Below are 72,089 nucleotides of genomic sequence, written 5' to 3' on the forward strand. Positions count from 1 at the left end.
GGGTCAAATCGAAATACTTGCACCCGGTGAACGGTCCACCCGACGGGAGGCCGTAGCCACACGACATTTTTTTCTCTTTTTTTCCGCATAGGACGAACCAAAAAGGACAGTATCTACTCGTAACTGCATATTTCAAACGATTGTAACTGTGACTGAAATAAATACTCACACGTAACTTTATCAGGTGTGTGATCGTCTTTTATTGCTGTCACAGCCATATACCCTAAAGGTTTCATTGAAGAAGAGACCGACGCATTAGCATATGAGCATATGCCCGGTCAGACTACATATGCCACTTTCAGAGTTACTGCACCACTCGAAAGAGTTGCATCTATCACAATGATATCTACTTGGACGAAAGTCACTCAAAAACTCTCACGCAGCAACTAAAAGTCAATTCGATGTAAATTAGATGGAAGTCCACAGTAAAACAATGAGTGGCCCCTGTATTTCCTAATAGCCTATATGCCTTCCTTTTTTCCTAACTGGCCCTACTGTCGTAACCCATTTTGTTAGACTAATGTGTGAATAATTTGGCACCCGTGACGATAACCTCTGGAAACCCATCGTATGTGGCGAACCGAAACATTTTTTCAGGCCGTGACACAGACAACAGGTAATTGTCCAATAAATGACAAACATATTTTTTCCTCAGTTTACAATTCTGTTGTTGTAATGGTCACCTTACGTGGAATGAAAAAGAGCTAGTGACAAGTTGACGCTCAAAATTGTTCCATGTGGCGTACATATTTAGGTAGAGATAAATCAGATCGAATCTTATCCTATCACTCTGTTTCAGCTTGGCATACATGGTCAACGCCACATACACACCACCAGGGGCAAAAACATTTCATCCTAATGTAGCTAGCGTTTTTTCTGTTTGAAAAGTATCCCATAATCGATTTCGATGTTTTAGGCCCATCATCGGAAATACCCGATACATCGAATCAATGCTTTTTATGTCCATCTTCAGAACATCTCTCAACTGCTGTTCAGTAACGCCCACTGACAAACCAAGGATACTCAGCCACCACTCACGAAGCTGCATCCACAGAACCAATTAATTTCTTTCTATAGAACCGTGCGATCCAATTATCTGTCAACGGTCGAATGTTTTATTATACTTTATTCTATCTCTTTTCGTGAAATTTTCGTTACTGACTGTCGTTTCCACACATTTTTCAGTGACTCTCGATGACCACCTCATACGTTAACATCGATATGTGTTGAAAACAAAATTATTGCAAGGATTTACATGTACCACGCCAAAAATGTTAAAACTGAAATTGTAAAGATTTCATCATCAGAAAAGTATCGATCAAAGGATATTGTATGTGCCATTTTATTTTAACTACTTGACTAGACGCTGTTTAACATCCATCATCAACAGTTACTTCACGTTGCGTGTACGTTCAACAAGATACGTGCTGTGTAACAGGTTCATGTCTACGAAACACAATATTTAGAGATAAAGCAGTAATGGAAAGAGTAGGAAAGAAGAGAAAGCCGTACCTGACAAAGAGACTAATTTACGAAGTTTGTAAAGAAGCAGGCGAACGAAGACACTGAAGTGAAATATCCTTATTTACAAAACAATTTTTCGATAACGTAGGTTACAGTAGGCATACAGGAGGAAAAAGGTTAATGAAATCAGATTAGTCGAAATACTTGTGACAATTGAAAAGAAATGGGAATATCAATTGTCTGCATCTAAAAGCCTTCCTCTTCCAATTTTCAACAGCCAGTCCAATAATTGGTATCATCGATCTAATACTTCTCACATTTAAATGCAATTTCGGCATTTGTAAATCAGGCCACATCAGTGCCTAAGTGCTACCGCGAATAAGAGGTGGAAAATTCCGTAATCTACACGAATTAACAATCACAGAACTTCCTTATTGATGACCCGTTCCTTACACGTTGCTAAACGTAGAAGACGAGCCTCCATACAAGTCAGTCATCATATTGCACACTCGCACTCTGAGATCTGAACTATAAAGGCAACTGCTGTTGGCATTGCTGATGGATTAGCGTTTCAGACAAATAATACTATATATGGCCTTTTTATATGTGTACTATTATACCCACACATTTGACCCTTTATTTTGTTATCCTTGTGCAGCAGTTGACTTTAGTACATACCAATTACATTATTGTACTCGTATATTATACCGGAATACTCATAAATTACAACGTTTTAAAGTCCCATGCAAGCCAGTTCTAGGTACTGGATTCTTGATCAATTTTTCTCACTACTTACCTCCTACATGTAGGAAAGGTATATCCTTCGATGTCCATCTGTAATTAACGTCCTCCACTGAGTTATATAACATATTTCTCGGCTTTGTGTGATTAAATGTGGAGCTCTTGGTGTCTGTGCGAATTACCTGCCTCTATTCTGAACGCTGGTTTATCATCTGTGAAGGACGCTAGCTTTTGTTCTAAGATTAGCGACACTATCAAAATGTGCAAGTTTCCCAATGGTAGACATGCAGAATGACTTGAACATTCCCTTCAATATGCTTTGCCAGACTTTTTTATGTGTAAGGCTGCAGTAACACCTTTCTGATTTTTTATCCTTCCAGAAAACTAGTACTAGCATAAAAGCTGAAACATGGATCTTAGCTTCGTTTCAACAACAGTTGTTTTGCACACGCATATAACGGATTCCTGATATTCGCGATACATTCGTGAAATGGTCGTACGAGAAAGTCCAAACACTACTTGTCTTATTTAGGCATTGCCGACTGCACCGCCGTGTTCTGCCTGTTTACGTATCTCTTTATTTGAATACGCATGCATATAGCACTATCTTTGGCGCTTCAGTGTATAATGCGAGCTAAAAACTGGAAGTAATAGAATATGCAGAATAACATGGAAACAGAGAAGTTGAGCGGCATTTCGGCTCTCCACCAACAGAAAACACCATTCACGATTGGCGGGCTAGTAAAGAAGAACGGAAAAAAAAGTTAGGAAGACTAAATGTACAAAACGAGCACTGAATGCAAAATAGCCAGAACTAGAAGATGGCGTATTGAAGTGGATTCAAGGCCACCGTCAAAATGGCACTGGAATAAACACAAAAATTATTCAACTACACGCTTGATAACTAGTGCTACAGTGGAACTTAACAGACTTAAAGCGCGAAGTTGGTTAGTGCTACAGGTTCATGAAGCGTCATGGACTGAGCATGCGAACCAAAACCAAAATATCTCAGAAAAAATCGCAAGATAAAATATTATCTTTCTATCGCTTCAGTATTCAACGTAGAAAGAAAACCAGTGTGGAACTAAGCCAAGTAGGGAATATGGACGAACCTCGCTGACATTTGATGTATAGAGCAACAGAACTGTTGCCAAGAAAGGTGCTAAAACTGTAACTATAAAAACAGATGGGCATGAAAAACTGCACTATACTTGAAACTTCCAGCCAGATTAAAACTGTGTGCCCGACCGAGACTCGAACTCGGGACCTATGCCTACCGCGGGCAAGTGCTCTACCAACTGAGCTACCGAAGCACGACTCACGTCCGGTACCCACAGCTTTACTTCTGCCAGTACCTCGTCTCCTACCTTCCAAACTTTACAGAAGCAGGAGAGCTTCTGTAAAGTTTGGAAGGTAGGAGACGAGGTACTGGCAGAAGTAAAGCTGTGGGTACCGGGCGTGAGTCGTGCTTCTGTAGCTCAGTTGGTAGAGCACTTGCCCGCGAAAGGCATAGGTCCCGAATTCGAGTCTCGGTCGGGCACACAGTTTTAATCTGCCTGGAAGTTTCATATCAGCGCACACTCCGCTGCAGAGTGAAAATCTCATTCTGCACTATACTTTGTACTTTCATGTTGTGCTGACGGTACTAAAATTAATCCATGATCATTTTGCAGCACAAAATAGTACCAAAACCTTCTGAAATACCACCAGGTGTTATCGTTCACGTACATGACAAGGCTTGGATTGACGAAGATGGTATGAAATTATGGACTAAGAGAATGTGGGAGAGAAGGAAAAGTGATGTATTGAGGAAGAGCTCTCTTCTTGTGTTAGATCAGTTTAGTAGTTATCTGAAAACTTCTCTGAAAGAGAAACTGAGATAGGGAAGTACAGAGCTTGTTGTTATTCCGGGAGGACTTAGTTCACAATTGCAACCTGTTCATGTCTCGATAAATAAACCATTTAAAATGTATAGGACAGAGGAATGGTACAAATTGATGATGGATGAAACCATGTATGAATCCTCGCCGAAGGGAGCTTTAAAACGACCTACAATCAAACAAGTGTGTCATTGCATAAAACAGTCATGGTCTAGAGTGAGAGAAGACATTATCTCTCAAGAAGAGCGGCACAAGTAATGCTCTGGGTGGCAGTGAAGACCGTGTTATACATGAAGAGGACAACGATGACGATGAATAGGAAGAAGAAGAAAGTCCAGATGACGATTTTCAGGGATTTTAAAGATCATAATTTTTAGTCTGGCTTTTCAATCGAATAATAAAAATGGTAAATGCTTTTTTTTTAAAAAATGCTTAATAATGAAAGTACGTCATACAGTCCGTAGCATCTATTAGTCTATAAAATACTCTGACATGTACTACTCAAAATCAAGTACTAATATGTCCTCGAAGTAGAAACGCAGTTTATAGTTTTATGAAGAATGGAAGTTTTGTTGGGATTAAGGTTTATTGTTCTAGGAACCTACGAGCCGGATATTATTGCTGACAACTGCCCTGATGGTAAAAAGTTTACCTGTTTTAAGTATCGAGATGAAGGAGCCTGTAAAACATAAAAGTAGATAGCTGACAATCATTTTACCTTGGAAGTTAAATTCATGGTCCACTATTATCAACGTGTAAGTATATGTGAGTTGAGCAAGTTTTATGGTTGGTCACGTGGCGCTAGGAACCGAGGAAACTTACACAACAGTCGATATAAGAATTTCAGTAGTCTTATTGTCGGTTCAAGTATGACTGTTCTTCACTGTCCCATTAAAAAAATAAATCATGGCAGGGCATAACTTGATCCTTTGAGATAGGTAAACAACACTCGTAAAGAATATTGAGATTAACAAACACTAGTGATCATTATTTGCGCAAAAATTTAAAAGCACTTAGCCGACATGTCATAATAGAAGGTGTCAGCAGTATTAATAGCTGATGGCGTTATTCAATGTAAGGAAGTGTGTGACAGCAAAAATAAGATAATATGTAAAAAGCAAGTGTCGCTCGAAGTAGCCAAACGGACTTGGCATATGTTGCTCATTTGTTCATTAACAAACCACTAACAAAATATTTCAGCAGAAATGCGTTATATCTGTTATAGAAAGATTTTGTGTGAGAGGGTGACTACTCAGTTGAGCAACAAATCTACATCTACATCTACATCTACATTTACACTCCGCAAGCCACCCAACGGTGTGTCGCGGAGGCACTTTACGTGCCACTGTCATTACCTCCCTTTTCTGTTCCAGTCGCGTATGGTTCGCGGGAAGAACGACTGTCTGAAAGCCTCCGTGCGCGCTCGAATCTCTCTAATTTTACATTCGTGATCTCCTCGGGAGGTATAAGTAGGGGGAAGCAATATATATACCTCATCCAGAAACCCACCCTCTCGAAACCTGGCGAGCAAGCTACACCGCGATGCAGAGCGCCTCTCTTGCAGAATCTTCCACTTGAGTTTGCTAAACATCTCCGTAACGCTATGACGGATACCAAATAACCCTGTGACGAAACGCGCCGCTCTTCTTTGGATCTTCTCTATCTCCTCTGTCAATCCTATCTGGTACGTATCCCACACTGATGAGCAATACTCAAGTATAGGTCGATCGAGTGTTTTGAAAGCCACCTCCTTTGTTGATGGACTACATTTTCTAAGCACTCTCCCAATGAATCTCAACCTGGTACCCGCCTTACCAACAATTAATTTTATATGATCATTCCACTTCAAATCGTTCCGCACGCATACTCCCAGATATTTTACAGAAGTAACTGCTACCAGTGTTTGTTCCGCTATCATATAATCATACAATAAAGGATCCATCTCTCTATGTATTCGCAATACATTACATTTGTCTATGTTAAGGGTCAGTTGCCACTCCCTGCACCAAGTGCCTATCCGCTGCAGATCTTCCTGCATTTCGCTACAATTTTCTAATGCTGCAACTTCTCTGTATACTACAGCATCATCCGCGAAAAGCCGCATGGAACTTCCGACACTATCTAGTAGGTCATTTATATATATTGTGAAAAGCAATGGTCCCATAACACTCCCCTGTGGCACGCCAGAGGTTACTTTAACGTCTGTAGACGTCTCTCCATTGATAACAACATGCTGTGTTCTGTTTGCTAAAAACTCTTCAATCCAGCCACACAGATGGTCTGATATTCCGTAGGCTCTTGCTTTGTTTATCAGGCGACAGTGCGGAACTGTATCGAACGCCTTCCGGAAGTCAAGGAAAATGGCATCTACCTGGGTGCCTGTATCTAATATTTTCTGTGTCTCATGAACAAATAAAGCGAATTGGGTCTCACACGATCGCTGTTTCCGTAATACATGTTGATTCCTACAGAGTAGATTCTGGGTTTCCAAAAACGACACGATACTTGAGCAAAAAACATGTTCTAAAATTCTACAACAGATCGACGTCAGAGATATAGGTCTATAGTTTTGCGCATCTGCTCGACGACCCTTCTTGAAGACTGGGACTACCTGCGCTCTTTTCCAATCATTTGGAACCTTCCGTTCTTCTAGAGACTTGCGGTACACGGCTGTCAGAAGGGGGGCAAGTTCTTTCGCGTACTCTGTATAGAATCGAATTGGTATGCAGTCAGGTCCAGTGGACTTTCCTCTGTCGAGTGATTCCAGTTGCTTTTCTATTCCTTGGACACTTATTTCGATGTCAGCCATTTTTTCGTTTGTGCGAGGATTTAGAGAAGGAACTGCAGTGCGGTCTTCCTCTGTGAAACAGCTTTGGAAAAAGGTGTTTAGTATCTCCAAGAAAATTACTCCACTTATATTGCTGTAGCAGGTTGTAATTGATTTTATGTTGGATTCATTACGCAGATTACCGAGAAGCGTTATAGTAACGCTTATCCGCTCGGTTAAACGGGGGCATTTGTAGTGTGACATAGTTTTCAATTACCTAGCTGTCTCTGCTGCTTGAGCGACGTAAGGTAAATACTTCTTTATATAAGATAGTTAACGGATTTTTACCCATTATGATTCAGAAAATAACGGTGAAACGTTCGTATTTTTACGTTTAATGTTGAACATGGGAGGATCGCAGCAACGCTGCTTCGTATATTTAGTTTGGGTTAGATCACCATCGTGCAAGGCAGAGCATCACCTTTAGTTGGCGGCTAGTGACTGCGAGAAGATAACGCCATTTTATTTTCCTTCCCTGTGATCATTTTTTTTAAACTGCAATAATAAAACAACAAATACATGTAAAAGTTAGGTCTAAGGCGCTGCAGTCATGGACTGTGCGTTTGATCCCGGCGGAGGTTCGAGTCCTCCCTCGGGCATGGTTGTGTGTGTTTGTCCTTAGGATAATTTAGGTTAAGTAGTGTGTAAGCTGACGGACTGATGACCTTAGCAATTGATTCCCATAAGATTTCACACACATTTGAACATTTTTGCAAAAGTTATGTGAATTTAACATTCGTGAAAGTGTCGTGCCGAATGTTGATCTGTCTTGGAACGTATTGAAAACTCTTGTAACATTGGTAACAACAACGTGTTCATGAACTATGAAGTTAAATCACTGCAAAGTGTGAAAACAAGTATTGTTTTCATGAAATCGGCAAGTAAACTGTGCTGCTTGAAGAACTTATTTGGACAGATTTCCCATAATTTTTTGGAAGTTTTAACCGATGGAAAAAAAAATCGTCCTGCCCCTCTGTCTGTCTGTCTTCTCTTTCCAGTTTTTTTTTTTTTTTTGTCCATTTCCTCCCACCTCTTTGTCCATCTCCTCTTTCCCCGTCTCTCTCAGTTTGAGCCTTGTTTGTTGTTACAACTACTAGAGAATTCAGATTCCCTTAAATCAATAAGCCATAAATCCAACTTTCTCTTTTGCTAACAACGTTTCACTATATGTATAATATGTGTCTAAACGTTTATTACAGTGACGTGTAAAAATTTGATATGAATTGGAAAGAAAAGTTTAGAAATTTTTGGTAACATCGTTTTCCATTTCCTACACACGTGTGTGTGTGTGTGTGTGTGTGTGTGTGTGTGTGTGTGTGTGTGTTACATGTATCCAAAAAATAAATAAAGAACTAAGTACCTAAAAACACGCCGTAGAATACAACACTGTGCTAAAATTTCAAAGCAATCCATCAAGAACTTTCGGAGACTAGCCAGTTTGAACAAACGAACGTTTACATTTTCATTTATGTAGATAAAGCAAGAAAGGATGTGCGAATAGTCAATCTATCTTACATTAAGAAACATAATGTAACAGCGGTCTAATGTTGAACAGCATCTCAAGATTCGAGTAATAAACTTCATCTCTGGGATAAGCAAAAAATACAGACCTGGTATCAAACGTTGTTGTGGCAATTGCCGCACTATCTACATACTAGTAATAAATATGCCAGCATATATATAATCGGCATGCATATGTAAGGTTACCGCTTTACGGCTGATTTCCTTTTCGATAAACAGATCGCTGCAGTAGGATCACGTAAATTTATGTACAGGTGTCACAGAGTGGATGGAACTTAATGAATTGAATTAATTAAACATGGGTAGCCATAACATGCACGAAACATGGGTGCTATTACTCTCACAAAGATTATAGAAATAGGAAAGTCGTCACACTACCGAATGGAACATTGGCTACTATAAACCCTTATTTATTACAAGTCGCCGTAGTCTTCAAATTAAACACAAAACGCACAGATGATAGAGGACATTTATATTCATGATACATTTGCATTGGTTACTGCTGAACTGAGGTATCAACACCTTAGCAAACGCCGGATAATGGCTCTGAATTGAACAAGTTAAAATCTGCACACGTTTGTGTAACCAACAAAACTTGCAGAAACCACTGAGAGATCGCCAATTGTTAATCAAGAACGAAGAAATGAACGACGGAAAGAATCACACATGCACCTTCTTGGCCTGACTGAGCGCATGTTGAGCCTGCAGTTGCTAAGAAGCGTACTTGAAATAAAAATGTGAAACTCCTACCGTTAACCTGAAGTGTCCGTGTGCCTCCTGCAACTCGGTTTTCAAACGCTGCTGTTGCTCACCATTTTTAGAGTTAACAGAGACCACGAATGGCTTCTGTGGTGGCTGAAAATCTTTAACTACCTGAGTTCCTTACGGTGTATACAGTGCTCAGATAGCTTACTGGAATGCAGGCGGGTGACGTCGTCGACAACTGCCGGTATTTCAACTGGTGAACACCGTGTCATCTTCAAGGCAAAATTACAGCAAACAAGCGTTGTGAAAGCGAATTTAAAATCTCAATGTGCAGAACAATTCCGGAAATATAGCACACACACAGACACACACACACACACACACACACACACACTGTGGACGCTAGCGCCACTACAAAACCAAAGATGATCGACTCTAGAAGTTATCGATAGTAGTAGTTAGTAAACAACTAATGAGGTAGCGTTAACTCCGTCCCTCTCTTTCGACAAGGGGGCGTCCGGATAGTCTTGCCAAGTACTTGTGAATCCGTTTTCAAAAAAACTGTGCAGCTAGCTCGGCTGCCCACACACAGTGGAAATGTAGCTACACACAGGCCGGAACTTACCAACAGCGTCTGTAGAGAGAGGGGGATTAGTGATCATTACGTTATTATAACAACTATGGGTACGGAAAGTTAATAAATCAGTCAGGCTATGAGACTGATTCTGCTAGAAAGAGCAGATAAGCGGTTGTTAGCATCTCACTTAGACAATGAACTAACACCACTTAGTTCCAGTATAATGGGCGTAGAGGAACTATGGGAAAAAATTAAACTATTCGTCATTCGTAGTCTGGAGAACTATGTGCCTAGCACAAGGATTAAGCCCTGAGAAGATCCACACTGGTTTAAAAAAAGAAATTCGAAAATGCCGAGGAAGCAAAGGCTGTTCCGATCTCTGTTCAAAAGGAAACGAACAAGGGACGACAGGCAGAGGTTAGCAGAGGTTTGTGCGTCCGTGAAAAGAGCTATGCGCGAAGCATATAACAACTACCCCTGTCATACTTTAGCAAAAGATCTGGCAGAGAATCCTAGAACATTCTAGTCCTATGTAAGCCTTCCGTCCGGTCACCTGTTGACTAGTTTGATGTGGCAGCAGCAAAACGAAAGCCGAAGTTTGAAATTTCACGTTTAGGAAATAGTTCAGGCAGGAGAATAGTAGAAACATACCGTCGACTGCCCCCCATGCACAATAGACCTTGTCGTTGGTGGGGAGGCTTGCGTGCCTCAGCGATACAGATGGCCGCACCGAAGGCGCAACCACAACGGAGGGGTATCTGTTGAGAGGCCAGACAAACGTGTCGTTCCTGAAGAGGGGCAGCAGCCTTTTCAGTAGTTGCAGGGGCAACAGTCTGGATGATTGACTGATCTGGCCTTGCAACACTAACAAAAACGGCCTTGCTGTGCTGGTTCTGCGAACGGCTGAAAGCAAGAGGAAACTACAGAAGTAATTTTTCCAGAGGGCATGCAGCTTTACTGTATGGTTAAATGATGATGGCGTCCTCTTGGGTAAAATATTGCAGAGGTAAAATAGTCCCCCATTCGGATCTCCGGGCGGGGACTACTCAAGAGGACGTCGTTATCAGGAGAAAGAAAACTGGCGTCCTACGGATCACAGCATGGAATGTCAGATCCCTTAATCGGGCAGGTAGGTTAGAAAATTTAAAAAGGGAAATGGATAGCTTAAAGTTAGATATAGTGGGAATTAGCGAAGTTCGGTGGCACGAGGAACAAGACTTTTGGTCAGGTGAATACAGCACTGTAAATACAAAATCAAATAGGGGTAATGCTGAAGTAGGTCTAATAATGAATAAAAAATAGGAGGGCAGGTAAGCTACTACAAACAGCATAGTGAACGCCTTATTATGGCCAAGATAGACACGAAGCCCGCGCCTGCTACAGTAGTACAGGTTTATATGCCAACTAGCTCTGCAGATAACGAAGAAATTGAAGAAATGTATGATGGGATATAAGAAATTATTCAGATAGTGAAGGGAGACGAAAATTTAATAGTCATGGGTGACTGGAATTCGTCAGTAGGAAAAGGAAGAGAAGGAAACGTAATAGGAGAATATGGATTAGGGCTAAGAAATGAAAGAGGAAGCCGTCTGGTAGAATTTTGCACAGAGCATATCATAGCCAACACTAGGTTCAAGAATCATAAAAGAAGGTTGTATACATGAAAGAAGCCTGGAGATACTGATAGGTTTAAGATAGATTATATAATGGTAACACAGAGATTTAGGTACCAGATTTTAAATTGTAAGACATTTCCAGGGGCAGATGTGGACTCTGACCACAATCTATTGGTTGTGAACTGTAGATTAAAACTGAAGAAACTGCAAAAAGGTGGGAATTTAAGGAGATGGGACCTGGATAAACTGACTAAACCAGAGGTTGTACAGAGTTTCAGGGAGAGCATAACGGAACAATTGACAAGAATGGGGGAAGGGAATACAGTAGGAGAAGAATGGGTAGCTTTGAGGGATGAAGTAGTGAAGGCAGCAGAGGATCAAATAGCTAAAAAGACGAGAGCTAGTAAATATCTTTGGGTAACAGAAGAAATATTGAATTTAATTGATGAAAGGAGAAAATATAAAAATGCAGTAAATGAAGCAGGCAAAAAGGAATACTAACGACTCAAAAATGAGATCGACAGGAAGTGCAGAATGGCTAAGCAGGGATGGCTGGAGGACAAATGTAAGGATGTAGAGGCTTGTCTCACTAGGGGTAAGATAGATACTGCCTACAGGAAAATTAAAGAGACCTTTGGAGAGAAGAGAACCACTTGTATGAATATCAAGATCTCAGATGGAAACCTAGTTCTAAGCAAAGAAGGGAAAGCAGAAGTTGGAAGGAGAATATAGAGGGTCTATACAAAGGGCGTTGTACTTGAGGGCAATATTATGGAAACGGAAGAGGATGTAGATGAAGATGAAATGGGAGATATGATACTGCATGAAGATTTTGACAGAGCACTGAAAGACCTGAGTCGAAACAAGGCCCCGGGATTAGACAGCATTCCATTAGAACTACTGACAGCCTTGGGAGAGCCAGTCCTGACAAAACTCTACCATCTGGTGAGCAAAATGTATGAGACAGACGAAATACCCTCAGACTTCAAGAAGAATATAATAATTCCAATCCCAAAGAAAGCAGGTGTTGACAGTTGTGAAAATAACCGAACTGTCAGTTTAATAAATCACGGCTGCAAAATACTAACGCTTAATTCTTTCCAGACGAATGGAAAAACTGGTAGAAGCCGACCTCGGGGAAGATCAGCTTGGATTCCATGAAATGTTAGAACATGTGAGGCAATACTGACCCTACGGCTTGTCTTAGAAGCTAGATTAAGAAAAGGCAAACCTATGTTTCTAGCATTTGTAGACTTAGAGAAAGCTTTTGACAATGTTGACTTAAATACTCTCTTTGAAATTCTGAAGGTGGCAGGGGTAAAATACAGGGACCGAAAGGCTATTTACAATGTGTACAGAAACGAGATGGCAATTATAAGAGTCGAGGGACATGAAAGGGAAGCAGTGGATGGGAAGGGAGTGAGACAGGGCTATAGCCTCTCTCCGATATTATTCAATCTGTATATTGAGCAAGCAGTAAAGGAAACAAAAGAAAAATTCGGAGTAGGTATTGAAATCCATGGAGAAGAAATAAAAACTTTAAGGTTCGCCGATGACATTGTAATTCCGTCAGAGACAGCAAAGGACTTGGAAGAGCAGTTGAACGGAATGGACAGTGTCTAGAAAGGAGGATATAAGATGAACATCAACAAAAGCAAAACGAGGATAATGGAATGTAGTCGAGTTAACTCGTTTGATGCTGAGGGAATTAGATTAGGGAATGAGACACTTAAAGTAGTAAAGGAGTTTGGCTATTTCGGGAGCAAAATAACTGATGATGGTCGAAGTAGAGAGGATATGAAATGTAGACAGTCAATGGCAAGGAAAGTGTTTCTGAAGAAGAGAAATTTGTTAACATCGAGTATAGATTTAAATGTTAGGAAGTCGTTTCTGAATGTATTCGTATGGAGTGTAGCCATGTATGGAAGTGAAACATGGATGATAAATAGTTTGGACAAGAAGAGAATAGAAGCTTTCTAAATGTGGTGTTACAGAAGAATGCTGAATATTAGATGGGTAGATCACATAACTAATGAGGAGGTACTGAACAGAATTGGGGAGAACAGGAGTTTGTGGCACAACTTGACTAGAAGAAGGGATCGGTTGGTAGAACATGTTATCAAGGGATCACCAATTTAGTGTTGGAGGGCAGTATGGAGGGTAAAAATCGTAGAGGGAGACCAAGAGATGAACACACTAAGCAGGTTCAGAAGGATGTAGGCTGCAGTACATACTGGGAGATGAAGCAGCCTGCACAGGATAGAGTAGCATGGAGAGCTGCATCAAATCAGCCTCAGGACTGAAAATCACAACAACAACAACCGTCGTCTGATCATCGAAGAGACTCCCGTATGGACTATAGTGTAATAAGCATCTCTGGTATAGAGAAAGAATTGAAAGAGTTGTAAACGTCTGGTCCAGATGAAATCCCAGTTCGGTATTACAAACAGTACTCTACATCATTGGCACCTTACTGAGCTTGCAGTTATCGCGAATTTCTCGCCCACTGCAAAGTCCCAAGCGACTGGAAAAAAGCGGTGATGACTCCTGTGTAGAAGAAGGGTAAAAGAACGGACCCGCAAGATTACAGACCAATATCCCTAACATCGGTTTGCTGCAGAATCCTTGAACATATTCTCATTTCGAATATAATAAATTTTCTTGAGACTGAGAAAATTATGCCCACGAGTCAGCACGGCTTTAGAAAATACTGCTCGTGCGAAACTCAGCTTGCCCTTTTCTCTCTTGATGCTGAGAACTATGGACGAAGGGCAACGGGCAGATTCCATATTTCTAGATTCTCAGATACCATTTGACTCGGTGTCTCACTGCAGACTGTTAACTATGGTACAAGCATATGGAATAATTTCACAGCTATGTGAGTGCCTTGAAGACTTCTTATGTAATAGACCCTAGTAGGTTGTCCTGGACGGCATGTATACATTAGAGACAAGCGTATCTTGAGGAGTGACTCAGGGAAGTGCGATAGAACCGCTGATATTTTCTGCATACATAAACGATCTGGCGGACAGTGGGTGGAGCAATCTGTGGTTGTTTGCTGATGCTTCTGCAGTGTGCGGGAAGGTGACTAAGTTTAGTTGCTACAGACGGACAGAAGATAAATTAGACGAAATTTCGAGTTGGTGTGATGAATTACAGCTGGTTCTAAATTTAGAAAAATGTAAGTTAATGCGGACGAGTAGGAAAAACAGCCCGGTAATGTTCGGATACGGCATTAGTAGTGTCCTGCTTGACACAGTCACGTCGTTTAAATATCTGGGCGTAACGTTGCAAAGCGATATGAAATGGATCGAGCATGTGAGTACTGTGATGGGGAAGGCGAATCATCTACTTCAGTTTATGGTAGTATTCTGGGAAAGCGAGGTTCATCTGTAAAGGAGACCGCATACAGGATGCTAGTGGGACCTGATTTTGAGCACTGCTCGCGTGTTTGGAATCCGTACTAGGTCAGATTGAAGAAAGACATCGAAGCGATTCAGAGGTGGGCTGTAGACCTGTTACTGGTGAATTCGAACATCATGCAAGTGTTATGGAGATTCTTCGGGAACTCAAATGGAAAACCTTGGAGGGAAGGCGACGTTGTTTTTGAGAAACCCTATTGAGAAACTTTAGAGAAAATGGTTCAAATGGCTCTGAGCACTATGGGACTCAACTGCTGTGGTCATCAGTCCCCTACAACTTAGAACTACTTAAACCTAACTAACCTAAGGACATCACACACATCCATGCCCGAGGCAGGATTCGAACCTGCGACTGTAGCAGTCGCATGGTTCCTAACTGCGCGCCTAGAACCGCTAGACCACCGCGGCCGGCAGAAACTTTAGAGAGCCAGCATTTTAAGCTGACTACAGAACGATTCTACTAGTACCAACATATATATCGCGTAAGCTACGAGAAATTAGGTCTCATACGGAGGCATATAGATAGTCTTTTTCCCTTCGCTCTATTTGTGAGTGGAACAGGAAAAGAAAACGGGAGTATGCGGAGTACGTCAGTAGAGCTTCCCTAATAATACTACGCCAATAGCTGGCAGTACATGCCTGAATCTCGGTTCTGTTGTATTCTGTAGGTTGAGAGGTGCGAAAGCAATGTTAGGAACAGCAGCTTTGCTCGTCTGTTACAAGCGTCTGTGACCCTCATGCTCGATACACCTCCACAGTCTTTATAGTCCGTCCAGTCGCCGGCCGAGGTGACCGAGCGGTTCTAGGCGCTACAGTCTGGAACCGCGCGACCGCTACGGTCGCAGGTTCGAATCCTGCCTCGGGCATGGATGTGTGTGATGTCCTTAGGTTAGTTAGGTTTAAGTAGTTCTAAGTTCTAGGGGACTGATGACCTCAGATGTTAAGTCCCATAGTGCTCAGAGCCATTTGAACCATCCGTCCAGTATATGACACGTCACAACTGCAAGGAATACGACACACCAAGACCATTCTTACTGGAACGTTAAAGGACCCTAATCTTGGATGGAGGTTGGAAAAAGACATTTCACTTCATATTTCCGCAAAATACGACTAACATTGTTCCAGATGCTCCATGAGTAAGGCAGAAAGGCAGTAGACCTTGGAGCCAATCGGTATAATCATCACTCACCGGGTGCACAGTTGGTTGATAGCGTAGTGCACGTCTAATATGTCTTTTGATATACCATTTCTGACGGAAGGTCACCTCATGATGTATTAACTCTGCTGACAATCTTTCAGGATCTGAAGTGATGTGAGACCTGTGAACCAAGGTACCAAGTACCCCTTCGTGCTGAGCCGGGTGGTGAAATAGATACCATACATGTAAATGCCAATAGTCTTCCTATAAACAGCATGTCCATACGTACCATCAAACTTCCGTCAGAGCAACACATTAAGAAAGGGAAGGCAATCATCCTTTTCCAGTTCCACAGTCAAACGAATAATCGGGTGGATTGAATTCAGGTGTTCTAAAATGTCGTTCAAATTCTCAGTGTCATGAGGCCAACCAAAAAACGTATATCTGAAAAAATACGTAAGTTTCAAAGACGCCAATTCCAATGGACGTAGGTCGAAGTATAGCATAAATAAATTTGCAACAATAGATGACAAAGGGAAAATACATCTGCGCGCCGATAGTACTGGTAATTGAATAGAAAGTAAGTGGATGTCAGCACGTGTTGAAATAGATTGAAACAGTACAGTGTTGGAAAGGTACACTACTGGCCATTAAAAATGCTACACCACAAAGGTGACATGCTACAGACGCGAAATTTAACCGACAGGAATAAGATGCTGTGATATGCAAATGATGAGCTTTTCAGAGCATTCACACAAGGTTGGCGCCGGTAGCGACACCTACAACGTGCTGACATGAGGAAAGTCTTCGACCAATTTGTCATATACAAACAGCTGTTGACCGGTGTTGCCTGGCGAAACGTTGTTGTGATGCCTCGTGTAAGGAGGAGAAATGCGTACGATCATGTTTCCGACTTTGACAATGGTCGGATTGTAGCCTATCGCGATTGCGGTTTGTCGTATCGCGACATTGCTGCTGGCGTTGGTCGAGATCCAATGACTGTTAGCAGAATATGGAATCGGTGGGTTCAGAAGGGTAATACGAAACGCAGTGCTGTATCCCAACGGCCTCGTATCACTAGCAGTCGAGGCGACAGGTATATTATCCGCATGGCTGTAACGGATCGTACAGCCATGTCTCGATCCCTGAGTCAAGAGATGGGGACGTTTGCAAGACAACAACCATGTGCACGAACAGTTCGACGACGTTTGCAGCAACATGAACTATCAGCTCGGAGACCATGGCTGCAGTTACCGTTGACGCTGTATCACAGACAGGAGCGCCTGCAATGGTGTACTCAACGAACTCAACGACGAACCTGGTTGCACGAACGGCAAAACGTCATTTTTTCGGATGAATCCAAGTTCTGTTTGCAGCATCATGATGGTCGCATCCGTGTTTGGCGACATCGCGGTGAACGTACATTGGAAGCGTGTATTCGTCATCGCCATACTGGCGTATCACCCGGCGTGATGGTATGGGATGCCATTGGTTACACGTCTCGGTCACCTCATGTTCGCATTGATGGCACTTTGAACAGTGGACGTTACATTTTAGATGTGTTACGACCCGTGGCTCCACCCTTCATTCGATCCCTGCGAAACCCTACATTTCAGCAGGATAATGCACGACCACATGTTGCAGATCCTGTACGGGCCTTTCTGTATACAGAAAATGTTCGACTGCTGCCCTGGCCAGCACATTCTCCAGGTCTCTCACCAACTGAAAACATGTGGTCAATGGTGGCCAAGCAACTGGTTCGACACTATACGTCAGTCACTACTCTCGATGAACTGTGGTATCGTGTTGAAGCTGCATGGGCAGCTGTACCTGTACACGCCATCCAAGCTCTGCTTGACTCAATGCCCAGGCGTATCAAGGCCGTTATTACGGACAGAGGTGGTTGTTCTGGGTACTGTTTCTCAGGATCTATGCACCCAAATTGCGTGAAAATGTAAGCACAAGTCAGTTCTAGTATAATATATTTGTCCTATGAATACCCGTTTATCGTCTACATTTCTTCTTGGTGTAGCAATTGTAATGGCCAGTAGCGTAGAATGGGAGGTTCATTATATTGAGGCCCGTTCAGAGTAGACGTCATCCCAGGAAGTACCACAATAAGGTTCGAAGACGAAGCAACTAACGACAGCGGCAGGCATTAGTCGCAGCTATTGTGCAGTGTCACACTCCACCGCAAATGACCGCCCTCCGGCTACGTGGCGCTAATAAGTCCCCTACTCGGTTTGAGGCTGTCAGCGATGAGCCATCTGCACCGATACATTACACCGGAGAGAGCCCGGAGCTTAATAGAATCCCGCACGAGGAGGTAGCGAAATCCGCCACCGAGAGCTGTCATCAGTCGTTACGGACGAAAGCGGAACTGAAAAGCAGTGGAGCGACTGCAGCCTATCATAAGCGGGTATCCATTAGGCGCCTCACAATGGTGAGCGGTACGTGATCTTTGTCGCAGCGTCGCGCCTGCCTTACGACCTATTTCGTACCCCGCGCTGCACCATCTAATGACGTTACGCAGCAATTAAATTTGTTTCACCACGATATCGTATAAATGGGTTCAACGTCCCCGGTGTGTCTAGAATGACGTGTAATAAAATTAGCTGATTGCTTTCTTTTCAGCATTAGCTCTAAGTGTCGGGCGCACGCTGATATTCACGTCGCGCCAATGGAAGCGGTCTACTTGTGCTCTGCCTGTTGGGCATCTCATAGAGGATAATGTCGAAATCACTGGAAGGATTAAATTTAGTTTTTACCTGTTACAGCTGCAACCTGTCGACCTCATCAGCTGCAAAACAACAGCTTTTCTCATTCTGCACCTATAAGCTATTCATAATCATCATGAGTATTCATTTCACGTCCATAGCGGTATAAACACGTCCTCTAAACTTTTCCACCATTTACCATCTCTAGCTACACACATCCAACATGGGCCTTCATATTTGCTACTGTCATCTACCCTCCTTCCCCTACATTGTTGTCTAGTTTTTTCTTATCATTCCTATTTAAAATCTTTTGTACAAAGGTGGAAGCAAAATCCATATATATTATAAAAATGCCTGTACGTATATGTATGTATATTCCACACCTCCTCCTGAACCACTGGACCGACTCCAGTCAAACTTGGTACACGTCTCACTTACTGTCTGAAAATCATCGCTGCGGGAGAAGAACCACTCATCTATCAAGGGGTGGGGGTGAAAAGTATGTAGTCCATGATTAGCTAATAGCCATACTTTAGTCATCCAGTATTTGAGAATGAGAACACTTAGTGACTTGGAACTAACTTACACATAATTTCAAACCATACAGAAACATTTTCCTGGCTGACACCCCTCGGAAAGTGACGAAAATAAACAAGTTTACTGCATACTACATTTTCGCTATTCATGCGGTACATCTACATGGATACTATGCAAATCAAATTTAAGACCCTGGCAGAGGGTTTATCGAACCACCTTCACTGTTCTCTATTATTCCAATCTCGTGTAGCGCGAGGAAAGAGCGAACGCTATATCTTTCCGTACGATTTCTGATTTCCCTTATTTTATCGTGGTGATCGTTTCTCCCTGTGTAGGTCGGTGTCAACAAAATGTTTTGGCATTCGGAGGAGAAAATTGGTGATTGGAATTTCGTGAGAAGATTCCGTCGCAACGAAAACGCCTTTCTTTTAATGATGTCTAGCCCAAATCTTATCATTTCAGTGACACTCTTTCCCATATTTCGCGATAATACGAAACGTGCTGCCCTTCTTTGAACTTTTTCGATGTCCCCTGTCAGTCCTATCTGGTGAGGATCCCACAACGCGCAGTAGTTATCTAAAAGAGGACGGACAAGCGTAGTGTAGGCAGTTTACTTAGTAGATCTGTTACCTTTTCTAAGTGTCCCACCAATAAAACGCAGCCTTTGGTTAGCCTTCCCCACAACATTTTCTACGTGTTCCTTCCAACTTATGTTGTTCGTAATTGTAACTCCTAGGTGTTTAGTTGAATTTACGACCCTTATATTCGACTGATTTATCGTGTAACCGAAGTTTAACGGATTCATTTTAGCACTCATGCGGATGACCTCACACTTTTTGTTATTTAGGATCAACTGCACTTTTCGCACCATTCAGATATCTTTTCTAAATCGTTTTGCAGTTTGTTTTGTTCTTCTGATGACTTTATTAGTCGATAAACGACAGCGTCATCTGCAAACAACCGAAGACAGGTGCTCAGATTGTCTCCCAAATCGTTTATATAGATACGGAGCGGCTAAGGGCCTATAACACTGCCTTAGGGCACGCCAGAAATCACTTCTGTTTTACTCGTTGACTTTCCATCACTTACTATGAACTGTGATCTCTTGACAGGAAGTCACAAATCCAGTCACATAACTGAGACGATATTCCATAAGCACACAATTTCACTACAACCAGCGTGTGTGGTACAGTGTCAAAAGCCTTCTCGAAATCCAGAAATACGGAATCGATCTGAAATCCCTTGTCAGTAAACCTCAACACTTCACGTGAATAAAGAGCCAGTTGTGTTTCACAGGAACGATGTTCTCTGAACCCATGCTGACTGTGTGTCAATAGACAGTTTTCTTCTAGGTAATTAATATCGACGTTAACGATATGGGCCTGTAATTAAGTGGGTTACTCCTACTACCTTTCTTGAATGTTGGTGTGACATGCGCAACTTTGGAGTCTTTGGGTACGGATCTTTCGTTGAGCCAACGGTTGTATATTATTGTTAAGCATGCAGCTAATGCATCAGGATACTCTGAATGGAATCTAATTGGTATACAGTCTGGACCAGAAGACTTGCTTTTATTAAGTGATTTAAGTTGCTTCAGCCGGCCGTTGTGACCGAGTGGTTCTAGGGGCTACAGTCCGGAACCGCGCTGGTGCTACGGTCGCAAGTTCGAATCCTGCCTCGGGCATGGACGTGTGTGATGCCCTTAGGTTAGTTAGGTTTAAGTAGTTCTAACTGTAGGGGACTGATGACCTCAGGTGTTAAATCGCATAGTGCTCAGAGCCATTTGACCATTTTTTAACTTGCTTCACTACTCCCAGTATATTTACGTTACTCAATTCTTGATTCGAATTCTGGAATATTTAGTTCGTCTTCTTTTGTGAAAGTATTTCGGAAGGCAGTGTTTAGTAACTCTGCTTTGGCAGCACTGTCTTCGATAGTATCTCCATTGCTATCGCGCAGAGAAGGCATTGATTGTTTCTTGCCACTAACATACTTCACATATGACCATAATCTCTTTGGATTATCTGCCAGGTTTCGAGACAAAGTTTCGTTGTGGAATCTGTTATAAGCATCTCGCACTGAAGTCCGCGCTAAATTTCGAGCTTCTGTAAAAGATCACCAACTTTGGGGATTTTACGTCTGTTTAAATTTGGCATGTTTGTTTCGTTGTTTCTGAAACAGTGCTCTGACCCGTTTTGTGTGCCAAAGAGGATCAGCTCTGTCGTTTGTTAATTTATCTGGTATAAATCTCTCAACTGCCACCGATACCATTTCTTTGAATTCAAGCCACATCTCGTCTACACATATGATATTAGTTGGAATGAGTGGAAATTGTCTCTCAGGAAGGCGTCAAGTGAATTTTTATCTGCTTTTTTGAATAGGTGTATTTTTCGTTTATTTTTGGAGGATTTGGGTGTTACAATATTCAATCTGGCGGCACAACCCTGTGTTCACTAATCCCTGTATCGGTTTTGATGCTCGTTATTAACTCAGGATTTTTTGATGGTAAGAAGTCAAGTGTGTTTTCACAACCGTTTACTATTCGCGTGGGCTCATGAACTAACTGCTCGAAATAATTTTCAGAGAATGCGTTTAGCATAATTTCGGATGATGTTTTATGCGTACCTCCGGAATTAAACATGTATTTTCGCCAACATATCGAGCGGAAATCAAAGTCACCATCATCTATAATCGTATGAGTCGGGTGCGTGTTTGAAATCAAACTCAAGTTTTCTTTAAACCTTTCAGCAACTGTATCATTTTAATTGGGAGGTCGGTAAAAGGATCCAATTATTATTTTATTCCGCTTGCCAACAATCATCTCTGCCTAAACTAACTCGCAGGAACTATCTACATCAATTTCGCGACAAGATAAACTACTTCTATAAACTACAAACACGCCACCGCCAACCGCATTTAGCCTATCCTTTCGGAACACAGTTAGGCTCTTCACAAAAATTTCGGCTGAGCTTATCTCCTGCTTTAGCCAGCTTTCAGCGCCTATAACGATTTGAGCATCAGTGCTTTCTATTAGCGTTTGGAGCTCTGGTACTTTCCCAACACAGCTACGACAATTTACAACTGTGACAACGATGGTTCCTGTATCTACGTTCTTCCTGTGTTCGGCCTGCACACTTTGTGGCTGAAGCCCTTCTTGTGTTTTCCCGAGGCCCTCTAACCTAAAAAACCGCCCAGTCCACGCCACACAGCCCCTGATACGCGAGTAGCCGTCTCCTGCGTATAATGGACACCTGAGCTATTCAGTGGAACCCGAAACTCAACCACCCTTTGGCGCAAGTCGAGGAACTTGCAGTCTACACGGTCGAAAAACCGTCTGAGCCTCTGATTCAGACCCTCCACTGGCTCTGTACCAGAGGTCCGCAATCGGTCCTGTTGACTATGCCGCTCTGCTTTCATTTTGCAAGCAAGACTGGTAGCCTTTACCACTTCTGTTAGCTCCTCGAATCCAGAGAGAATCTCTTCTGATCCAAGGTGATACACATCATTGGTGTCTGCGATTGCCCGGATCTTGCAGCCTCAGTTGTTTCTTCTGCAACAGGACAGCATCTAGCTCAACGAAAGTGTCAGCCAGAGACAGCACCTGGAACCTGTTTCCAAAACAAACCGGTGAGGCCTTACGTGCGGCCGCCTGGGAAGTCTTTCGCCGCCTGCTTCGCCCTGGGGCGACCTCCCACTCGACCACAGGTGAGGGGTCAACCTCAGTGCGAGCAGTAACTGGGCTGTCTACCTGTGAGGACCGATCGGAGGACTCTGACGTGCTGGACGTCCGTTGGATCCCCACGGCCGGCCCACAACAGTTGTGCCCATCCACTGCAGCCTCAAGTTGTATAACCGAAGCCATCACAGCCTGGAGCTGAGAGCGAAATGTCACCCATCTCGACTCGCATCCACACGCAACAATCGCAGTCCCTGTTCATACTAAAGACCGTTGAAAACTAAACTATGCAGATAAACGGACTATCGGAACGTGCTGCGCAATTCTACTGTAAACCATGACGAAAGCGCAGGAACTGTTTCCAATAAATTAGTTCATGCAGAGATTCAAAAACCTAACTACCGAAGCACTCAGGTGGAACTAAATAATTTTCCCCTGATTAGGAGCTTGTAATATGTCACAAAATCGATTTATTCTTCGACGCAAATGAAAACGCGAGAACTATGCCTATTACATATTAAATAAACACACAGAAACACACGAAACTTAACTCTTAAAGCACACACATGATATTACAAAATACACTCCTGGTTAGGAACTCGTAAAAGGCAAAAGATCGGTTACTTGCCTGTTGCTGCTTGTGTCGCGGTCAGCTTCTGCTGCCTGACTGCAGTAAAATTGCGGCATGAAATATGACATTTTAACTTATTACTTCTTTACTTCTAAATGTCTTCGTAACACGTTTTGTGGATAGTATCATACATACCACTGAATGTATCAGCAAAATTATGTTATTTTACGACGCAGTGTCAAGGAGATTTGACGTCATGAACATTGAAATGGGTGAGAAGCTCCGCATCATGCGTGACGTTTTCATTTATTACTGCTTTACTTCTAAATCTACTAGCGACACTTTTCGCAGACAGAATACACATATTCCGCTGAATGTACCTAGAACAACATGTAATTTTACGACATGTAGTTGAGGAGATATGGGGTCATAAACACTAAGACGCGTGAAAAATCGCCGCATCATACATGAAATTTTAATTTATTACTCCCTTACTAACTCTATTCAGAAGGCATTTCACGTATAATATATATTATTTTACGACTTATAGTTCAGGAGATATGACGTCAAATACGGTGATGCGAGAGAAACTGTAGCATCGTGTGTAATGTTTTAATTTATCACTTCTTTACTCCTAAATCTATTCCCAACATATACAGCAGCCACATTTTTATATCATTGTACAGAAAATAGTTGAGGAGATACGACATCATAAACATTAAGCTGCGTGAAAATGAAACTGCGGTGAAAACCTCGCTAGAGATACGGGTGAATTATGTGTAAAAATACGTGTGAAGTATGTTAAATATATGGGATATATATTTGACACTTGCGTAAGCGGGCAAAGACACAGGCATGAAGCTCATTGTAAACCCGTGGAACGACTTCAACCAAATTTCGTGCACATATTAGTTACAATCTAGAAAGGAATACTGTGGATGCAAAAACAACCAGCGTCCTGTTGGGGTGAGCGTGATAACGTGCAGAGAGAAGGAGAAGGAAGAGGTGACAGACAACTAGGGGGAAAGAGAATAATGGGAGGGGGATGGGAGAGAGGAAATGGTTAGAGGAAGGGCAGAAGAGGAGGTCGACAGAGATGAGAGAGGAGCAGACATATAAAGAAAGTAAAGATGAGGAGATGAACAGAGAGAGGGGCGAGGATCAGTTGGACAGAGAGGGTGGAAGTTGAGATGGGCAGAGAGATTGGGAAGGAGGAGATGGACTGTCAGGAATTGGAATAAATACATACTGGGGCAACGCCAAATACTCAGCTGGTTGTTATACGAAAATCTGCTGCTAACCCGAGGTTTAGAAGATTACAACTCTCATACAGGAAATTCTTGAATAAATTCTTCACGGAGTTGCTGCATCAGGTTTCTCACTCTCCAGCCTTCGACGACTTCCTCTTCGTAATCATCCGGAGATATTTGAGTAGGTCGTTAGGTACTTCGTTAGTTGGCCTACTGAAATATCTCCTGACAGTGACGATGGAGGATTTCCTCGAAAGCTAGAGACTGCAAGACCTGCCGTGGCAAGAACTTCATGATGCCTTTATTCATTATCACCATCATCTCCGTAAGGCGATGAGTGCCTACCGTGAGCGTCTCCCGGCAGGCAGTCACCTCCTGACGAAGTAGATTATGATGATTTTCCAAAGCTCCAGTTTTTACTCCGATTTAACGTGAACTGAACACCGAGAATATTGTGCATGAGGATCCCAGGGCAAAAACTGCAACGTTAACAAAACGGTTTGCAAAATTATTGCACGAAACGTTCAGTGTGTTGGTGCGCTAGATTTCGAGAAGATCTCGATTTGACTTTTGGAACTACATTCGGATTTATCTTTTACAGCGAGCAAGCCACAGCGCGTGCGATAAGCTCCACTTTGAGGCCCAGTCCACCATACGAAAAGGAAAGCTATTTAGTTTAATTCCTCTGCGATCTCTCTTCTATTAGCATTTGCTTCCATGCCCCACTAACGAAGGATGATTAATGTTTAACGTCCCGTCGAAGACGCGGTCATTAGAAACAGGGAACAATCTCGGTATCGGAAAGCCGATTTGACGCAGCCATTTTAGAATTCGTCTTAAGTGGTTCTACGAAATCCGGAAAACTTAAATCTTGGTGGGCAGACGGGTATCTGAGCCGCAATAGCCGGCCGCGGTGGCCGAGCGGTTCTAGGCGCTTCAGTCTGGAACTGCGCGACTGCTACGATCGCAGGTTCGAATCCTGCCTCGGGCATGGGTGTGTGTGATGTCCTTAGGTTAGTTAGGTTTAAGTAGTTCTAAGTTCTAGGGGACTGATGACCTTAGATGTTAAGTCGCATAGTGCTCAGAGCCATTTGAACCATTTTTTTGAGCCGCAATACTCGCGTATATTAGTCCCGTGTTTTAAACATTCCGCCATCTCGCTCGGCGTGTGCACTACTAACTACGTAATCGTTGTGTCTATTGTACCTGTTGGTGCATATTCTAATATCAAAGGTCTCTTTAATCGTACAGTCGAAAAACTGGAGTTCCTCACGAAGGCCGGCCGGAGTGGCCGTGCGGTTCTAGGCGCTACAGTCTGGAACCGAGCGACCGCTACGGTCGCAGGTTCGAATCCTGCCTCGGGCATGGATGTGTGTGATGTCCTTAGGTTAGTTAGGTTTAATTAGTTCTAAGTTCTAGGCGACTGATGACCTCAGAAGTTAAGTCGCATAGTGCTCAGAGCCATTTGAACCATTTTTTGCTCGCGCAGATTTTCATTTAATCGAACGTATATTTCCACATGCTCGAAAGGTCGTGCTCAGCAACCACTCCTGCTCTTTCCGTTCGATATGGGAGGACATACTTTAAATATGGGGCATACTTTGCGTGGTTACCGATAAGCTGCTGAGAACATGTGCAGTAGGTAAGCAGAGGTGTAAAAACTGATGGAATGTAGAAGAGATATAGAGCTACTTTATATAGTTCAGGTTGACTACGACAGCGCAAAACTAGTCGATAATGCGCAAATTAATAGTCGTCGTTATTCTTTCCGTTGAATAGGGCATGAACGCATTTTTCTGTGATACTGGTATGTTTATTGTGTAATATATGAGCGGCGAGCAATATTTTGTAAATCAGCTTTCCCTGTCTCCTCTTGAAAATTCCAGAAGCAGTTCCCGGCGAATAAATATCAGCTACATGGGTGGCCAACCGTTTGTCACGCAACCACAGCCTCCACGGTAGCTGCGGTAGCAGGAATTCCAACTGAATTAACTGCAGTGAAGTGTCACGATGCAGTTACCAGCTATGTATCCATGCTCGAATTCTCAATTCCAAAAAACTCTTGTTCATACCTTACGATTTGTAATTCATGACCGAGAGGAGAACATGTTTTGTTCCGTGATCACGTTTTTCTTAACATCATTTCAGGACGACCTGTGCAGAATCAGCATTGCGGACAATCTTGGAGTAAGATAAGCGCTTGCTAAATGTTCAGCCTACTATACGGCGATGATAGACCCAAACACCCCATATTAGTCGTATGAATACTGTCGAAACATTTCACGGCGGTTCTATGCGCTTCAGTCCGGAACCGCGCTGCTGCTACGGTCGCAGGTTTGAATCCTGCTTCGCGCATGGATGTGTGTGTGTGATGTCCTTAGGTTTAAGCAATTCTAAGTCTACGGAACTTATGACCTCAGATGTTAAGTCCCATAGTGCTTAGAGCCATTTGAATCTACCAATACCATAAACGTAGGTTTGCGTTTTCTTAACCTAATTTGTAAGACAAATCGTAGACTCAATATTGCCTCGCGTGGTCCTACATTTATCCGGAATCCAAACTAATCTTCCCCGATGCCGGCTTCTACCAGTTTTTCTGTTCTTCTGTAAAGACGTCGTGTTAGTATTTTGCAACAGTGACTTATTAAACTAATAGTTCCGTAATTTTAACACCTGTCAGCACTTGCTTTCTTTCGAATTTGGAATTATCAAATTCTTCTTGAAGTCTGAGAGCATTTCGCCTACCTCATACATCTTGCACATCAGATGGAAAACCTTTGTTATGGCTGGTTCTCCCAAGGCTATCAGTAGTTCTGACAGAATGGCGTAGACCAAGACAAAGCTTCTGACAATGTAGAATGGAATACTCTCTTTGAAATTCTGAAGGTAGCAGAAGCGAAAGGCTGTTTACAACTTGAACAGAAACCAGACGGCAGTTAAAATAGTCGAGGGGTATGAAAGGAAAGCAGTGGTTGAGAAGGAGTGAGACATGATTGTTGCCTATCTCTGATGTTAATCAGTCTGTATATTGCTCAAGCAGTAAAGGACACCAAAAGAAAAATTGGAGTAGGAATTAAAGCATAGGGAGAAGAAATAAAAATTTTGAGGTTTGCCGATGATGTTGTAATTCTGTCAGATACAGCAAAGGACTCGGTAGAGCCATTGAACGGAATGGACAGTCTTGAAAGGTGGATAATAGAGGAATACCAACAAAAGTAAAACAAGGATAGCGGAATGTAGACGAATGAAATCAGGCTACACAATAGTTGGTGATGGCCAAATTAGAGAGCAAGCAAAATGTAGACTAGCAATCATAAGAAAAGAGTTTCTGAAGAAGAGAAGTTTGTTAACATCGAATGCAGACTTACGTGTTAGGAAGCTTTATCTGAAGGCATTTGTAATGAGTGCAGCTATGTGTGGAACTGAAACACGGACGATAAACAATTTGGACAAGAAGAGAATAGAAGCTTCTGAAATGGTGATTATAATATGCGTAGATCACGTAACTAATGACAGGTACTGAACAGCATTGGGGAGATAGAAGGAATCGGCTGACAGGAGACATACTGAGACATCAACGGCTCACGAATTTAGCATTGGAAGGGAAGCGTGGAGGTTAAGTTATAGAGAGAGATAAAGAGCTGAGTACAGAGAGCAGTTTCGGATGGATGTAGAGTGCCTTAGTTATTTGGGAATGAAAAGGCTTGCACGGTATAGAGTATCATGGAGAGCTGCATCAAACCAGTCTCCGGACTGAAGACCACAACAAAAGTAACAACAGTGTCTCTAGGTACAATGCAACAGACATGTGTCAGATATATTACTGTGGCAAAGAATGAGTTCTTTCTTCTGTGTGAAAACTTCGAACGCTCTGGATTTATGCTTATTTTCTGAAATATCATAGGCCATGTTTTCATTCAAGAAACGCCCTGACATGTATATGTTAATATGACAAATAGTCTTTCCAAATCGCTACGGTCCAATCATTAAATCCTCGGCATGTCACTCGCCGTGTTTGTTGACACACAAACACATCGACTGCAAACCGTTACACAAGTCGTCTTGGCGCTCATCAGCAATACTTCAATACATGTCTTCTGCAGTGTTTCTATCTGCCTGTTTTTGGTAATAAACCGATGCTGATCTGAAGTAAAAATGGTGGATTATATAAAGAGTCGTGTGTAATGATCCCTGAGAGTTGTATCCACGAGCTGACCAGCGTCTTCACGTCGACTCAGACCATGAGAACATTCTAACGAAACTGATGTGACTAAGACGAGAAATAAGAAGCTGAAAACTGATAAACACAAATCTTTTGAGTTTTAGGACTGCCCTGCAGCATGGAAACAAACAAAATCGAGCCATGATTCCTACAAGAATTTCTAATTGAAGTGCAATGCATACACTCGTATTTCATGATAATTTAGAAAATAAACGGATAACCACAGTTTCAGATGAAATATTTTGTAGCGCCTAACGAAATTCTTCGTCATTCATGAGTTCTCTCAATTTTCAGGGTACCGTACTTCAACACGATCAAACGGAAACCTTATTGGATCTCTTTTTGCACGCTTGTCTGTTTGTACGACTGTTCAAACGCTATTTCTCAGGAATGGGTAAATGTATCAACTTGAAATATATGTCACGTACTAAGGTCTACAGTCCTCAACGATGTAAAAACGTAAGGCTTTTAAATCAATGCAATCAAAAGATACGACAATTTCTGCCACATATTTTGATACTCGCAAGCTCACTCAGCAAAACCTGCAAGGTACTTCCCGTTGAAGAATCACGTGATTTGCCAAGCAGCATGGCTGCAAACTAAAATCAAAGGAAAAATCCGGAAATTGTTAATTTGTAATTATATTACAAGAAAATACTATTTTTTTATTAGATATCTGAATGCCTGTCTGTCCGTCTGACTGTTCAACGCCCTTTTTCTCGGAAACGGTTAGACATATCAAGTTGAAATTTATGTGACGTACTGTGGCCTATGGTTGCGTGGCGGTATATTAAAAGCTAGCTTCTAAGTCAGAGCAATCAAAAGATACAGTCATTTATATCACACATTTTGATACTCCCAAACTCGCCCTTTGAAACCTAGACCGTACTTCCATGTGACGTAGAATCATGAAATTTGGCAAGAAGAAAGTCAGAGTACAAGTAAAGGAAAAGCATCAGAAAACTGTTAATCTGTAATTACATCACACGAAATAACTATCTCTTTTGTCATTTGTTATCCGACCTCAATTTTGAAATTAAAACTTCTCGAAAGTCTTGCAACTCTCGGGACAGATATCTTGCCAGTATCAATTTCGATAACAGGCTAAGATCGCAGAAATCCTCGATTCTCGAAAGGAATGAACTGTGTATACACATAATTAAGTTTGTACGAAACCCTAAGTGCGCGAGTCCCACTCACATCTGTACAATTATTTTCTTTTATCACACATGACCCACTACAGTACCCGTGCTAGGAAGATGTTCGTTGTTGTTTCCATCTATCTTCCCCGTTCTACAATACGCGGCTTCACAACGTAACTTCAGACGTACCCCAGAACGAAGAGAAAATGTAGAAACGTTAGGGCTTAACAACATACTTATACAATATGTGTCAGAAACAGTCCAAAGTTATATTGTCAGGTGACCACATCGTCCTTGATCTCAGATGTCCCCCTATATTTTTATCAATGCATGGAATTCTTTACATGTAAATGAATATCCGAATTCACCCTCGAACTCAGTGTCCCAATAATGCAGCTGTTTGATTACAAAAGAACTGCAAAGCAAAAATTGTCCAGACGATTATTGATCTTCCAGAATAAGATTTTCACTCTGCAGCGGAGTGTGCGCTGATGTGAAATTTCCTGGCAGATTAAAACTGTGTGCCCGACCGAGAATCGAACTCGGGACCTTTGCCTTTCACGGGCAAGTGCTCTACCATCTTTTTTTTTTTCATCTCATTTTGTTCGCTTTTGTTCGTTGCATCTGCTCGGGGCGGACGTCATAAGACATCCGTTTAAGTTCGTTGTTGATCGATTAACGCAGTTTTTTTAATACAGAGGGCAGCTAATCCTCTGACCGAACACGCTGAGCTACCGTGCCGGCGACCATCTGAGCTCCTGAAGCACGACTCACGCCCGGTCCTCACAGTTTTACTTCTGCCAGTATCTCGTCTCCTACCTTCCAAAACCTTACAGAAGCTCTCCTGCGAACCTTGCAGAACTAGCACTCCTGAAAGATAGGATACTGAAGAGACATGGCTTAACCACAGCCTGGGGGATGTTTCCAGAATGAGATTTTCACTCTGCAGCTGACTTTATTGATCTTATCTGACGATCAAGTGAAAGGCGCACGTTTTGTTGCTGTCAACTCCAGAGGACTGTTCGTGATTGAAGGTAGACGCACCCGCGGAAGCAGTGAAGGGAGAGACGACGGATGATCTGAGAGAATGTGTAAAGTATTGACAAATTTAACATTCGGGGTAGTATGTCGAGGATGAAAGAATAGACGAGAGTCATTGTAACTAAAATAACGAAACAAGTACAGAAGCGACGTCAGTGTTCGACAAAGTGTGTAACCTGATTAGCCACGGTTGTGCCACCGGTACTGCTTTTGCATCGAACCGGTTGCTGCCTAAAACGCAAAGTGAACAACAATAATTTAAGCTCAAAAGAACGAATTGAGAGTTTCTTGTTTTAGTCCAGTCAACGAAGGAAAATTAGGAAAAAACTTCGTGTGGACGCAAGTTTCTGTACAGCCGAAGGAGAGAATGTCATGAACAACATACTAGAAGTCGTGACAGCTTGGGTGTGAGCGTAGGAGTGGAAAGGGCTGGGATTTAAAGATTTCTTGAGTTTTACTTGAATACCTCGAAAGCGAAAATGTTTTCCGGTACGAAATTAATCTATAATACAGTTCCTCCAAAAAAGGCGTTTTCCTTTTTTTCCTCTATAACTAATAGTTACCGCGTTGCAGACGATAGAAAAATCGCAGATACTTTATTGTATTAAATTTATGTGTATCGTTAAATAACGTGGTTTAAAAATAAATATTAGTAACAATATGACACCTAATTGCAGTAGAATAGTACTAAATAATAAATTATGCTCTGGTGGTGTAACAGCATGGAAGTACGGGGGTGGAGGTTAGAAGCATCATGGTAGGCAGGTTTCCTTATTGCTATTATGCACCTCCTCCTTCATAGGTCTGTAAACTGAAGAGCGAGTAGACTAGTTTCGGAACTTGCTGACACATTAAAACTGTGTGCTGTATCGAGACTCGGAACTTTTGGAGCAAGTGATCTAACGACGCAGAAATCTAAGGGCTGTCAATTCGACTAAATACCTACGAATTACAATCACGAGCAACTTAAACTGGAAAGACCACACAGATAATATTGTGGGGAAGGCGAAACAAAGACTGCGCTTTGTTGGCAGAACACTTAGAAAATGCGAGAAACCCACAATGAGACAGCCTACGTTACACTTGATCGTCCTCTGCTGGAATATTGGTGCCCGGTGTGGAATCCTTACCAGGTAATATTGACAAAGGATATCGAAAAAGTGCAAAGAAGGGCAGTTGGTTTCGTGTTATCGCGCCATAGGGGTGAGAGTGTTACTGATATGATACGCGAGTTGGGGTGGCAGTCACCGAAACAAAAGCGGTTTTCTTTGCAGCGAGATCTATTTAGCAAATTTCAGTCACCAACTTTCTCTTCCGAATGCGAAAATATTTTGTTGACACCCACCTACGTAGGGAGAAATGATCATCATAATATAATAAGAGAAATCAGAGCTCGAACGGAAAGATTTAGGTGTTCCTTTTTCTCACGCCCCATTCAAGAGTGGAATGGTAGAGAAGTAGTCTGCCAGGCACTTAAATGTGAGTTGCAGAGTGACCATGTAGCAGTAGATGTAGACGTAGATATAGACTGAGCTACCCAATCACGAATCACTATCCGTCCTCACAGCTTTACTTCCGCCAGTACCTCATCTTCTACAATCCAGACCCCATCTGTCAGAAAGGGACGAGGGTCGTGCTTGGGTAGCTCAGTCGGCAGGCCACTTGCTCGTGAAAGGCGAAGGTCCCGAATTCGAGTCTCGGACCGGCACACAGTTTTAATCTACCAGACAGTTCCTTATCAGTGTGCACTCCGCTGCAGAGAAAAAATTGATTCAGCACACTATTTTCCATTGTCTCTACCGTACTACGTGACAGAAAGCAACTTCAGTGTGCTTCACAAACTCACGCCAACCCTTCTGCAGTTCACCTTACGAATCAGTGGCGAGGCAGCATGTGGTTCAAATGGCTCTGAGCACTATGGGACTTAACATCTATGGTCATCAGTCCCCTAGAACTTAGAACTACTTAAATCTAACTAACCTAAGGACATCACACACATCCATGCCCGAGGCAGGATTCGAACCTGCGACCGTAGCAGTCGCGCGGCTCCGGACTGAGCGCCTAGAACCGCTAGACCACCGCGGCCGGCGAAGCAGCATGTGGGTATTTCCCAAGGGGCTGTATTTTCCACAAAGTGCGGTAACACCAGGTAGAACACAGGTATGAATTACTAATAACACTTCTGCAACAAACGCATATGAGTCGAATCGAGGTGAATATCTGCACACTGTTCTAGGATGGTAGAGGGAAACTGGTTATCAGTCATTTTGTACGGAAGCTACAGTGTACTTTCGGGAAAGGCAATTTCGCACTCCTTGACTGCTGCTCACTTTTCAGTTTACACACGGTCTATATTTCCACATCATTTCCTGTCCAGTTATCTCACTGAGTAGCCAAAATAACTTCATTGAGTCCATGTTTATATAGGGGATTTATTTTCAACTCTTTAAGTGAGTGTTTATTTGCACTGATAATAGGTCTTTTACGCAGAAAAATTTTAACAGCAGGAGCTGTCAGAACAGCATGAGGGGTATCAAATGCACCACCCTAGTCTCAGCTCTCCTGACATCTGAAGAGCCTCAGAGGCTTTAGTTGGCTGTCTGTGGGATAGAAGTAGATCACCTAGATGTTACGGAACTTCAGGTATTTTAACACAAGTAAGCAACACATTACAGCAGTTTACTGTTCTAGGTTTAAACATGATCACTCCTATTTCATCAAACCTAATGACGCTCACCTTGCAAGATATTCTGTGGGTGTGTGGGAAGTATTTCAGCTCAATGCAGGGCAGTCCTATAATTCCTGAGTGGGGGAGATTTATGCAGTCTGCCAGAAACACATTAAATGGTGACAGAAGTGCAGTAATTTTCCGGTCATTCATTAATTCACCACTAAGTGACCACACTACGGTTACGCAGCTTTACAAGCTGCTGTCAAGGACAGAGAACAGCAGTATGCTACATTTACCAATCTAATCCCTTTCCCAACAACACTAGACAGGTCATTGACAACATCTGATAAACACTTCTCAGTCATTGTTTATAGGGATGCATTTTACATAAAAGCTCACGTAACAATTGAAAATAGGAGCTCACTTAGTAAATTGAAATTTAGTCTACCATACAATCCTGAACTCAATGGAGTTATTTTGGTTACTTACGTAAGAGAAATGGGCAGGAAATGCTAGGAAGATACTGACTGTCTTTAAAATGAAAAGCGAGCAGCGGTCGTCGTGGAGGAAATCGTTTTCCCCGGAAGATCGTTACAGCGGCCGTACAGATGACTACGAATCTATTTCAACTGTAGCAGTGTACAACAATGTACAGAGATTTACGTAGAATCTGTCCGTATGTTTTTTTGCGTCTGGATGATTGTCTGATCTGGCCTTGTAACACTAACCAAAACGGCCTTGCTGTGCTGCTACTGCGAACGGCTGAAAGCAAGGGGAAACTACAGCCGTAATTTTTTCCCGAGGGCATGCAGCTTTACTGTATGGCATGGAGAGCTGCATCAAACCAGTCTCACGACTGAAGACCACAACAACAACAACAACCTGCAATCAACTGTATTGTTAACACATTTAGTGGAAAATAAACCCTTCTCCCCGGGAGAGTCTCTGCACTGTGTTGCCATTGATTCACAAGGCGAGATGCGGAAGAATCCCCGTAACATTGTGAAGTCCTCTGTAATTGCTTTCTGTGACGTTGTACTCCCAGCTATGAAGGTGTGAAGTACGTGACCACTGTCTCGCAACGTATCTTCCCTCATGCTTATAACCCGTTACACCTACAGAACACAATTTATCCCTTAATACGGTCCTACTGCACTTAGATGTCCCCAGAATGAGATTTTCACTCTGCAGCGGAGTGTGCGCTGATATGAAACTTCCTGGCATATTAAAACTGTGTGCCCGACCGAGACTCGAACTCGAGACCTTTGCCTTTCGCGGGCAAGTGCTCTACCATCTGAGCTACCGAAGCACGACTCACGCCCCGTCTCACAGCTTTACTTCTGCCAGTATCTCGTCTCCTACCTTCCAAACTTTTCAGAAGCTCTCCTGCGAACCTTGCAGAACTAGCACTCCTGAAAGAAAGGATATTGCGGAGACATGGCTTAGCCACAGCCTGGGGAGTGTTTCCAGAATGAGATTTTCACTCTGCAGCGGAGTGTGCGCTGATATGAAACTTCCTGGCAGATTAAAACTGTGTGCCCGACCGAGACTCTAACTCGGGACCTTTGCCTTTCTTTCAGGAGTGCTAGTTCTGCAAGGTTAGCAGGAGAGCTTCTGTAAAGTTCGGAAGGTAGAAGACGAGATAATGGCAGAAGTAAAGCTGTGACACCGGGCGTGAGTCGTGCTTCGGTAGCTCAGATAGTAGAGCACTTGCCCGCGAAAGGCAAAGGTCCCGAGTTCGAGTCTCGGTCGGGCACACACTTTTAATCTGCCAGGAAGTTTCGCACTTAGATGTGTTACAGACATTTAATATTTCTTCTTATCCCACCTCATTTAACAATAAACATCAGTTTTATAAAACTAAAACTTTATTTTAATAATCTGTGATTTTTCCATCAGCTGCAACGCGGGAACTGTTTGTCCTAAAGAAAAAAAGTTATTAAAATCATTCTTGTAAGAAATTCATTGTAGTTTAAATTCAAACTGAGGAACATTCTCTTTAGATGTCACGACTTTCTAGATATTCTAGACAAACGATAAAAGTGATCTTTACCACTCCCCACTCCCATCTCCATCCCCACACTCACCATCAGGAATTTTAGTATGTTGTTTATTACACCCCCTCCTACCACTGTACTAAAATTTACAACTACACCAATTTTTCCCTCTAGTCGATATTCTTTTTATCTTGGTTGGCTAGGCTATTTAATTTAAATAACTTTTGCACTAAAAGATCGCGATGAACGGACTAAAACACTCAACCAGTAGTCGCCGCCATATTGCAGGTAAATTGAAATGCCGTGTGGCTAGCACCTCCAGTCGGGCAGACCGCTCGCCTGGTGCAAGTCTTTCTAGTTGGCGCCTCCTCGACGACTTGCGTGCCGATGGGGATGAAATGATGATGATCAGATGAACACAATACACAGTCGTTGAGCGTAGAAAATCTCCCACTCAGCCGGTAATCGAACCCTGGCCGTTAGGCATGACATTCCATCGTGCTGACCACTCAGCTACCAGGAGCGGACACATTGCAGATGAACAGAGCACGTTATTGGCACTCTCCGGAAACCAACTCTTCAAGCGTAGAATAAGGAATCACGACGCACTTGTTCACATAAAAACTATGGGATTCAGTGCTCAAGAGTAACTACTGCATTTCGCAGATTCCCTCATTAGCATTTATTTTTGCAGTCACATTAGATTACAAAAAATAAGAATTAAAAAAAGACGTTTACAGGACATAACATTAATGGACCCTTCTTATTTTACAGAGTAAACATTCCAAAGTGATGCAGTTAATTAACTGTAGACGAATTTTAGTAAGAATTTCACGTCGCATGACTGCAGCTGAAATATGTTCCACACTAAAAGAGTGAATTCTGACCTACATTTCAGCTAGTGCCAGGTATAACTTGCCTGTTCATATGGCTGCCACTAAGGGTCTGCTAGGTGCAGGTAGTTTCATGGCTACCTCCTTCCCCGCTAGCTCATTCATTACGCAGTATATGTCAAGACAAAATGGCGAACACAGCAACAAAAGATGTTTTGCGTTCTATGTTGCAACAGGTGCTATTCAGTTTGAACTGTACGCCTAGCTGTTCATCGACAGTATGGCCTAAACGATGAATCTGTTATAAGAGGCGCACGGGTGTCACATTACACCACTGGCCTCGAAGATCGCCGGATCTCCGAGTATACGATTTTTATGTGGGGGTCTGTGAAAGAACCCGTCTATGTGTCTTCTCTCGAAACAACTTTAAGCGCACTTTTGACACGACATATCAATAGCAGAGAATGCAGTTTAACTCCTCCCACTCGCACAAGAGAATGGCGCAGGACTGACTATCATCTGATTTTTTTTAATTTTTTTTTTATACGTCTGTTGGAGAACATATTACACATTTCTGAATGGTAAATTAAGACTCTGATGAAACGCAATTGCAAAATATATCACAAGTTTGTATGTGCATGCATGTAAAAGAGTGTCAGCCAAGAATTCGACTCGCGTGCTGTACACTCAGCCTCGTAGCACATTTCCCCCAGTCCCATGGCACGGTGAGCACGGGTAGAAGGGGGGGGGGGGACACTGCATACACGCCACATTTAAAGGACAGCGCAGTCACTGCATTCGGCTTGGTTTTCTATTCACATTTCGCAACAACACAAATCACAAACAAAACTAATATTGAGTAATTTTATTACTTAATAATGTTGGCGCCCTTCTTTTATCTGGTACAAACTGTCGGCATACGGACAAACAAAGACAGTTTAGAAGAGATTCTCACTCAGTTTACCATGTAACCTTGCCTTACTTAATTTAATGATTGAAAAAAGGTTTTCACGCAAAAATACTGTAGCACTTCCGCAACCTCATTATGGATATGTGGAAGCGCTACCTGAGGAAGGCAAAGTAGACACCCTTGACAGTTTGCCATTAAAACGAGAATTCCCTTGCAGGTCAGTGATACATCTGCACACATGCAGAGGGGCACTTTCAATTCAAACGATAAACCGTCTCTAAAACAGCTCGAAGACAGATGTAAGACTGGCAATGTCCTCAAAACGTTTAGGAAACTATTCTTGTAATAACTTCAAGGTCACAATACTTCTTCGAACTTTGCATTTCCTTCAACAACAGGGAGCTTCGGGAAACGGTCTGTGTTTGTCAAAATGTGTCCCTCCTACAACTAGATTTTATTTGTAAATGCACCCCCATCAAATCAGACAGAAGTTGTTTCTTACCTTGTACTGTCTTACCTTGGGCAGTGTACACATTCAGGAGTGCCCCTTGACTTAACCAACGTACTTTGCAATAAAATATAGCCTCCATACTCTTTGTTCCGTTCCATTGGAAACTGTTGCAGTTGACAGTGGAATAATGCGAGCGACTTCTGAAACCTTACTATTAATTTCACCAATCTCTTCACATATTGCATGCCTGGATATTTACACAAACTGGGTCTTGATGTGCAGAACAATGAATCTCTACCGTCTATCGTTGGAATTTTTGAGTCTTTCATAGCCAACTACACGTTTAAACTGATTATGCTTGGTACTGTAATGTGGTTTCATAGCAAATTTTCAGAACTCGTCGATTATGCGACTGCACAGTAGATATTGAAAATTCTCATCCGTCTCTTCTGTCATACCTATTCAGAACGGAAACGGTACGTTTCCGAACATGGATTCCTGTACAAACTCACTCCCTTCTGCTGGCCGGGGGTGGCCGAGCGGTTCTAGGCGCTACAGTCTGGAACCGCCCGACCACTACGGTCGCAAGTTCGAATCACGCCTCGGACATGGATGTGTGTGATGTCCTTAGGTTAGTTAGGTTTAAGTAGTTCTAAGTTCTAGGGGACTGATGCCCTCAGAAGTTAAGTCCGATAGTGCTGAGAGCCATTTGAACCATTTTCACTCCCTTCTGAAAGTCATAGAAGTTTGCAATGGCAACACCCTGTATATCATACAATACACTAATGAACCAAAACATTATCACCACCTGCTTAATAGCTTGTTAGTCCGGTTTTAGAACGAAATACATCACAGATTCTGCGTTCCTAGGATCCGACAGTTTGTTGGTAGGTTTGTGGAGGTATGCACAGTTCATGCAACTAGCTTAAATAGCGGGCTGCTGATTTGCGCACACTGTAATTGGGCCCGATAGCGACCCACATGGGTTCCATAAGATTTACATTAGGTGAATCTGGTCACCGAGACATGAACGTTAGAACTGTTGTGACTTAGCAAGACAGCCAAGTCACAACGAGAGGAAGCCGAAAGGCACGCGTTAAGTTCACGCAGATTGGCGTGAGGTCTGGAACAGTTAAAAGGAAAAGAGAACTTAGAAAATAGACGAAGTTGATGTAATACCTAACTTTAATCCACATTTGTAGAATATCGCTCTTGATGATACATGCTTTACAATATTAATTATCAAAGCTATGGCGCCTTGCTAGGTCGTAGCCAATGACTTAGCTGAAGGCTATGCTAACTATCGTCTCGGCAAATGAGAGCGTATTTGTCAGTGTAGCATCGCTAGCAAAGTCTGCTGTACAACTGGGGCGAGTGCCAGGACGTCTCTCCAGACCTGCCGTGTGGTGGCGCTCGGTCTGCTATCACTGACAGTGGCGACACGCGGGTCCGGCGTATACTAATGGACCGCGGCCGATTTACAGGCTACCACCTAGCAAGTGTGGTGTCTGGCGGTGACACCACAAGAACACTATAATGCTTTGCAGCCACTGTAGAACGGTTCTGGCAGAGACACTGACGATTATACTGCTGAAAGATGACATCGCCGTCAAGGAATACATCAAGCATGATGGAATTCATGTGGTCCGTCTCATCGGTTACTACCATAGTTCGCATGCACAAGCAGGGGAATGTCTGCCGTAGCATAGTATTGCTGCCACCAGCCTGCGTCCGTGCCGCGCTGCACTTTGCTAGCCGCCGTTCACCTAGATGACGGCATTTGTGGAGACGACCACCCACCTAGTGTAACAAAAATGTGATTCACCCGAAGAGCCGACACGTTTCCATTGACGGGCGGTCGAATCCCGATGGTCCCATGCCCGTTGGAATCGTAACTTACGACGTCATTGGTACAACATGCGAACACGTAGATGTGATCTGCTGCGAAGCTGCACGTTTAACAATGTACGATGAACGGTGGGCTGAGAAACACTTGTGCGTGCACCAGCACTGTGATCTTTCGACAGAGATGCCACAGATGACCAACTATCCCACTTTACAGAGGAGGCAAGCCTCCGAGCTCCATCTTCTGTGAAGACTTGTGGACGTCCAACCATTTAGCGCCTAGCGGCGGTTTCATTGTCCTCCTACCTGTTTCCGTAAACGCTCACGACCGTAGCACCTGAGCATTCGACCAGCTCCTCTGTTTCCAAGGTACTCGTTTACGGGCTCTATGCAATAATAATCTTCCTTTTGTCAAAGTCGGCTATCTCAACTGATTTCCCCATTTTCAGCTCATATCTTCGCTTGGTTGACTCCCCGATCGTGTCCGCTCCGTTTACATACTTCTGTTACTGCGTCACGAGCCGGCAACGCTACCATGTCGCATCCGACGTCGCAGTGAGCAATGGTCATACTGTTATGGCTTATCGATGTAAATGGATGACACTTATTTTGAAACCTAGTCGTTATTTTGCAATTAATGGTTCAAACTGTCTCTAAGCACTATGGGACTTAGCATCTGAAGTCATCAGTCCTCTAGACTTAGAACTACTTAAACCCAACTAACCCAAGGACTTCACACACATCCATGCCGGAGGCAGGATTCGAATCTGCGACCGCAGTAGCATCGCGGTTCCGGACTGAAGCGCCTAGAAACGCTCGGCCACAACGGCCGGCCTGCAATTAATGTAACGTCCTTGTATCCCCTAGCTTGATAAGAACCTTCTACGGACATGAGTAGAGAAATGAAAAATAAAATAGAACGAAATAAATATAAACTATAATAGGTTTCGAAAACAGGGCGCAAACGTATGCAGCGGTGACGCTACCCACAGTATCCCTTTACCCCTGAGATCCTCACGCGCTAAAGGCGTCTAAATTACATCGAAAACGTTGACGGTCTTTTTCTCAGAAACGGTCGAGTACCTGCGAATAAGCCGATACGCGTGTTCGTTTATTTTGACAACTCTCCCATTGAGCGAAATTTCTGGGATATCCGATTATGGCACTTGCCGTCTTCTCGTTGCGAGATCTACCCGCCCCTTTAATGTAATGTTTTCGGTCGTTCCTCTTACTACGACATGTGGTCTGCAGCGTGCCGAGGGGGGTGCTGGTAAGTGCTTATACACCTGTAAATCGTGACCGAGCGTAGCTTCGCTGCGTGGGTGCTAGACGTGTGGGAAGTTGTGTTGAAGCAGCCGGCAGAGTCCGCTCTGTTACGCAAATGAGGATCCTAGCGTAGCCAAGACTGGTCTAGTCTTTGCGGGCGAAATGCCGTGGCTCGTGACCCGCCTGAGGCACAGTGGATGCGGGGCGGTCGCTGTTCGGCGCCAGACAGCTGGTCCGGCGGTCCGCTCCGCCTACAGCCGACCCATCGTGCACCTTCCCGACACCGCCCTGCCACTGCCAGCGGGGTCAGCTGCTCAGCATGGTAATGAGGTGTCACTCCGTGCTATAAGAGGCGGCAAGATGCTGTTAGGATGCTGCCCCAGATACACACTCTGAATTAACTAAGATGCTGGTCGAATACCATACTGCAGTTCGGACATTCACTGTAAAACAAGGAGGTCCATGACCAGCTGCCAGTGTACTGAATTCGGAATATATCGCGACCTATAGGAATATTCCGACGTGTGGCAATACGATTACTTTCATCACGGATATTGTCTAGGAATTTAAAAATTAGAATGTACAAAACTATTATTCTGCCAGTTATGCTGTGTGGGTGTGAGAATTGGTCTCTCACTGTGCAAAATGAAAAGCCGTTTCGAGTATTTGAAAACAAAATTATGAGGAAAATTTTCGGAGCAAAGAGGGATGACATTAGCTGAGAGTGGTGAAAACTGCATTACGAAGAGGTTCACGAACTCTATTCAAGCCCTGACATAATCAGTATTATTAAATCACGTTGGCTGCGATGGGCGGGTCACGTAGTTCGGATGGATGAGGGCAGGGTAGCGCGCAGAGTACTGGTAGGGCACTTAGAGGGAAAACGTCCAGTGGGGAGAGCAAGGCGTAGATGGGAGGACAATGTGAAGGCTGATTTGAGGAGCCTAGGTATTGAAGGTGAATGGAAGGAAATAGCCCAAGACAGAGACAGATGGAGAAAATACGTTGCTGGGGTAATGAACTCTCGAGTCCGGTATGACCACTGAGTGTGTGTGTGTGTGTGGCAATACACTGAGGTGAAAGAAGTCAAGGGGATGACGATATGCGCATATACAAGTGGCGGTAGTATCTCGTACACAAGATATAAAAGGGCAGTGCATTTGCGGGCCGGGCGGAGTGGCCGAGCGGTTCTAGGCGCTACAGTCTGGAACCGCGCGACCGCTACGGTCGCAGGTTCTAATCCTGCTTCGGGCACGGATATGTGTGATGTCCTTAGGTTAGTTAGGTTTAAGTAGTTCTAAGTTCTAGGGGACTGATGACCTCAGAAGTTAAGTCCCATAGTGCTCAGAGCCATTTGAACGATTTTGCATTTGCGGAACTGTCATTTGTACCCAGATGATTCACATGAAAGGGTTTCCCTAACGATTATAGCCGCACGACGGGAATTAACGGACTTAGAACGCGAAACAAAAGTTGGGGCTAGACGCATGGGACATTCCGTTTCGGAAATCGTCAGGGAATCCTGTATTCCGCAATCCCCAGAGTCAGGAGTGTTCCGAGAATACCAAATTTCAGGCGTTACCTCTCACCACGGGCAATGCAGTGGCTGGCGGCCTTCATTTAACGACCGAGAGCAGCGGCGTTTGTGTAGAGTTGTCGGTGCTAACAGGCAAGGAACACTGCGTGACATAAAAACAGAAATCAACGTGGGTCATAATGCGAACGTATCCGATAGAAAGTGTGGCGAAATTTGGCGTTAATGGACTATGGCTCACGTTGTTCAACTTTAAAGTAAACAAAAATTTTGTTAAAAGTGCACTTGACTTCCACTACAATATCCATAAACTGTCCTGTATTTTTCCTGTGTAGGTAGAATAAAAATAATCTGGCCTTCTGACGAACAGGGTGAACAACAATTTACGACTGTTTGCTGATGACTCTGCAGTGTACGGGCAAGTGTTGTCTTTGAGTGACTGTAGGAATATACAAGATGACTCAGAGAAAATCTCTAGTTGATGTGATGAATGGCAAGTTGTTCTAAATGTACGAGGGTTGTCCAGAAAGTAAGTTCCGATCGGTCGCGAAATGGAAACCACAGTGTATACCAGAAACGTTTTATTTGCAACAGTTAGGTACACCTTCCACCTCCTTCTGTACACAGTCGCCGCTCCAACTTCGAATGTTGTAGTGTTGTATCAACTTTCCAATATCCTCGTCATAGAAAGCAGCCGCCCGTGATTTCGGCCCGTTATCTGCACTAGTCTGCAGCTCGTTGTCTGAGGAAAAATTTTGCCTTCATAGCCAGCGGTTCTTGTGAGCAGAGATGAGACTCAGGGGGAGCCAATTACGGACTGTATTGCGGGTGGTCAAACACTTCTCATCGGAAACGCTGCAGGAGCGTCTTCATTGCCCCTGCAGGGTGCGGATGAGTATTGGCATGAAGAAGGAACTGCTCGACAGTTGTGTTATGTGGGCTGCATGACACAGGAAAAATCTCTAACAAGGCCCTCATACTTGGCGGCAGACGTTATTCCCTACGCATCTTTACGTGCTCACTGTTCACTCGAAACTGAGAAGAGCGACGCGACATTATCGACGGGCGTACTAAAGACACTGCCCAACACATCTGCGCATAGCTTTACCGTATTTTCCCAGTGGTTTCCATTTCGCAACCGATCGGAACTTGCTTTCTGGACAACACTCGTCTAAATATGTAAATTAATGCGGATGAGTCGGAAAACACTCCTGCAACGTTCCAGTACAGAATTAGTAGGATACAGTTTGACACAGTCAATTCAATTAACTATCTAGGCCTAACGTTAAAAAGCGATATGAAATTGAATTCAGATTGGTAGTAGGGAAGGCGAATGCTCGACTTTGTTTTGTTGAGGGAATTTTAGGGAAGCGTAGACTTCGTTTTATTGGGAGAAAGAGTAGCTCATCCATAAAGGAGACGGCGTGTAGAACGCTAGCGTTTGGGCCCCCACCAGGTTGGATTAAAGGAAGACATGGAAGCAATTCAGAGGCGGGCTGCGGCGTTTGTCAGCGGTAGGTACGATTAGCACGCAGGTATTACGAAGATGCTTCGAGAACTCGAATGGGAATCCTGGAGGGGAGACGACTCTCTTTCAGCAAGATATTTTTGCGCAAATTTAGTGGACCCGCCTTTGAGTACGACTGCAGGACGATTCTACTACTGCCAAAGTACGCTGAAACGCGAAAGAAATTGAATAAGCACGTTAGGTTGGTAGTAGGGAAGGCGAATGCTCAGCATTGTTTTGTTGAGGAAATGCATGAGTATTCAAATACAGGGATATGTAAACAGGCAGAATACGGCGCTGCGGTCGGCAACGCCTACATATGGCAGCAAGTGTCCGGCGCAGTTGTTAGGTAGATTACTGCTGATACAATGGCAGGTTATCAAGATTTTTGTGAGTTTGACCGTGGTGCTATAGTCTATGGGACACGGCATCTCCGAGATAGCGAGGGAGTGGAGATTTTCCCGTACGCCCATTTCACGAGTGCACCGTGATTATCAAGAGTCCGGTAAAACATCAATCTCCTGAAAAAGAGCCTGCAAGAAGGGGACCAACGACGACTGAAGAGAATCGTTCATCGTTACAGAAGTGCAACCTTTGCGCAAACTGCTGCAGATTTCAGTGCTGTGTCATCAACAACTATCAGCGTGCGAACCATTCAACGGAACATCATCAATATGGGCTTTCGGAGCCGAAGGCCCTTTCCTGTACCCTTGATGATTGCGCATCACATTTACGCCTCGCCTGGCCCCATCAACACCGGCAATGGGCTGATGATGACTGGGAACATGTCGCCTGGTCAGACGAGTCTCGTTTCAAATTGTATCGAGCAGATGGATGCGTACGGGTATGAAGACAATCTCATGAATCCACAGACCCTGCATGTCAGAAGGGGACTGTTCAAGCTGGTGGAGGCTCTGTAATGGTGTGGGGCGTGTGCAGTTGGAGTGATATGTGACGCCCGATTCGTCTAGATACGACTCTGGCAGGAGACACGTACGTAAGGATCCTGTCTGATCACCTGCATCCATTCATGTCCATCGTGCATTCCGACGGACTTGGGCAATTCCAGCAGGACAATGCAACACCCCACACGTCCAGAATTGGTATAGAGTGGTTCCACGATCACTCTTATGAGTTTAAACACTGCTGTTCAGAAGAGATCTCCACCCACTTGTACTTTTACGGATTTATAGACAGCCCTGTAGGATTCATGGTGTCAATTTCCTCCAGCATTACTTCAGAAATTAGTCGAGACCATGCCGCATCGTGCTGCAGCACTTCTGCGTGCTCCCGGGGTCCTTGCACAATATTAGGCAGGTGCACTAGTTTCTTTTGCTCTTCACTGTAGAGTTCGCGTACTGAAAATAAGAAGCGAGAAATTATTGGTCGATCGCAGGCCTTTAGACAGTCTTTTATCCCTCACTCTCTTTGCGAGTGAAACAGAAGAGGAAATGATTAGCAGTGGTAGAAGAAACCTCCGCCATGCACCGCAGCGTGGTCTGCGAGGTATTTATCTAGATGTACTATGGAGTTGAACTTTACTGTGTGGGTGTTGTCTCTAGCGTACAGTAGCCACAGTAGATGAGAATACTAATTGCTTGAGCACACATGCTGTACCACGCAATGAGAAGCTTAATTTAAGACGACCTTCCCCCGCTTTCAGCTTAATCGTAATAAGTAAATAAGACCAAGATTGCCTGTGGGAGGCCTCAGGAGCTGTCTCCAGTTACTACTGCTTACCTTCTGGAGAGCTACTCGTAACTGCCTCCCTATACTTCAAACCTAAAGGGAAATCAAGACAGGAATTTGTTTTTGAGTTGGAGATGTAAAGTCTTCGAGTCGCTGTGCCCAAAGAAAAGAAACAGACAGTGCCAAAGCGGCCTCGCAACACCGGCTGGACACTTCCCGTCTAACAGGATCCCCGGCTGCCCAGGCGTCGTTGGCTGTCCAGTTTTTAAGTATTTCGTGCGGAAACGTTGTTCTCACCGTCTGAGGCCGGAAACCCAACCAGTTTTTTTGAAAATCACGTTCGGTAAATTGATGAGTGTTTACCGTCAAATGCGGAGACTCCCAACTCGTTAATTCACCGATAAGTGTCTATTTGAGACAGCTTATTTGCCATACACGGTCTTTGAATCTCTTCTCAGAGTTCCACATTTATTTTACGTTCTTATAATTTGACACTGCTGTATTCGAAACAGCAACTAAAGCCAGTCAGAATGTTGGCCTGATATTGGGGGAATGTAGGACGGGAGAAGCTAAGGAACCTGAGCTTGCAGCAGTTGCCCTGTCGGAGGGCACAAACTGAGACGTGACAGTACTCGTTTCGACTGCCAACTCGGCAAACAGTTTCAGGCCCTCTCGGCTCACCAGTTAGGAAAGATTTTTACCCTCCTCCGTAAGTACTGGGTGCTTATAATTAAAGTAGAACTATTCGCGAAGGTCCAATGTGGGCTGTAATTATTGTGTGGTAACGAAACTTGGAAGATATGCTAATGCATTAATGCGGAACCGATTTACGCTGGAAAACAAATTAGTTCGAACTGTGGCCACCAGGTGCAAATCTGGTGCTGTACAATGTTTGCATGACGGTATTGCATTCACGCTGTCATTTTGACAAGCCGTCACGTGCTTGAACAGTATGGCTATCGAGATGACAGATTGTCCGCTTGTACTGAAACTGCTTTATGTGAAATGCAGCAATTATAGTGCAGCAGTGAGAAAGGTTTGAAGACAGGCCCGATGTGATTTAATGGTTTAAAGACGATGGCAATGAATTTGAAAACACCGGTGAGGTTGGTGTGGCACATGGAAGAGGAGTGCCTTCTACCCCGATGGTAGTCGCTCACGAGTTTGCTGTTATAGTAGCTGACCATGCTGCATGTGCCCCGGTTAGTGATAGTGCAGACGCAGCGCCAGGGGAATGGTCCATCCCATGGTCAACAGTACGGAAAGTTTTCTGGTCTATTTTACATTAGTGTCTGTTCAAGACAAAGACGATGCATCCACTAAATCCTCGTAATCCACAACAGCCGGCCACTGCGGCCGAGCGGTTCTAGGCGCTTCAGTTCGGAACCGCGCTGCTGCTACGGTCGCAGGTTCGAATCCTGCCTCGGGCATGGATGTGTGTGACGTCCTTAGGTTTGTTGGGTTTAAGTAGTACTAAGTCTAGGGGACTCATGACCTCAGATGTTAAGTTCCATAGTGCTTATAGCCATTTGAACCAATTCCGCAACAAATTTCGGAATTTGCTTTTCTGTTTCTGGCTTGGATCGAAGTTGATGACACATGACACGGCAACATTCTGTAGAGTGATGAGGCACTTATAACATTACAGGGTGCACTGAATACACAGAACTGTCGAATTTGGGGTACTGGTAAACCGCTTGTAGGTCACGAAAAGCCACTGCACTCGTCATACGTGACTGTGTGGTATGGCTTCATCAGCACTGCTATTTTCGGTCCGTTCATCTTTGAAGACAATACACCCAGAGGGTGTGACGTCTGCTCGTTATCGAGGCCTCCTGCTTTGGAAGAGTTCAGCTGTGTGGAAGCCACTGTTTTTAGCAATATGGAGCAAAACCTTACACGAATATGTCATCTCCAGAGGGTTTCCAGATGCGTGACTTGCAAAATCACCTGATATGAATCTTTTTACTCTGTGGATATCTAAATGAACGCATTTACCTGGAACATGTTCGGTCTCTATCTGATCTGAAGGCTGGTATAGAGGAACACGTTGCTCCGATACCACCAGAACTGTTGAGAGTAACTGTTGATCACTTCGTTTTACGGACGAAACATCTCGTAGACGTCTCCAGTGCTCATACTGAACAAACTGAGTAAGCAGCAGTTAACACTAAAATGAACATTATATCTTTGATGCTTGTTTGACCTTTCCTGCCCGCGATCCGTTCCTAATCATTACATATGGAAACAACTCTATTCTTCTCGCATTCACAGCGCCAGATTTGCAACTGGTGGTCAAACATGGAACTAATTTTTTTCCAACGTAAATCGGTTTGGCATCAACGCATTGGAATACGTACCACGTTTCGCTGCCATACACTAATTACAGCCCACATTGGACCTATATGAGTAGCTGCCCTTTAACCACCTGGTAGCACCAAGTTCGGAAATACATGAATGATAGTTCCACATTTTTAAGAGAGCTCTCTTTCATTCGATAAAGCTGCTCTTTAGTCGAAATAAGTGAACATGATGAATGTAGTGAACCTAATGCAGGCAACACCAGAGGTCCCAAAATGCTCACCTCGGAGTTCAGAAACAGGAGGAGACACGAGAAAGACGATTCCGTATGTGGTCAAATGCCCGTGATCAGCTGACGAAGTTTTCTTCTTTCCATATAAATGTCAAAAAAAGTATTTCTCCGTGAACGTAAAAATACGCGTGGAATTATAAAAAGGTACTCGTTGAATTATTACTTCCTACATATTCATGATAACTGTGATACGTTGGTGGATAACAGTGAGGAGCTGGTGATGACCTCCTGCAAAGTTCGTTAGACACTATCACAACTGCCTACGAACAATTAACATGATTACGCACAGATAAGCGCAGAGAGTATTGCACCCCCAGTTGCCTCTATCGTCTGCTCAGTCATAGCAGTCCCTCTTATTTATTTCCAACTGTAATACTTTTATCGGAACAGCATGACGGAAACGTTCGCTCTCAACAAAGCGAAATCCTCTGCACACCACTACACACGGAGTGTACAATAAGTGTCTCGAATACCTAGAGGAGACGGTATTGGATAAAACTAGAAGAAAGGTTGCTACAATCATATTTCCAGAAATCAAAACTTGTTGAGAAATGAGCGTTTTTATTTGTGGTGAGGAATGTGAAGTACGAGGTGCATTCCGTAACTTATGCAATACATTTTTTTCTCGGCCAGTTTCAGCTGAAAAAATGGAATTTGCTGTGGGACATTGTGAAATATTCCCGCTTCAGGCCCTTCATTTCCATAAAGTTTCGATAGGTTTAGGTGCTATCCGCACCCTTCGGAAACGCGTGTGCAAAGAAGGTGCGTTCCAAGCGGAGAACTGTAATTGAGTTTCCTTTGGCGGAAAACTACAGCATCGCAGGAATACATAGGCGCTTGCAGAGAGTCTACGGAGACCTGGCAGTGAACAAAAGCGCGGTAAGTCGATCGGCGATGAGTCTGTCATAATCGTAGCAAGGTCGTGCAAATCTGCCCGATCTCCCTCGTGCCGGCCGACCGAACACACCTGCGACTCCTGGTATGTTGGGACATGCCGACTCTCATTCCAGGTGATCGACGAATCAGAATCAAACACCTCGCTGTCCTTCTGGGCGTCTCGGTTGGTAGTCCACCAGTTGGGGTACTCAGAGGTGTGTGTCCGCTAGATTCCGCTCGGCGCCTCACAGGAGACCATAAAGAGCAACGAAGAACCGTCTGTGCGGATTTGCTTGTGGTTACGAGATTGATCCGACAATTTTTTGTGAAACGTCCGTACAGGCGCTGAAACACAGGTTCATCACACAGAAACGGAAACAAAACGGCAATTCATGGAGTGGCGCCACACAACCACTCCTCCGAAGAAAAAGTTTAGAGCCGCACCCTCAGCCGGAAAAATCATAACGAAGGCCTTCTGAGACGCTGAAAGGGTTGTTCTGTTTGATGTCCTCCCTCATGGGCGGCCGTTGTGACCGAGCGGTTCTAGGTGCTTCAGTCCGGAACCGGGCTGCTGCTACGGTCGCCGGCTCGAATCCTGCCTAGGGCATGGATGTGTGTAATGTCCTTAGGTTAGTTAGGTTTAAGTAGTTCTACGTCTAGGGGACTGATGACCTAAGATGTTAAGTCCCATAGTGCTTAGAGCCATTTGAACTCCCTCGTGGTGCAACGATCAACTCTGAAGTGTATTGTGCTACCCTTGGAAAACTGAAGAAATTACATCAGCGTGTTCGTCGCCACAAAAATACAAACAATTCTTCTCCATCACAAGGCAAGACCTCACAAAAATCTGCAGACCCGAGAGGATCTCACAGAACTTCATTGGACTGCTTTTCCTCGTCTACCCTACTGTCCGGATCTCGCACCTGCAACTTCCATTTTTTTGGGCCAAAGAAGGATGCACTCCGCCGGAAGCATTGCGTACATAATGGGAGCTTATTAATGTAGCAAGACGTTGTTTCCGACGACAACGAATACGTTGGTACCACGCAGACCTACAGGCCCACCCAGTAAGGTGGCAAAAGGTCGTCGCACTTGACTGAGATTATGTGAAAAATAGGGTTGTGTAGCCAAAAGAGTAAGGACTTCTTTGGTGTACTGTAATCCTGAATAAAACCAACATGTTTTCAGAAAAAATTGTGTTCCATTACTTATTGAATGCTCCTCGTGTTAGGTGATGCAGGCCGCCTTACTGCTGATGTCAATTGTGAAATGAATCACCAGCGCTATTGGAGAACATTATCCATTCAGAAAGACAATAACGTGGTTTATGCACCACGGAACACCACTCCATTTTCTACAGACAGTGCGACTGTATCTCACAGCTACTTTCGTCGGTAGTGGGTTGGTCGAGGAGGACCTGTAGAATGCCTCCCCTTTCATGGAATCTAAATACTTTGGATTGCTGGTTAAAGAGGTCATTTAAAGACGCTGGTGTAGGCCCAATCAATTGGCAATGTGCTGAAGTTACAAGAATGTGTGACCAATACATGTGACGTAGTCCGAATGGAGCCAGGTACATTTGAAACAACGCGTGATTCCGTGCAAACAACAGCTGAAGGAATCGTGGTAAAAACATGCAGCACCACAATTATATGTAGTACACAGCTGGGAATGAGAGGACAGATTCGCCCATATCTCAACAGATGCTGCTTTTCAAACAAATTATTACAGGTACTTCTGTCCCTGTTCCCAATTGCTGTAGGAATAAGTGACACTATTTTTTTTTAAACACAGTATAAAACGGCCACCGGTAACCTGATATTAGAACTCTGTTCCCCAAAATCTCAGAGCAATAAATACTCCTTTCCAGCTTCAAAAGAGTTAACATGTCCACCTTCTATCATATAGCTGTCTCTTGCACACAGGGGAGAGTGTTGTATTCTGGTACACTTCTCACACTTTCGCCTTCAGCCAGCCTTCTGATACATGTTTAATATATTTTCTTATTCCATTTTTCAACGACAACAATCACTTTTTATGTGCTCCACTCTTTCTCTGAAATTACAAAAATTACTCCAGGGAATAAAGGTTTTTCCAGATGCGAAAACAGGTCCAAAAGTAAATACGACTGTGTTTCTTGGAACAAACTGAAGTGCTACAGTCTTGAAATTTTTTTCCAGTACTGTATTTAATAGTTTGCCTATTACATTATTACTGTATTAGACACCAATAATCAGTAAGTAGAAGCATAATCAAAAACCGGTTACAAGTTCAATAGATTTTGAAATAGAAGCTACTGGAAGCTAACACTTATTCCCATCTTCAAGACAGGTAAAATTGTTAAGACATTAAAGAAATTCAGTTTATTTGCAAGTATCTCATGTTCAATGGTAAAATATTTCTTTCTGTTTTAAGGTGCAATATGGTGCACGAACGACTAAGTACGGTTCCACTGTCCACATGTTATATAAATAGTTCTAAAAATATCCAGGGTTTTTCCTTAATAGCGTGCATAAATTTACAGGGCATAGAGGGAGCTGCATTGAAAATATGACGTCAGCCGGTGTGGCTGAGCGGTTCTTGGCGTTGCCTCAGGCGTCGATGTGTGTGATATCCTTAGGTTAGTTAGGTTTAATTAGTTCTAAGTTCTAGGAGACTGATGACTTCAGATATTAAGTCCCCTAGTGCTCAGAGCCATTTGAACCATTTTTGAAAAATCTGAGGTAGCAAACCTGGGGTTGGGGAAGCCAGTTTAAGGAGATAATTGGAGTAAAATCACGTTACTGTGTTTTTTTATTTACATTAGTTACAGTTAACTTCAAATGCCATCACTGACACAATGAACATACCATTTGTATTAAATCTTACAAAAAGTGCTGAAACTGACGACCATCAACAGCAATGCAAACATGACACCGGCGAACAAGATTTTGAAGCACCCCGACGAATATCGCTGTTGTGTTTCGAGTCACATCACAGGCAGCTACAATTTTGGCAACTAATTCCATCTCCGTATCCACTCACATCTCATACACAAGTGACTTTACATATTCCCATAGGAAATAATCAAGGGTTTTCAGGTCAGATGATCTCGCAGGCCATGGTATATGACCTCCCCTTCCAACCCAGCGACCAGGAAATACAGCTCTGAGATGGTTGCAGACATCCACACTGAAGTGAGGTGGTGCACCGCCATGTTGTATACGCGTCCTCTCGCGAACGGCCATGGATACATTCTCCAACAACTGAGGTAGAACTCTTTATACATACCTCATGTACAGGTGGCCATTCAGACGACCAGGTAGAAGGTATGGCCCAATGAGATTTGTCTCCTACAATACTGGCCCAGAAATTCACAGCAAAACGTACTTGATAGTGTGACCCTACTATAGCGTGAGGATTGTCCTTAGCCCTCACATGGCTATTTCTGCTGTTCGACATACCACCACGATGAAACCACATCTCGTCAGTAAACAGTATGATTTGGAGGAAATCTGGTGGATAAATGCATTGTTGGAGGAACCACTGACACAATGCGACCTTTGACGCAAAGTCAGTCACAAGATTTGCATGCACTCGTTGTGGGTGATACGGGTGTAACGGTTGTTCGTGGAGTACTCGCCACACGCTACTGTGTGCTGCGCTCATTTCACGTGCAATACGACGAGTACTTGTGGTACGGTCCGCTGCAACATGTTTCAGCACTTTCTCTTCAGAGTCGGGTGTGGGAGTGGTCCTCATGTTACGAGACCCCTCATTTCTTTTTTCCAATGAACCAGTCTCCCACATTCGTCGAGCGAGAGAAATAAACATTCGTCATGACGGACGTTGCGTATTAGGAAGTTGTTCCCTGTACAGCCTTTCAGCAGCGAGAGCACTGCAAAGTACACACGAGGTGCATGTCAAAGAGGTCGGCGAAACTGTACCGGTACTGCTCCATAGTACTGTACTGTACGTCTCGGATTAGCATTGAGTAATGAATGGGTCTGTCGTTGATTCATAGCACTCATTGCGAGTCCTGTCATGGGACAATTCAAACACGATACAAAGCGCTACCTTATTGACAAGTAAAGTAAACAAAACCTACATTATGACTTCCTAGTAATCAGGATCGTCTTACTTGTTCCCTTGCAAGAAATCAAGAATGTGCATGTGAATAAACAGCAAAGTAAGTGTAAACTTGTACGCCTGTTAGTTGTAAATAAGTTGCAAAACAGTAATGCTAGACAAAGCTGGCTTCTCCGCCACCAGGTTCCCAACGTCAAATTGTTCAGTGGAGACTTCTGTGTGTCCCGTTTATTTTCTGAGCGCTCTTGCGGGAACACCCCGAGTGGCATTTTACTCACCATAAAAGTTTGTGCCTGAAGAATTAACAATATGCTCCAATACCTTTAATCCATGATACAGCACTTACATATGTTCTATGCGAAATATTTAAAAAAGCTGCGAAAAACACAGCCTCATGTCTAAAAACAACAAAAAACTGTAGAAAATTGGGGAAGTGGCTTACGTCCCTAGTGCGTATTCTTTTAGGTGAGGCTAAAATCCGTTAGTAGACTGAAGCAGCGATCAAAAGACAGTGTGTGTGCCTAACTAGGCTCTCCTATGGGTACAACAGTCTCCCCTACTTGTGTGCAACATACTGTAAATCCCTAACCTGAGCTTCTATGCCCATTACCTCTACTGGAACTTATTGCTCTCACTTTCCCAGCATTTTTGTCTCTGTTATTTCAATCTTCTCCTGTGTCCTTACCCGTCCCCTATGTGACGATACTAAATACAATTCAAAAGCGCTAAACTAATTAATATTATTGACATTCTTAGGTCTGCTGTTATTACTATTGTTGTTGTTGTTATTATTGATCAGCACTATTACTTGCATTGTTAATTTCAGTTACTCTCCTTATAGTACTGAGGTGCATACGTAACTGAGCCGCAAGGTACAATTGAGTGATTAGTAACGAATGTTTAGTAACAACTTTTCGTATGTTTAGCTCCTGGCCCACTGTATGAAAGGCACGAAGGCTTTAATCTGTTCAAGTCAAATACAACAATAAATATGTAAAAAACAAAGTTGTTAGCGTTGTTTCCTCATTAGCCCCAGGCTCATAACTCTCCATCGCCTAAACGTCGATAAAACACGTGTATCTGCTGTGGACAATGAAACTTACGTGATTTTCGAACAAAGGCTAGTTTCATTATCAATGAAGGAAGGTCAGAGTTAAGTGCATCAAATGTTAGACGTCATTTGACGCCACACACCCTACGGTGGCTTGTAGAGTATGTATGTAGATATAGATGTATATTCGATGGACAGAGGAGATCGGAAAATTTTGAGGATGGACATTAGCTCTGTTGTTTAAGATGGAGGAAGAAGTCCCGGCATTTATCTGGAGTTTTAACAGCAAGCTAATGGCACTCTGTGCCTACGTAACCAGAGTGCAATTTTACCCTCACTTCAGGGATGGAATTTACTCTGTTTAAAACAGATTAAGTTGAGATTAAAGAGAATTTCGACAGAAAGTAAGTCCATTCTTACCTAAGAGACACAATCTGTAACCGCCAGGTGGGGAATGTTGGTGTTTGCTGTCGCATATGCAGCGGCTTGTCTGCGACAAGCTGCTCCTGACTGCTGGAAAGGAAGCTGTTTGCGTAATTGGCACGGGGAGCGCTGCCGCCGCCGGTTGCAGCGGGTGAAGGTGTCCCGCACTGCCTCTTCCTTTCTCCTGCGATGCGTAGTTTCCCTAGCGCCACCGTGGCGCCGCCTCCAGCACACATGTCGCACAAATCGGAACCGTACCCTTTAATGTTTAATGCAAGTCGTTACTAATAGTCCACAATCATTTCAGATATTCGTATCGGAAGTCCCGGGTCGTTATAATTAAAGTGCGGCTATTGACAGATGTCTAGTGTCGGTTGTAATTGCCACATGGCACCGAAACTTGGTAGATATGCTAATGAGTTAATTCGGAACCGATTTAAGGCGAAAAAAAGTTCCAGTTTTGACCTCCAGGTTCAAATCTCGCGCTGTACACCTTTTGTGTGACGAAATGACACCCACGCTGTCATGTGACCCGTGCGGTTAAAGGCGCTGCAGTCTGGAACCGCAAGACCGCTCCGGTCGCAGGTTCGAATCCTGCCTCGGGCATGGATGTTTGTGATGTCCTTAGGTTAGTTAGGTTTAACTAGTTCTGAGTTCTAGGGGACTAATGACCTCAGCAGTTGAGTCCCATGGTGCTCAGAGCCATTTGAACCATTTTGTCATGTGACAAGCCACAAAGTGAGTGAACAGATTGGCTGTCGAGAAGCGATGGTCTTGAAACAGTTTTATGTGAGCTGCAGCAATAAACACTGAAAGAGCTGGAAAGAGGTCCGATGTCGTTAAATCATTTAAAAGAGAAGATGATAATGAAATTTGAAAACAGGGGTTAACTTGATGGGGCATCTGGAAGAGGAAGGCATTCTGCACCGGTGGAAGTTATTGACGAGGTTTCTGTGGCTGTAACTGACCATGCAGCACGTGCACCTGACAGTGCCGGTGCTCGTGCAGCGTAAGGAGAACTGTCTATCCTAGGATATAAAGTACTGAAAGGTTTGCAGTATATTTTACACTGGTACCTGTACAAGATCCAGACGGTGCAGCAACTGAAATCTTATGATCCCCAGCAACGTTCTAAATTTGCTCTTCGGTTTCTGACACTGATCGAAGTTGATGAAATGTAGCCAGACAGTATTTTATGGAGTGACGAGACACATTTTACATAACAGGGTACAGTGAATACACATAACTGCCAAATTTAGGGTACTGTTAAACCACATGTTGCGCATGAAGAGCCTTACCATTCGCCTTATGTGACTGTGCGAAATACACACATCAAAAAAAAGGTTTGCATCATCTCTGTTCCAAGAGTTCCGGAATCTGTACAGAAAATTGGAATAGAGATCAACATAAATATAATTTCCGCCCTTTTTATTGCTCATGAAAACCACACATTTCATGTTGTAACACACAGCGAGACCTTCAGAGGTCTTGGTCCAGACTGCCGTACTCACCGGTACCTCGAATACTCAGTAGCACGTCCACTTGCATTGATGGATGCCTGTATTCGTCGTGGCATACTATCCACCAGCTCATTCAGGGGCTGTTGGTCCAGATTGCCCCACTCCTTAACGGTGATTCGGCGTAGATTCCTCAGAGTGCACTTCGTCCACAAACAGCACTTTTCAATCTATCCCACGCATGTACGATAGGGTTCATGTCTAGAGAAAATGCTGGCCACTAGTCGAGCGATGTCGTTATCCTGAAGGACGACATTCACAAGATGTGCACGCTTGGGGCGCGAATTGTCGTCCATGAAGACGAATGCCACGCCAACATGCTGCCGATTTGGTTGCACTATCGGTCGGAGGATGGCACTCACGTATCTTACAGTCCTTACGGCGCCTTCCATGACCACCAGCGACTTACGTCACCCCACGTAGTGCCACCCCAAAAGAGCAGGGAATCTCCACCTTGCTGCACTCGCGATCTAAGGCGTTCAGCCTGACCGGGTTGCCTCCAAACCCGTGTCTAAGGATTGTCTGATTGAAGCCATATGCGACATTCATCGGTGAAGAGAACGTGATGCCAATACTGAGTGGTCCATTCGGCAAGTTGTTGGGCCCATCTGTACCGCGCTGCATGGTGTTGTGGTTGCAAAGATGGCCTGCTAGAGGTATGTCATCGACAGTTCCTGTCTCTCTGTATCTCCTCCATATCCGAACAACATCGCTTTGGTTCACTCCGAGACGCCTGGACACTTCCCTTGTTGAGAGCCCTTCCTGCGGTATTGACCGTCTAAGCATGGTTGAACTACAGACAACACGAGCCTCGTACCTCCTTCCTGGTGGAATGACTGTAAGCGAGCGGCTGTCGGACCCCCTAAGTCTAATAGGCGCTGCTCATGCATGGCTGTTTACATCTTTGGGCGGGTTCAGTGACACCTCTGAACAGTCAAAGGGACTGTGTCTGTGATACAATATCCACACTCAACGTCTATTTTTAGCAGTTCTGGGAACCAGGTTGATCTAAAACTTTTTTTGATGTGTGTAGATTCACAAGCGCGGTCCGTTGTTCGTTGAAGAAAATACACCCAGAGGGTCTGTCAGATGTATCATGATGTTCACGTGTTATCGAGACGTCCTTGTAGAGCATGTGATTCCTGGTTTGGAAGAGCGTAACTGTGTGGAAACCAAAGCTTTCATTAAAGATGTAGGCAACATATAATCTCACTGACCCAACGAAACATCAGCTTCATGGAACCTTCCATGAACATTTTATCTCCAGAGGTTTTCCAGATTGACGGCTTTAAAGATCACTTGATCTGAATCCATGTGTCTTTAGACACTGGGAATATCGAAAGGAACGCCTTTACCAGAGACACTTTCAGATATGAAGGCCAGTATACGAGAACACATTGCTGAGATTCCACCAGTATTGCTGTGAATAACTGTTGATCACGTCATTTTATGGATGTGGCATTTCGTCGACGTCTCTGTTACTCATACTGAACCACATTGTGCAAGTGGCAGTTAATAATACAATCAACATTATCTGGTGGGCGAAACTGGAACTAATTTTTTTCCCAGCGGTAATCGCTTCCGCATTAACGCATTAGAATATCTACTAAATTAGACTGCCATATGATAATTGCAGCCTACAAAGGACCTCTTTAAATAGCTGTACTTTAATCGTAACTACCCGATACTAAATGCGAAACTACTGTCATCTCACCTTATTCAATATTTGGACATTTAAGTAGCGCGCCAGCGCTTGTGATATGATTTCATTCATTGTTACCTGAACTGGCCATTGTCACCAGCGCGGGCACAACACAGTCAGCGAATGTAGGGACTCGTGCGAGCAGGCAGACCGTGCAGTACCGTAAAGGATATCACACTATGCGTAAAACACTATTGTTTTTGGTAATGCTTTATTGCAATGTGGCTCTTATACAGCGAACATTGGACGGACGGACGATGTGTCCGAGCGGTTCTAGGCGCTTCAGTCCGGAACCGGGCTGCTGCTACGGTCGCAGGTTGGAATTATGCCTCGGACATGGATGTGTGTGTTATTCTTAGGTAAGTTCAGTTTAAGTAGTTCTAAGTCTAGGGGACTGATGACCTCAGATGTTATGTCCCACAGTGCTTAGAGCCATTTGAACCATTTGAACACTGGACGAAAACGGTTTCATAGATGCATATTACACTCGCTAATAAACGAGAAGTGTTGTTAGCACACAGTGTTTCTGTAGACGCGAATAGAATTATTATGAAGATATTTGTTACTGTATCACTACAAAACGACAGTGACAGTACGAAACTGAACATTGCTTCTTGTGATTTTTCACCGAGCCAGGTGGCGCAGCGGTTAGCACACTGGACTCGCATTCTGGACATCGATGGTTGAAACCCACGTCCGGCCATCCAGATTTAGGTTTTCCGTCATTTCCCTAAATCGCTCCAGCCAAATGTTGGGATGGTTCATTTGAAAGGGCACAGCCGATATCCGTCCTCATCCTTGACAACCCGAAGTTGTGCTCCATCTCCAATGACGTCGGTGTCGATGGACGTTAAATCCAATCTTGCTTTGCTTTTCTTTACATAATTATCTGAACAATTTTTCGTCGCGTGGGATTAGTCGAGCGGTCGTAGGCACTGCAGTCATGGACTGTGCGGCTGGTCCCGGCGGAGGCTCGAGTCCTCCCTCGGGCATGGGGGTGTGTGTTCGTCCTCACGATAATTTAGGTTAAGTAGTGTGTAAGCTTAGGGACTGATGACCTTAGTAGTTAAGTCCCATAAGGTTTCACACACATCTGAACATTTTTTGAATAATTTTTTTGTTGTAACTATTTTACTCACGTTGTTGTGCATGACTTCTTACGCAACGGTAAGGACGGGTGGGCTACAGAGTGATGTGGCAACTATAGTCATAGGAAATCTGGTGAGGAGCACAAATGATTAGCGAACAAGTTAACTCAGTAAACAGAAAATTCACTTAACTTGTATTTCGCCAAGGTTACAAAGACCAATTACAAATAATAAAGCAAGACAGCAAGACTCAGTGTCAACAAGGAAGAGTCTCCCCGAAGTAAGGCTGGTGTTGGAGCCGCATCTAGGCCGGCCTCTGCACAGTGTCACGTAGCGAAGAGGCTCGGAGTGCAAGTGGGGCTGGTGGCGCTCATGGTATAGAGCTGGTGGAGGCGCGGCTCAACAGGCGTGCTTCATTGGGTCTGCCGGATCCCGCACGATCGCTGTTGGCGTCTGACATAAACTTGCAGCTCCGTTGCCAACTTTGACACCTGTGGTGTGGTATCCGTACGTCATACCACAACATTTATCGTCAGTAATAATTTTTATTACTCTGATAAAGTGTGTGCCCTTTTAATTAACTTAACAAAGCCTGTGCATTGTATTATATTTTCAAAATTTCGTACCAAGTGTAAAATGCTTTTTTTGCTCCAGAATGTAAGTATATTGTCATCCCACCTTACGCAATAATTGAACATTTTAGTGACGATACACAAAAGGAAGTAGGAAGGTTTAATTACATTAACAAAACAATCTATGGGACCATCAGAACTGATGTAGGAAAAGAAATTCTGCTGAAGTTCTACAATGCAGTATCACTAGCAGACATGAGATATAGATGTGAATCATGGACTGTAGCAACAAGAAAGGAAAGAGAATACAAGCAACAGAGGTGCAGTTTGAAACAAGAGTAGCTGGGTACACACTATCAAATGTAAGGAGGAAATCAGACATCAGGGAGCAACTGCAAGCGAAAATCTTTAATGAGCAGACTAAGGAATACAGAAACAGCGAGATTGTAATGCGAAAGAATACCAAAATTAATGATGTATTATCATCCTGTGGGCAGAAGATCTTAGGAAGACCGAGGAGAAGACAGAAAATTCCATACTGTCAACCAAGAGACCGTAACAGGAAAACGCCAAATACATGCAGAAAGAAGAAGACGTAGCGTGCTAGCATCTGTAATTTCATTTGAAGAAATCTAGCGGGAGATGGGTATTGTAACCACCACAGACACGATGCAGTCAGCGAGCATTTCCACCTCCGTGAACTGCCAGATGGTGCCATATCAAAGTAAATGGCTTTATTCAGGAAGTAGTAATATTTCACTAATTTTTCGTTGATCCGTCGTTTCAATTTTGTGAAATATTGGATGAATGTTGTATTGGTATTGAAGTTTAATATGTTGTTGTTGTGGTCTTCAGTCCGAGACTGGTTTGATGCAGCTCTCCATGCTACTCTATCCTGTGCAAGCTTCTTCATCTCCCAGTACCTACTGCAACCTACATCCTTCTGAATCTGTTTAGTGTATTCATCTCTTGGTCTACGATTTTTACCCTCCACGCTTCCCTCCAATACTAAATTGGTGATCCCCTGATGTCTCAGAATATGCCCTACTAACGGATCCCTTCTTCTAGTCAAGTTGTGCCACAAACTCCTCTTCTACCCAATTCTATTCAATACCTCCTCATTAGTTATGTGATCTACCTCTCTAATCTTCACCATTTTTCTGTAACACTACATTTCGAAAGCTTCTATTCTTGTCCTGTCCAAACTATTTATCTTCCACGTTTCACTTCCATACAAGGCAACACTCCATACAAATACTTTCCGAAACGACTTCCTGACTCTTAAATCTATACTCAATGTTAACAAATTTCTCTTCTTCAGAAACTCTTTCCTTGCCATTGCCAGTCTACATTTTATATCCTCTCTACTTCGATCATCAGTTATTTTTCTCCCCAAATAGCAAAACTCATTTACTACTTTAAGCGTCTCATTTCCTAATATAATTCCCTCAGCATCACCCGACTTAATTCGACTACATTCCATTATCCTCGTTTTGCTTTTGTTGACCTTCAACTTATATCCTCATTTCAAGACACTGTCCATTCCGTTCAGCTGCTCTTCCAGATCCTTTGCTGTCTCTGACAGAATTACAATGTCATCGGCGAACCTCTAAGTTTTTATTTCTTCTCCATGGGTTTCAATTCCTACTCCGAATTCTTCTTTTGTTTCCTTCACTGCTTACTCAATATACAGATTGAATAACATGGGGGATAGGCTACAACCCTGTTTCACTCGCTTCCCAACCACTGCTTCCCTTTCATGTCCCTAAACTCTTATAACTGTCATCTGGTTTCTGTACAATATATACCGTAACAAATGGTAAGTGTTCTTGGCTGACAGTGCGTATGCACATGGGTTATTATCAAGATACTTGTGAGTGTATCATTATCAAACTTCAGTGACATTACTAAACTAAACTAAACTGTGCCACACAATATTTATGAACTTTATCGCAGCACAGCGTGGCAACAAAAAGCCTTCTGAACCTACATATACACTGACGGGAAAAAATCGCAACACCAAACAATTATTAATGCACAGCAATTGAATTTCAAGAATACATTGTCTAGATAATACATTCGAGTCATTGACATTGTAAAATCACAGTTTGTAATGTAAGCACGAGATAAGTCATTGCAAATTTGAAATGCTGGTACATTAATAACCGCTAGAATGTAGAATCAAAGCATGCAAATGTGCGTGCATTGTGTTGTACTTGTGGCGGATATCAGTTCTGGCATGGGGTTCCATGCCTGTTGCACTTGGTTGTGGTTTGTGCTGGAGATGTCGTCCGGTGACATGCCATATGTGTTCGGTTGAAAACAGATGTGATAGTCAAACAGGCCAAGGCACCATGTCAACGCTCTGTAGAGCGTGTTGGCTTACAACACCGGTATGTGTGCGAGTGTTATCCTGTTGGAAAACACCCTTTGCAATGCTCTTATCAGTGGCAGTGCTACACATCGAATCACCAGGCTGACGTACAAATTTCATTCATCTGGGATAGCCATGACAGTGCTCCTGCTGTCATGCGAAATCGCATCTCAGTCCGTAACTCCAGGTGTAGGTCCTGTGTGTCTGGCACGAAGAAAGGTTGGTTGCGGGCCCTCTACTGCCTTCCTTCTAACCAACATATGGCCATCACTGGCACTGAGGCAGAGCCAACTTTCATCAGAAACCTTCAATGAGCGCTCGTTTGACAACACTGCAGGAGCAAATGGCGATCGTTTGGGGCCAGTGGAATGCACGGTAGAGGGCTTCTGGCTCGGAGCTGTCCTTGACTTAGCCGGTTTGTATCAGTTCTTCGTATCAATGTGGTGCCAACTTCTACTCAAATTTCCGTTTTAGATGCAGTACGATGCCCCACTCCCATATGCCGAACACGATCGACTTCCCTCTCGGCAATGTCCCGTGGCCGTCCAGAGCCCAGTCTTCTTGCGACCGTAAATTCTTGTGACCATTGTTGTCAGCAATCATGTACAGTGACTACATTCCTGACAAATCTTTCTGCATTCTCGCAGAACGAACATCCAGCCTCTCGTAGCCCTATTACACGACCTCGTTCAAACTCAGATAGGGGTTGATAATGCCGTCGTTATCGCGTTAAATTCATTCTTGACTATCATCTGTTCACCTCGCCCAATCTCAAAGGAAACACGCCTACCAATTTTCGTTTATGTGGTACAACTCCTTATTGATGGTGCGATTTTTTCCTTTAGTGTACAATAGTTAACAATCATAAATTACATCCAGCCACGCATGTGTAATTAGCCGTTCACAAATGTAATGTGCAACTGGTTTTTTTTTCGTTGAGGGAGTTTCAGAATCCATATGAGCGTAGTTTTGAGTTTGGGGTACGTTAGTCAAAACTCGCCTTGCTGCCTACATAGCTAACACTTTTAGCTACAATGTGTTGCCGTGTAGATAGTGAACAGTTGCAGGCTTATGTGCAATTGGAAGGTGAGTGATTGACGTAAAATGTATGATGCCTGGTTGGACCTTAATGAATATGCAAACGTTCCATGCATGTTTCATTTCGTAATGCTATTTGTACGGATGTAGCGGACGCGGTCAAATGTTATAATAGAAACGGTACCGCCGGCCGGAGTGGCCGTGCGGTTACAGGCGTTACAGTCTGGAACCGCGTGACCGCTACGGTCGCAGGTTCGAATCCTGCCTCGGGCATGGATGTGTGTGATGTCCTTAGGTTAGATAGGTTTAAGTAGTTCTAAGTTCTAGGGGACTGATGACCACAGTAGTTAAGTCCCATAGTACTCAGAGCCATTTGAACCAAAAACGGTACCAAAATACGGATAAGGCATAAAAACGATTACGAGGGTATTTCAGATAGGTTTATTCGATTTCACAGGACTATATTTTCTACTTGAGTCACGCTAGAAACTTGGGTAAGTTTTAACTTACACGTGGAAACTAAAAGTTTACCTTGCCGTCACTTATAAATTGCAGGTTCCCATCACTCCTCCTGGTGCCACTGTCTCCTTGACTTTTGCTCTATCGAACTTTTTCCACTCACTCCACATCTTCGAATAATATGTACAGGGTTTTTATAATTCATATCCGCAACTCGAGCCAGTATAGACGGGAAACTACACTCATGCTCATAAATTAAGGATAACTGCAGAATGTGGTGCCACACAACGTGGCACTACACAAAACTGGCGCTAATAGCATAGGCACATAGGGAACACACACGACACTGATCTGTAAGTCCACGGTATTGGTGATGAGTTGAGAAAACAGTCCCGAAACACATGTGCTACAAAACGCCACTGTTTCCTGCGCATGTACCTCGACATCAATATGGGATATGATCACCATGCACACGTACACAGGCCGCACAACGGGTTGGCATACTCCGGATAAGATGGTCGAGCAGCTGCTGGAGTATAGCCTCCCATTCTTGCACCAGTACCTGTCGGAGCTCCTGTAGTGTCCTAGGGGTTTGAAGACGTGCAGCGACACGTCGACCGAGAACATCTCAGACGTGCTCGATGGGATTTAGGTCTGGAGAACAGGCAGGCCACTCCATTCGCCTGATATCTTCTGTTTCAAGGTACTCCTCCACGATGTCAGCTCAGTGGGGCCATGCGTTATCATCCGTCAGGAGAAAGTGGGACCCACTGCACCCCTGAAAAGACGGACATACTGGTGCAAAATGAGGTCCCGATACACCTGACCTGTTACAGTTCCTCTGTCAGAGACATGCAGAGGTATACGTGCACCAATCACAATCCCACCCCACACCATCAAACCATGACCCCTATACAGGTCCCTTTCAAGGACATTAAGGGGTTGGTATCTGTGTTCTGGTTCACGCCAGATGAAAACCCGGCGAGAATCACTGTTCAGACTATACCTGGACTCGTCCGTGAACATAGCCTGGGACCACTGTTCCAATTACCATGTACTGTGTTCTTGAGACCAGGCTTTACGGGCACTCCTGTGACCATTGGTCAGTGGAATGCACCTTGTAGGTCTCCGGGCGAATAAACCGTGTCTGTTCAGTCGTATGTAGACGGTGTGTCTGGAGACAACTGTTCCAATGGCTGCGGTAAGGTCCAGAGCAAGGCTACCTGCAGTACTCGCTGGCCGTCTGCGGCACTGATTGTGAGATATCGGTCTTCTTGTGTTGTTGTACACTGTGGACGTCCCGTACTGTAGCGCCTGGACACGTTTCCTGTCTGCTGAAATCGTTGCCATCATCTTGAGATCACACTTTGTAGCACACTGGGGCTGTGCTGTGTTTTACCAGCCTCCAGTCGTCCTAGTATTCTACCTCTCATATCGTCATCACTACGTGTTCTTTGAACTATTTTCAACACACAGTCACCATTAGCAGTTCTGAAAACGTCTGCACACTTACTCGCAGCACCGTACTCTGACATGCACCAACACACCTCTGTGTATGTTGACTGCTGCCAGCGCCACCGTGCGACGACCGCAGATCAATTGCACCGCATGGTCATACCCCGAGGTGATTTAAACACGCAAACCGAACACCAGAACGTTGTTTCACCATGTATCATCATTATCCTTAATTTATTAGCATGAGTGTATTTACTGTATGGGTATCCAACTTTATAGGAATGATGTTCAGACTGTGTGCTGCAGGACTTGCGCTGTTTGTAGTGTAAGTGTCATGACTTCGCGTTAGGCACCGACACTGGCAACGTAACTCGGATCCCAAAGGCCGAAGACCTACAGCGTGAACGGTACACATTACTGTGATCTGCTTCGCCAACATATGATTGGTGGCCCATAGAAGCGAGGTGTTCTGGACTCAACTGTTTTGATGCTCGACGAAGCCCCAAATGTGGAAAAACCGAATAGTTGGCCGATCGTTCCAAACTGCGTGACCACCATCATTAGATGTGATCCCGCGCAGCTACGGACCTAGCTGAAGGACAAAGTTTATCAATAGGATGCTAACACACATTGGGGTTCAAGACGAGCACAGTGAGGTAGATCCCACCTGAGGCTCTTGGGCAGCAGTAGAGCCATCTCCAGTGCGCTTCCAAGCTGTTGTGGATGCAGATGGTCGTCGCAGTTAGGAACGTAAACATTGTGAGCAATTAAAAATACTACCCACCATTGTAGAAATTAAAGTGTCTCCCTTACGGTGGTCTATTCGTTATTTCTCTTCCACATGTTCTTAAAAATGTTTCGACAAAATTTCATTATCCCACAATCACTAGTCTTCCATAGGAGCCCTCTCAAGCAGCGTACGTTTAGTTATAAGCACCCTGTACTCCACCTCGCTTCCTGTATCTGTCTGCTGTCCCCCTCAAGGATCCTGTATATATATTATCAAACTCTCCTCTCTCCTCTTCCACGATGAACACTTTAGTATCGAAAGAGTAGCGCCTACAATCCAACAACTACCAGGAGGGACCGCCTTCTTCACCCACTCCCTATATTAACTGGCGATCAAAGAAAATAATCCAACATACATATATACACATGCGAACGCTTATCTCTCCAGTCTCCAGTTACACACTCTGATAGCTCGAGTCTCGCCACTAGGGGCGCTGCCGTCGGTGACACTGCATTGGTACCGCCAGTCATATGCCGCCAAGCGATAGTCCTTGTATCCTTCCGCGACCTAGCTATACAATATGGTTCAAAATTTCTGTTTCTAGGAGTTTAGAGGGGGCGTAGTAGACTAAGTTTAGATGAGGAACCCATATACAGAAATGATACCCCATTTCACAGCGCACACACAAGCTGAGAAGGGGCCGCCATCGTCAGTCCCTGGTGTAATTATGACGTCACATAACACATTGGTATGACTTCAAGAACAGCTGTGAGAAACTGCATTCGAAACCAGGAGGCTGGTCTGTGGTGCTCCCTGGATGCACTGCGCTCTCGACTTGGCAGAGGACGTCCTTCGTAACGTAGAAATCTCAAGAACAAGTACTCGAAACATCGCCCATGCCATGTTCTCCTACAGCTCATTCTCTCTGCTGTGCGCGTACCGTGAAGTGGGAGATTTAAAAGTGATCCAATCTTCATACTGATCTTACATCCAAAAGATATGTTACCAGGGATGGTTTCCTTATTAAAATTTCATCTACAAAAGCACTCTCTACAACTCCTAGAAACATGTAATAGGAATTTGAATTACAGTGTGTATGTTGTTGCTACATATCAGAAGTCGCTCTGTGGCCAAGACTGACCATCCAGTCCCTCAATATAGAGCGCCCTACATCGAGCTCCTGTTCCAGACGATGCAACCCGACATGCAGGCCATGCAGCACAATACCAAGTTTCTCCTGCATTCGCTGACTCACCCAGGTTTTGCCCTATCCCAGATGACATCGAAGAGCCGACCACAATTTTGGGCCTTCGATGAGACTATCAAATCTTGGTCAGCCTTCTTCCTATTGCTAAACAGTATATCGTGGGCTCCACGATGCATGAGCACTCTCATCGTCAAGGTTTTGGCTTCTTCTCTTCTGCCACTGTTGTATACAGGGTACAACGAAAAACTGTGGCAGAAATTGCAGGACGCTTTCCTCATATGTAGACGAAGAGATTATGTTATATGAGCATGGGTCTGGGAACACTTTGTTTCCACGTTACAACTGATTTTCTCCAATGAGTTTCAGAGAGAACAGATTGTAAATTTTTACAATCGGCGTGTATGGGCAGAAGTCAGTCTTCATGCAACTGTTGAACCAAGTCAACAATAAAGATTTATCATCAATATTGTTGGTGACAGGTGGGGCCGCACTTTCTTCCACCCAGGCTCAACAAAGAAAGTTTTCATAATTTCGTAGAGAATGTTCTACCGTGTAGATGTAGATGTAGATCTGTTAGCAGATGTGCCTTCAGCTGCGCAACAAAACTTTTACTTCATGCAATATGCAGCATCTCGTCATTTTAGTGTTAATGTCCATTGGCCTCTAAATAACAGATGTTGTGACAGATGGATAGGTGGAGAAGGACCAGTTGCCTGGCCTCCATGCTCTCTGGACCTAAAACCACTGACTTTTATTTGTGGGGGCATCTGAAAGCTGTAGTGTATGTAACCCCAGTACAAGATGTTCAAAGTCTCTGTTCACGTATTATGGAAGGCTGTGAAACCATACATACTACTCCAGAGATACACCAGTACACCCGAGATTCCCTATAATGGTGGGTTGATCCATGTATCAATGCCCAAGTGCATATCGAACATCTCCGGCGAGAAAAAGTTGAGTATGTTCTGCTCGTGCATTGTATCCGATTGTGTCTTTCATGTTTAACGAGTTCGATAAAACGAACTGTAACTTGGAAACAAAGCGTTTCCTGACACAACTTGACATAACACAACTTTTTCATTTATGTGTGAGGAATGTGTCCTGCACCTTGTGCCATACGTTTTTGTTACAGGCCTCTCATGCTAGGGTCGACCTTACCTCCGTTCCCTATGCTCACCTATGAGACCACCTCACAGCCTACTATGCGTCTGTGTTACACACCTCTTTAGGCGCAGCTTCATAGTTCAGTCCCCCTGCTTGTCCTCTCCTCCTAGACCCTCTGTGTCCTCCGTTGACACAGGTGTCATTGACAGAGGCTCCGGCAGCTGTTGATGCACAGGTGTTGCTTCAGACACCTGCAGAGATGCTTTCGCCTCCTCTGAATGTGACCTCTAGTGCTACCACCACCATTACTGCAGCCAGCCCCATGGCCAGCAATAAAGACACAGCTTCCAGCACAGTCTCCTGGTGTGGCCTCCTGCACCACTGACACGTATACTGGCTTGACTTCCTCTGTGTCAGACCCTATTGATGCCAGCCTGGTCAGCACTGGCTGGGTCAATGCCGGCCCTGTCGATATCGGCCTGTTTGTTTTATACTATGGTGATTAGTTGGGCAACTGCAATGACATGTTCTCCCCTGTTGCCCTTGATGCCAGTCACAGGTTTCATCTTGTGCCTCTGACCCAGCGTCCTGTGCTGGTGGCATGACTTTCTGTGCCACTGGGACAGGCTCTTGCACCACTGCCACGGCCTCCTGCATGTCCCACACAACCTCCTGGACCACCAGACAGCCTCTTATGTCGCTGTCACAGCTCTCTGTGGCACCAGCAATGATTCCTGTGCCACCAGCCCTCTTGACACTGCTCCTCCTGTCAGCAGGCCTCTCATTGCCACGCCTCTCAATGCCGGTATTCTTGACAATGGCTCTCTCACCACTGGCCCTTTTGACACTAGTGCTCTCTTCACTGGCTGCCTCATCGCCAGCCCTCTCGTCGCCTGACCTCTCATCGCCAGCATACTCGTCATTGTCGTCTCGGTTGATGTGGGACTTGTCATGACTGGTCCTGCTGACAACGATGCCAGCTATATCTGCTGGCCCTGTCACCACTGACCCATATTCCACGTTAAGTAATTGTTTGACAGGTAACAATCTCGCATGCCGCGGTATTTATTGTGAGTTCCCATCTTGTATTTTTGGTGTTGCCCTCAGGGAAGATCTCACAAACACCGCTGGAGCTCAGTTGCCACAATGAGCCACACAGCTGTCATTCAGCAATGTCGATCCAGCACGCCTTCTTCCGCCACAGCCATCTTCACACTGGCAGTCGCCTCCCTTGTGTGGCCCCATCCTCTCTGAGATGGCATCAGCATCTAAGGGGGGAGGGATATAATATTATAACGCTAGCACCTATGGTCGAACTGCCCTTCATACAGTTGCATATAGTGACTGTCAGCCTTGCCTGTCCACTCACTATATGGGCTCTTGCGATCGCAGCGAAACAACATGAAGTACACTTAAATATGTGGGATCATTTCCCCTATTGTCTCCAGCAGACGCCATATTTTCGAGTGGCGCAAGTCTCATGACAGGGGGCACCGACAACACTGGCATTACATTGTCGCACCAGTCAAGTACCTCCATGTGGTGGACCTTGTCTCCTTCCGCAACAAAAGCTGCATAGGTTGGTGGTTAGCTGATCTACGCCATTTGCATTTTGGGAGTCATTCTGTGGCCAAGTGCCAATCATCCAATCCCTCAATATGAAGCTCCCTTCACCAAGCGCAGTAGTAACCCAGCAGGAGCCGCTACATGGCCAAGTGCTGACTGTCTGTTGTCAATGGTCTCTCAATACGGAGCTGCCCTGGCCAAGCTCACCATTCTTTCTGAACTGACGTTCGCCTGCATCTTAAGATCGAGGAGCACATCACCAGCTGTGTGTCAAACCATTAGATCGTGGCTGAATCTCTCCTCTGCACCAATGTGCGGGACATCACCTCCACGATCGTCTCCAAACTATCACTTCGCGGTGTACCACCTACTGCGGACTTCACCAACAACCAAAGACCGAGAAACATGTCACAGGCCAAGCATCAAAGATTTGGTGCCTCCTCTGTATCTCTTCATGGGTCGTCGTCTCCATCACTTTTCAAGCTCTCTGCTTTACAGGACTTCACCTTAGCACTGATTTATGCCATCTACAACCATTCCAGTATATAGTGATGGAGTCTAGGTCTGCACCAGGTTACGCACCTACAGACTACTGCTCTATCTGTTTATTGCGCAAAAATTTATATGTCAAGACACTATTGTTATAGTTGAGTTAATAAAGTTCATTGTTCTGGCAACTTATAGTGTGGCGTTCCCATTCAGTCACGAACAGAAGAAACAGCTTCGGATTTCATACAGTTCTCTAAACAGTGGCAGCCTGATTATGAGATCCTATTCTGTGCTGCATTTGTACCAGCACATCCTCGATACCTTATACCACCCATTCTCCACATCCTGTCGCTGCTAAACCTTAACCATCAGCACTGCTTCACCATGAATATCACCCAAATGACTTCCAATCCTTCCAGCTTCAACAACGTACTTCTGTTCGTCTCCATCTGAGGGCCCTCCTCATCCTTCCCCCTTTTTTCCTCCCCAAGATTTCTTCGCACATTATCTCCTAATCGGTTTTCTTCCAACAATTCTCCTCGCTGTTCAATTCCTGTTCTGCCAGTAAAGTGTAACATGAAATACTGTGTGTTTTTGATTGAAGATCAGCAATGTTCCGTCGCCAGGCTACTCTCACCCTGCGGTGTTTACAGTTTTTCTCGCAAATTAGTATTTATAGAGAAACATAAAACTAATTCGAGCATCAAATTATGATATTACAGAAATTTCATATAGCTGCTTCTTGCAAGCCCATTGATCACGAAATGTATAAAAAGTTTAAACAGTGAACCAAGTTAAAGAGGATGTTAAATTTCAGGAAACGTGTTCTTTCTCTCACTCTGGCTGTCACTACTTGTATAGCGTGAGCATAAAGTGTATACTTGATTACAGTAAGTAATTTCTAAGGAACTGCGCCAGATACAGCTATAAAATTCGTTGCGAATGGGAGCTTAACTCACAAACTTTTTTCATGGATGCACTCTCACATGCCTATTTGGTTTCTTTCCAAATGATAGCTTAGCTGGCAGCATCTGACTTTCTCCTCTCTCTCCCTCCCTCTCTCTCTCTCTCTCTCTTGTTACAGGTGGCTTTGTGAAGATTACACAATATTTTTTGTGATTTCATGAAACACGGTCGTCTATTACAGTACAGCGTCATTTCTGAAGTGCATGTGGTTGTGACCTCAAAGATGTGAAGAGCATGAAAGAATGGTATGAAAGGTTTAAAGGAACTGGCAGTGTGAACGACAATGCAGGACGGGATGGACATGGAGGGAATGACGACAATGCTGATACTGTGCATATAGAATTTCAGTGTAGTCTGCAGAAACCAACGCGTCGTTTTTCCAGAGACACAGGAATACCTCCGAGCACTGTGTCAAAATTTTTTTACTAACGACTGGACTTGCCTGCGAACAAAGTGAAAGTCTGGAAAGCTCTGTAGCCAGATGATAGGCTCAGACGTGCTGAGTTTGTTAGGGACATGTTGCAACGAATCGATGCAGACAATGACTGCCTTAATAAAGTTTTATTTTGAGGAAGCTACTTTTCACATCTCTAGGAAAGTAAACAGGCGTGATGTCCGGATCTGGAGGTCAAGGACTCACATATTCCGGTACAGCAGATAAGGGACAGACCAAAAGTGAATATGTGATGTGGCTTACTGCACAGCACTACGATTATGGGTGCGTTCATTTTGCCGGCCGCGGTGGTCTAGCGGTTCTAGGCGCTCAGTCCGGAACCGCGGGACTGCTACGGTCGCAGGTTCGAATACTGCCTCGGGCATGGATGTGTGTGATGTCCTTAGGTTAGTTAGGTTTAAGTAGTTCTACGTTCTAGGGGACTGATGACCACAGATGTTAAGTCCCATAGTGCTCAGAGCCATTTGAACCATTTTTTTGCGTTCATTTTCACTCAGTCTACCGGTAAGCATACAGTTCACCTGGACTTGACGAAATGTTATCTTGCTCCTCAGCTACAGGAATTTCGGCCATGGCTAATGTACGAACAAGATGTTGCACGGCCACA

This window comes from Schistocerca americana, chromosome 1 (assembly GCF_021461395.2).
Source record: "Schistocerca americana isolate TAMUIC-IGC-003095 chromosome 1, iqSchAmer2.1, whole genome shotgun sequence".
Lineage (NCBI taxonomy): Eukaryota > Metazoa > Arthropoda > Insecta > Orthoptera > Acrididae > Schistocerca > Schistocerca americana.